The sequence below is a fragment of the Theobroma umbraticum genome, unplaced genomic scaffold (assembly GCF_002168275.2).
Source record: "Theobroma umbraticum cultivar Fairchild unplaced genomic scaffold, ASM216827v3 scaffold_12.0, whole genome shotgun sequence".
NCBI classification, from domain to species: Eukaryota; Viridiplantae; Streptophyta; class Magnoliopsida; order Malvales; family Malvaceae; genus Theobroma; species Theobroma umbraticum.
In genome coordinates this window covers 1,503,378-1,575,466 of record NW_018397272.1, presented here as the reverse complement: position 1 = coordinate 1,575,466, position 72,089 = coordinate 1,503,378, and the positions used below count along the sequence as shown (strand labels likewise).

Below are 72,089 nucleotides of genomic sequence, written 5' to 3'. Positions count from 1 at the left end.
ACTTCATTAAATACAAAGCATTTATATAATGGATAACAGAATTGCATGATGGCTTTCAACAACTAATCATCAATCTGCACCTTAAATAGTCAAGCTATGTGGCCTTATTTCTTATCAAAGTTTCCTTGAGTTGTGACCCTCCACCTTTCCCATATGTTGAGAAAGTCGATGAAGTCATTCTGTTTAATATCAAGGTGAACCCTTTAAGTAATGATGATATATGACCCTTTACCAAGCAGTCTCCCTCGCTTTGTTGGTGCTTGCCTTATGCTGTGTTACTTCATATATCCCATCATAGCATAAGGGTGTCCATAATGACTCTATGAAGGTAATTGGATTCTTACCTTGTCAGTGGTTGTCAAGTGACGAATACCTTTCATATATGCAAAATTATGATGAAAATGTGTACGCAAGCAAAAATAACAACAAATTCAAGTCATATAGTAAATGAGACCAAAGAATATTGACTTGCATTTTAAAAAATGCAATGATTGATATCATGGGTACTTAAAACATTATCAAGCGTTATCTACTCCACATTTTTTGTTATTCTTATTTTTTGGGTGAAAAATTTAAAGTAAATGGAGTAAGATATCCTTCACATGTGCCTAATCAAAAGGTTTACTTTCATTGGTAAAGCTCTACTTAGGAAGAGGTTGTTCACAACATTCTATATGCTGACTATTAGGTACGAACAGAGCTAAAGGTTCCCAAATTGTTTTTCACTATCGTCTACTCAGACTAGTAAGGCACCCTAATCCTCACCCATTACAAGCCTTAAATGCATTAGGTTCAATCTAAGTGGGAGTGTTCAGTAGCCCATGCAGAGATTATCCCCTCACAAGAGTGTAGCCACTAAACTCCCTCTTATCAAAGGATAAAGCTCGAGTAGAAGGCTTATACATGAATGCAAAATGTGTCATGTGTGTGTAGAAATGTACCAAACTTTGATTAAAAGTCTCACATCCTTTTATCCTAAATTCCCCATAACTATTTTAAAGTAATAAAACAACAATGAAAAAATAAATGCACCATACACTAATGCACAAAATAAATGCTCAAGATTAAAAGAAACATTGAATTATTTAAAGCTTAGGATAACCTATGATTAATTAATGGCTTGACTCTCAAAGCAATTCCCAATGGAGTCACCAAGCTATCGTAATGTGCAGATCCGAGAACTCGACCACTAGAAGTGAAAATTTAGAAGTCACCACCAATCTTTTTTTATCTAGGTATGATTGGCCACTATTAACTTTGTTCTATTTGATGAGGTCCTAAATCGATTTTAGTTTCTTCTAAAGAACAACAACCTAGTCTACCTTTTTTTTAAAGTTGGGTTTAAAAGTATGATTACACATGATGAAGGATTATCACCCACATTATGCTCATTCCATGAACGATATCTTTAATTATATGTTATCCCATTTTAACTTTAATTTTCAATTTCATTCTTATGCTTCCTTAATCATTATTCATTATTCCGTTCTTGATTTTACATGTCTTGTTTTCTCTTTAATCTTTCGTTTTAATTTATTATCATTATTTTATTTGTTTCGTTTTTCTTTTTTTTAAAACCAAAGTTTCATTATTCGGTTTTATGGATTTTTTTATTTGGTTTTATGGATGCACATGTTGCAATTATGAAATGATGTCATGATTTACCAATTTTAAATAATGGGAAACAAAAACCATCTATAGAAAAAACTCATTCAAAGACCATCCCAACACTTTGGTGAAATCTAGAAGTTTTTCACACCTAGGGATATCTTCGAAAAAACTCATCTCTACAAGTCCTTCAAAAAAATTTCATCAATAGGGTTCTTGACCCATTAGCAAACTAAACGTGTCAGATAGCATGTCAAGATAAAATCATGAAAGATGCCAAATGAACGCGTTTATAAAGTAATTTCTTCAATTCTAATTTCTATGATAATATATTTAATATCTTAATATAATTAAATACTATTTTTATTCTTACTATATATTGTTTAAAACATTTTATTTAAAGAAATGATTTTTTTGGATTATTACTATTTTTTAAACTACTTTATTCAATAAATAACTTGGTTCCACTAATCTTTTACTTGTAATAATTGTTTGAGTTAATTAATGACTATACTAATTTTAATTTGAAATAAAATATTTTGTGGATTTATTCTTTCAACTATCTAAGATGACTAATTGAATTAATGAGATATTGAAACATAAGATTAAGGTTAATCTCGATGCTTCGGTAAAAACCCTAATCGAATTTTTCACCTAAAAATGTCCTCTCGAAACTAGCAACCTTTTGCCTTCTCGAGTGAAATTCCATCATCGGGGGTTAATCCAAATAATCATCCCATTTTTATACCAATACTTTTTTTACTATTTTTTTCATCTTATCATGATTTCATTCTTTTTCCTTTCTATTTATGCCTATCCCTATTTTACATAAAGCTATCTATTTCAATCAACTTGATACTATCATATTTTATGTCATTATATTTTAATTTCAATTTTTCATAATACATTTCCACTCTTACTTTATATCTATGTAAACTTGCATGACTAAGTATTTTATAATTATGTCTAACATTTCATCTTTTCCCACGTTTTCCATTTATCCTAGACATATCCTATATCTAAATATCCATTCCTTTCTACATATATATTTTCTATCTAAATAAATCTATCTCTACAACTAAATATTTACTTTTCCTAAATTTTACATCTACCTAACATTTTTATGACCAATTGTTCATTTCTTTTCTACACATATTTTTACTTGTTAAATATATTTCATAACCAAAAATCCATTTCCTTTCTATATTATTTAAAAAAAAACCTAAAAAACTAAATACATTTCTTTTCACCTATCCACAACTTTTCTGTTTCTCTATATTTAAGATAAATCTTTTTATATTTTTCACTTAATTTATTTACATAAAAATCTCATTTCATTTCTTTATTTCTTAAACTCTATTGGGCTCAAACATATGCAAACCAAACAAACAAGCTCAACAATCTCAAGCCCACAGATTAACCCAACAGCAAAGGAATCAAACCTTACCTAGTTTGGACTTGAGCTAACGTGTGACAACTGGGCCTTGAAGGCTAGCAATTCTACCTCTGTATGCCATGATGCAGACCTCTTGTTTTTTCAATACACTACCGTTTTGACAGTTTCACAACTCCTCTTTTACGTAACGTTTTTTGGTCTTAGACTACTACTCTCCTCATATTCTCCAAACGGCCTTATTTATGACCGAAACCCTAGCTATTTAATCCATCTTTTCTCCCTGTCCTCACCATTTCCATCTCCATTTTCTCTCTCGACCTTTTCTTTAAAATAAACACCTTATTCAACTCCTGTGTCACCAATAGTAACTCAGATCCCTAAAATCTCCTCCAAGATTTCAAGCGCCTCTTCCTAGTTAAACCCTAAATCTCTCAAAAACCTTGAAAAAGAAAAAAAAAAAATCCTTCTAAGCTGCAGTATCCCTTTTCTGCACTCTTGATTTTCACTCTCTTTTGTTTTTTTTTTCTCTCTGATTGTTGCTGTGTGTGGTTGGTAGAGGGTAGGTTTCTTTGTTCTTATGCTTTTTCTGTTTTTTTTCTCTTGTTTTCTTGTGAAGAAGGTTTTCTAGAGTTTTCAAAAGCTTTTTTCTCATTTTTTTATCTTCAAGCTTTATCTTTAAGAGAAAGGTCGTTTTTTCTTTTCTTTTTTTGAAGGCAGAGGGAGAATGGCAGCTTTATAGTTGCCCTCTTTGGTTGCCAGTAGACAAATGGCGTACCAGACGCAATTCTTGAGCTTGGTCGGTCTCGATGCAACAGGTTTCTGCCTAACGCAAGCATACCGCGCCCGGAAGCTTTTGCTCCACATTCTCTCTCGTCGTTCCACTAACTTTTTTTTTGTCTTTCTCACAGTTGGCTCTCTTCTTTCTTTCCTTTTCTGTTTTTTTTTAATCTTTTTCCTTTTTCTTCCTTATTTTCTGGAATATTCTTGGGGTTAACCCTACTTTAATCTATGTTATGTGTTCTAATCCTTGTTTGATCCGTTTTCCTTTAATTAAACTTGATTGGGCCTGTTTTAATTAGCAAACTCAATGTTGGGCCTAACTTTTAGGTCCTAATGGCCATTTAGTTAAAGTCCTGGCATCATTTACAAGCCAAGACTAGCCCAAGCAAGTATGGGATATTCTGAAGCCCATTTATATGACTTGTTGAATTTGGACCAACCACGGTCATAAGCAAGAATAAAATGAAAATGAAATGAAATTGATATAGTCAATAATGGCGTCAACAGCATGATCCATTAAAGAAGCTATATCAAATGGTTTGTGGTGTCGTTGATGTCTGGTTATGCTTTTGCAAACGCATCAGTAATTTGCATGTTTTTCTAAAGTATTAAGGAGTTATTATCCTTGCTGCTACTTTCTCCCTTATGAAATGCCAATCCATTTCAACGTGCTTTGTACTTTCATGATGTGCGGGATTTCTATAAATGTGAAAAGTTGACTAGTTGTCACAATACAACTTCCCTACTTGTGAATGATCGATTCCAAGGTCTTTTAGTAGATGTAACAACCATAATACTTCACAAAAGGTGGTTGCCATATATTCATAGTTTGCCTCTGTTGAGCTTCGAGCTACTACAGCTTGTTTTTTTTTTCCCGGCTAATTAAAGATTTTCTAGGAAAGATACTAAACCCTATAACAGATCTTCTTGTGTTTAGGTAACTCCCCCCTCAAGCATTGTCTGCATAAGCTGTCAACGTAAACTTTGAATGGGAAGACATTAAAATAGCACATCTTGGAGTGCCTTTCAAATACTTAAAAGTACCTTATGTGTAGCATGAAAATGAGATTTTCCAAGCTTGTCCATATGTTGTGAAAGCACCTTCATAGCATCTGTGATATCTGGTGTAGTAAAGATTAAGCAAATTAATTTACTTGTCAACTGTGTATAACCTTTAGCATTCGTCAATCTATCTTCTTCATCTGCCTTTGATAATTTATAGTTGTAGTTCATAAGTGTGGAGACAGATTAGCACCTAATAGACCATATTCGTCTGATAAGCCCAGTGTGTACTTTCATTGGCATATTGTTATGCCAATATTTGACTTTGCTACTTTTATACGAAGAAAATATTTCAAACATCCTAGATCCTTTAACGTCAACTTGGAACTAAGATATTTTTTGACATCATTTGCAACCTTTATAAAAGAACTTATTGTTACTATATCATCAACATACACAATTAGTCCCACAAAATCATTATTTTCAGTTGTATATGTAAACAAAGAATGGTCTGCTTTTGATTACTTAAATCCATAAAATAGTAATGCCTCGGTGTACTTGCAATTCCACCATCGTGATGCTTGCTTAATGCCACAAAGTGATTTGTGCTACTTACAAACAAATTTCATACTAGTAGGATACTCTTTCTTAACTTACTATCCCTGAGGCACGTGCATGTAGACTATCTCATCAAGATCACTATTCAAGACCATTGTTTATGTCAAGTTGTGACAAATGTTAATGTTTCAATGCTACTACTACCAAGAAAACTCTAATAGTGGATTATTTAGCCATTGGACTAAACATTTCTTGATAGTCGAAACCTTATTGTTGATTGTAGCCTTTAGCCACCAACCTAGCTTTGTATCTTTCTATATTGCCATCAGCATTTATCTTCACTTTATACACCTATTCGCACCCAATAAAATGTGAATCTGAAGGTAATGGTACCACACTCCATGTGCCATTATTTTCCAAGGCATTTAGTTTTGTTTTCATAGCATTCTTCCAATGATCAAATTAAACTGCTTGATGATAATTTTTTGCTCATCAACATAGGACAAAAAACAATAAAGTACAGTGATATTTAGTATAAGATTAGAAGATAAAAAATCTACAATTTGATATTTAGTAACACTGTTTAATGATACAGATTGTAAGGTACAGTGATATGCCTTTAAGCATTTTGGTGGTCTTTTTATTCTATCACTTTTCCTTAGTGGAGAGGTTCTGCAATTATCATTAAAGACAATAAAATGATCATTAGTTGAACAAGACATATCAAAAGTGGGAAGAACAGCAGATGAAGCTATGTCTGTATTGGAAATAGATTCTGAATTTGTTGAATTGGAAAAATTGACATCATGATCAGCATATACTATACGAAAAAAGTGATCAATAGGATGATAATCATCCACAAGAATACTAGAATCTAAAAAATGAGAAGGATTAATGTTGCAATTGAAGGAATGAATGGTCAAAATCTTGACGAAAGGAATATCACAGTCAACGAAGCTCAATCTTGCCAACAACGATGGTGGCAGTGGCGGTTTTGGTGGTGGGAATGATGGCCACAATTGCGGTGGTGGTGGCAATGGATATGGAGGTAGCTATGAAAGAGGTTATAGAGGTGGTTGCCATGAGGGTGGATATGGTAGTGGTGGACACCGTGACGGTTGATATGGTGATGGTGGATCTCGTTACTATGGAGGTGGTGGTGCCTTTGAGGGCAATTGGAGATCTTAGAATTAAGGAATTAGTGGGCTTGGGCTGTATGGGTTGGGGTTGGGTTGGGTTGGGTTTATTTTGTTGTTGAGTTAGCGTAACAAAAGGTGTTTTGCTTTGCTAAATCGTGAGAAAGTATTGATGACTATTAATTGTTGTTGTAGAATATGGACCCTAAAAGTCTACATGAATTAAATCAAATGCAGATTTTTAACTTTGACCATAAATAGCAAAAGGCAAACGTTTTTGCTTTGCTAGTGGAGAAATTTCACAACGCAAATCATTCTCACATTGCACTTTAGAACAAGTTTTGCTTATAAATCTTATGCTACCAAAAAAGACATGCCCTAATCTATAATGCTAGAGGTCAAACTAGTTAGGAGCTCTTTTACAAATGGAAATTGTTTTACAAGAATTCTTAGAAACAAGACAAATTGAAAATTGGTTGACAATTGTTCACAAAACCAACATAGCCATAAGGAGTGGAACTAACAAGTTTATCAATACTAAATTTATCTAAATATTGTGCATCATAGCTATCTTGCAAGAGATATAAGCCTATTGTCAGTTTAATAAGCCCAGTCACTATCCATGAACTGATGTCCTGAATTACACAATGTGTGTTAGTAAACAAGAGACAAAAATTCTTTATATTTGTTAGCTTACAAGCTGAAATAAGATTATAGTTGAATGAGGGTACACACAAGACATTGTGCAAGACAAACGTTGAGTTTATTCTTATCGTCCTATATGTCAAACAGGCACTTTGATTTTGTTTGGTAAATGAACATACATTTGATGAACACATTTTGAAGAAATGAACAATTTTGTAGAATAAGTTATATGATCAATTATACTCATGTCAATAATCCAAGTATCATTCTTACCATGAAAACTAAATGCTCTATGAAATTTACTTGAGCTAAATGAATAAAAGGGATGAGAAAGTGTTACAACCAACATTAAATTCACGAAAAAAGGCTTGATTGTTGATGCTTGTCCACCATCATAACAATCTGCAATAGGTTCATTGATTACTGCTAGAATTTTATTGAACTAACTCCTAGTAAAAGACATAGGCAGCATGGAGTTGATGGCATTTCCTCGGACTCATCATCTTGTGGATCACAAATCACATTGTTAATAGATACCTTCCTTTTATTTGGAACATATTTCTTTTTAGTGAACTTAAAATCTTATGGGAATCATACCAACCTATAACATTTCTCCTTTGTGTGACTTTTTTTTTGTTACAGTGTGCACACACTATCATGCCTCTATTTTTCTTTACATCATGTGCAAAAAGCATGGAAAATGACTCAAATGCAGGTAATGTTTGAAAAGCTAAGTTCCTTTGTAATCTTCTCCTTATTATGAGATGTAAGCCTCATTCAAGGTAGGAAACAACTTCAGCATGACAATCTGAGACCTTAAAGCTAAATAAGTCTCATTCAAACCATTTAAGAACCTGAACATAGTGTTTTTTTGAATCTAATCCTTATAAGTTTGAAAACACCTCGAGTTACAAGTATTGCAAATGTAATAAGGTAATGTCTTATAGTTGCGCAATTCAATCAAGATGAAGATTTTAGAGGAAATATGAGGAAACGATCGAAGATTGGGAAAATGAAACAGAAGGAATTAACTGAAAGACTGAACTTAAGTAAGGAATTCAATGAGAAACTGCAATTCGCTTTGATACCATGCCAAAATTGAAGGAAAACACTAGGAATATTTGGGAAGATTTCATTTGTTGTTCATTCTATAAATTTGTACAGTAAAGAAAAGTTTATAGACAAGAATAAAATGAACGAATGGAGCTAACCGATTAATTCGACCTATTACACTACTCAAAAAAGTAAGAAAAATGAACTACCAAATCAAAAAGTGAGAAAAATGAACTGCCAAAAATGTATAACTATTCACACATATGTCACCATTCTGTTATTCTAACCAACCAGCACGTGATATTCTTGTGCCTTTCCAGAATCTTCCATATAACAGCTCCTTGTCAACATCATTCACATTTACCTTTCCAATAATATGTGTATCTATGCATGTAATGCTCTATGCTTAGCTAAACACTTGTTAGGTACTTTACAAGTGTAAATCATGCATGTTCAATATAAATGCTTGTAATCTTTCCTTAATAAATATATAAAGCTCGACATTTTCCAAGAAAATTCTTCTTTCTTCATTTGCTCTTCTGTTTTCGTTACAGCTAATACACATTACTAACACATATCTGTTGGTATTCTCTTTGAATTTTCATTTTCATTTCATGTTATACATTCACTGCTTTGACTTTAATGTGCATTGAGAATTTAACACATTGCATGGTCTTTCTTGCATGATAAACATTAATAACTATAATGATGGAGTCCAAAAAGTGTGAGACATGTTGATGGTATTACAACCAGACAACTCCAGGTGCAGCCAGAACTGCATCCATAGTGTAGGAACTAGATCATCCAAGCTAAGTAAATAGGTACAAGTTGGTTGGAATTTCGAGTCTAGGATAAATATAGTTGTTTGCGACTATAGGTGAATTATTTTGGGTTGTGGCTAACATTGATTGGTTGTGCATGGATGTTTTCTTTTTATCTAATAGAAAGACAAATTATGTATTCCCATTACCCTTTTTGTTTATACTCGGTAGGAGATTGAGTTTTTGTAGCAACAAGGACAAATGCTAAAAGATGGTTGGTGCAAAAACCAGATCATTCAATGAAATGATAGCCTTTGCATTTTAAAAAAAAATTATAGAGAAGTAAATGTTGGGTCGAACTCAGTTGCTTCCATTTCTTTTTCACAAATTGCCAATCATCTAAATTTCTTTGTTAAAGAACTCAACAAATAAATAATAGTCAATTTTTGTTCATGTTTTGTCTTGGTGCTTGTTCACAATAATGTATTCTATTTTATATGCCATTGATGATTTACTTATCCATTTCTTGCTTTTGGACCATGATAGGATTGAACTTGGCTTGATAGAGGTGTTGTAAGCTTCGAGAGTTAATTATAATGGTAAAACATGTGAAGGGTAAAATGGGTATAAAATTCTACCACGTGATGAAGTTAACAAAAACTCAAACAATGGAGTAACAATAAGATTTATATATCTTGTGAAATATATTATTTTTAAGTGAAATGTCCATTTTGAATACTAATGAGCCTAAGATGAATTCGGGGTGAAAACTTAAGAGCTTGATGGTAATCTACCTTTTCTTTTTTTTTTTTTTCTGATTGAGACTCTGGAAAGATTATCCACTAATTGAGGTTTAGTCAATGGTTGTTTGAAATCTTGTAAATTGACTAAGAAAAAGGAAACCTTATGAGTTGCACCTATCTTGGAAGTTTGACTCTTTGTTGTTGATTGTGTTGTTTGGTGTTCTTTGTTGTGTTTTGATTTCTTTAGATAAAATTTTTTTTATTGCTTCTCCCATAGCTATTAGGCTATCCTTGATCAGCATTAGGTAGATATATCTCATCGTCTAGCTCTCCAATGTAATCGGGGTATATATCTCATCGTCTAGCTCTCCAATGCCATCAAGGTCTTTATCACCATCCAACTTTCTCATGATCCCAAAGTGCAGAGATGACACCAACGTATTTGTTATGGGTTCTTTGGCTTATTTAGGGTTATTCATAGAATGCAAAAGTTGATGGGTAAATTATATGAGTTTGGAAACTTAAATCTGACTGGGAATAGTGAAATCAATCAGTTTATAGGCAATGCATGAATATTTGTTAAGCATTGCGTCACTAGATATTAGGGTGTGTGATTAGATATTAGGAATCATAACCAGTTTATTTGGCATTACGTGACTGAATATTATGTGATTGAATATTATGTGACTGAATATTTGTTGAGCATTGCGTGACTTGTTTGTAAGCATTATTTGAGTTGTTTGTAGGCATTGCATGACTTTATCTACCTAATGCTGATGGTGATTATCTATTGATCCAGCCCCTTTAATAACAAATTCTAAAAACTTAAAGGAGAATTAGGCAAAAGCTATTTAGTAAACTGTTTAACAAAATAAATTATATAGACTCTAATTTCGGTTAAAATTAACATAAAGGATATTTATGTCATCTTCAATCACCTAATAAGCTATAATGTAATGCTTCAAGTTTATATATAATTTCATATGCTAAAATTAAAGAAATCGATAAAGAAACGAAATAATTTTCATACTTGTATAGCAGCAATAGTATTAGATTTTTGTTGATCTAGCAAGCAATCAGACCATGATACTTAAATTCTGAAAGAAGTAAAGGAAAGAGGAAACAATGTATGTGACATTAAAATCCTTTTTGGTACAAAAAAGAGAAAACCTTTAAATAGTATCTGTATGCAGTTTCAAATTTTAGATTTTTTTTTCTCTTAATCTTTATAAGAACAAAAAAATTCTAGATTTTGATATTCTGTTGTTGGGTCTTTTTTTTATTTTAGTAGTTTTTGTATAAAGAAGTAAAAGAGAGGAAAATCGTGATTTACGTTGAAAAATGGTAATTTGCAGAGGGAATGAGAGGAGAGAGAGATTGATTGAGAGAGGGGTATTTTTTGAAAAATTAATATGTTTTTAAAGAAAGAAAAGAAAAAGAAAGCTCTTCCCTCGAGCTTTTCTTTAAGATTTTTTTACAAAAATTTTGTTCTTAAAAAAAGCTACTTTTTATTAAGAATTTCTCAAAAAATGATGTTTGGCTTGACTTTTGCTTTTAAAAGATAGATAAGCTAAAAAAAAGCCAAGCCGAATAGGTACTTAATATACTTAATAACCAATTCAGTTCCCCTTAATTGCATTTATATCGATGTAGAAAATGAAGAGTTAGCATTCATGCCTATGATTAAAGGGAACCATTAACCATTTTAATCAAATTCAATTACTTAAGCAACCAGATAATTGTAATGGCATCAAAACGTCTAAGAGTCAACATGGAAAAGGGGCTGCCTCTAAGGAGGACATGCTAGAGATTCTTGCCTTAGGGGAGCAAGTCGAGAAAATCCAGCAAGAGATGCATGCCTTGATGGACAAGCTGGTGGCCAGGACATTTGACCTGGAGGGAGATATCTTGGCCAACAACAAGATTTTGGCTGAAATATATGAAATAGTAGATGAACTTAGGAAGAAATGAACTATCGCTCATTTTTTTTTTGCATCATCTCCTTTTATTTCGATCATGAATAAAATAAAAATTTTCATTGATATCTTATTTTCTTGGTTTATTTTATATTATGCTAAATAACTTTATTTTCTATTTATATAAGAGAAGCAAACGTGAGTCGATGTTAGGCATTACGTGACCTATTATTAGGTATTATGAGACTGAGTTATAGACTTTATGTGAATTGTGCAATGCATATCTTCTATTGAGACATTGCGTGAATGGTTTGTATGTATATGGTGACTTGTGGTTATGTATTGCGTGACATTAGGTCAGTACATGACTGGTTATGTTGGCATAATGTGAGTGGATATTAGGCATTGAGTGACTTATTAATAGGTATTGTGAGACTGGAGGTGTGTGACTTGTGCAATTCATCTTTTGTTTTGAGGCTTTTGTTCACTAGTTTGCAGGCATTGTGTGACTGGTTTCTATTTATTGCATGACCTGTTGTTATGTATTACATGAGATTAGGCCGTTACGTGACTGGTTATGTTGGCATAATGTGAGTGGATATTAGGCATCGAGTGACTTATTAATAGGTATTGCGAGACTGGAGGTGTGTGACTTGTGCAATTCATCTTTTGTTTTAAGGCTTTTGTTCACTAGTTTGCAGGCATTGCGTGACTGGTTTTTATGTATTGCATGACCTGTTATTATGTATTGCGTGAGATTAGGCCGTTACGTGACTGGTTATGTTAGCATAATGTGAGTGGATATTATGCATTGAGTGACTTATTATTAGATATTGCGAGACTGGAGGTGCGTAACTTGTACAATTCATCTCTTGTTTTGAGGTTTTTGTTCAGTAGTTTGTAGGCACTGCATGACCGATTTTTATGTATTGCGTGACTTGTTGTTATGTATTGTATGACATTGGGCTGTTACATGACTGGGTATGTTGGCATAATGTGAGTGGATATTACGCATTAAGTGACTTATTATTAGGTATTGCGAGACTGACGGTACGTGACTTGTGCAATTCATCTCTTGTTTTAAGGCTTTTGTTCACTAGTTTTTAGGCATTGCATGAATGTGTATAAGAAATTGTGACACTTATTTTCTATTAAATTTCAGCGGCCTACGAAATGTGACTTAGGCATTGTGTAAGTGATTTTTATGCAGTGAGGGGCAATTTTTGATAAATTGACTGATTGTGACACTTATTTTCTATTAAATTTCAGTGGCCTGTCAAATGTGAAGCTTATGATTACATACGGTGGTCATTGGGTCGATGACACTTACAAAGGTGGTAAGACACGAGTGAGGGGTGCTGGGAGTGAGTTGTCATTTTCGGGCCTAGTGAAACTGGTTGAAGAGGTTGTTGGGGTCAACTCACATAAAAATAAAATCGAGCTACATGCATTGCTCAGTCACACCGTAGAGGTTTCACGCACAATTATGAGGGATGATGAAGATGTAGCAAGTATTCTAGGAGATGAGAGTGCAATTATTGTGTTTGTGACAATTAAGGCACGAAATGCAAACGATATTCCATGTGAACATGTTATCCAACATAATAATCACCTACAATAGAATGTTAATTATTCTACATACTACACCATGTATTTCTTAACAAACAGCCATGGTAATCACATTTGATGTATTCTCATGAGTTTGAGCAGCTTGGCACATGCATGAGGTGCCTGCAAATGATGTCTGCACAATTCCGATCGAAATGTGCATCGAACGAAATACTTGGTACTTTGCAACAAATGCAACTGTCATTCAAAAATGCAGGGGGTCCATTGTCAATCACAAATGACACTGTGATGGTTGTGAGTGATGAGGATGCATCTGATCATATTGAAGATGATCTTGAAGTGGACGACATGGTGGATTGGAAATATGAGTTGCATGATGATTGTGAAAATGATTACGTTGGTGGAGATGATAACTGTTCAGAGGACGACATGGGTGAGCACATTGAAATTCGGGATTGCAATCATGCAGATAATAGTACAGGACATGCCACAACTATTTTGTTAGAAGAGGTTTAGTTCAACAACCATGTCACAACTATTGAATTAGAAGATGTTAAGGGTGCCGATCTTATTTACGACAATGACATCACACTTGAGAGTAACATTGGTTCTCCTAATGACAATGATCAAGAAAGGGTAAATACAAGGGTATCTTGTCAATGGATTATTCTTGGGGTAGATATGATATCCTTCCAAGCAGTTACGAGTGAGGAATCTAGATCAATGGACGGCTACTTATATCACAGAAAAGTGTTTCCATCGAAAGTAGAATTGAAACGAGCTTTGAGCATGTTGGCACTAAAAGAGCATTTTGAGGTTAGAGTTAAAAAGTCATGTTCACACTCGTTTTGAGGTTAGTTGTAAGGAGAAGGCATGCAAGTTTGATTTATGTGCAATGAAGTTGCCTGAAGGAGAATATTGGCAACTTTGGATGGTGCAAAAGGTACACACATGTACTGTTGATGGTTTGTAATGAGGATACTTAACTATGAGCGCAAGGTTAGTTGGTGAGCTTATCTCCACTAGGCTGCAAGGAAATTATGTAACCATATTAAAACTTAAAGGAATAATGGAAGAGATGAATTGCAAGTGGGGATTGCGATGCTTATATGGTAAGGCGGGGCAAGTAAAGAAGTATGTAGAGAGTCTTATGTTCGGTCCCCTGGATGAGTCATTCCAACTCTTAACCTCATATTTCCATATGTTGGAATGTGAAAATCCCGGTACTGTCACGAGTCTCGATGTAAATGGGGAAGAATGATTCAAATATTGTTTCTAGGTGTTCGAGTCATGTATTCGAGGGTTCAGTGCTGTAATATGGCTTGTAGTTGCTATCAATGCCACACATCTGAAAGGCAGATTCTAGAGTATTTTGTTTGCTGTGGTATGCAAAGATACGAATGAGCAAATATATCTAGTTTCATTTGGCATTAGCAATGTGGAGACAAAGAGTCTTGGTCATGGTTTCTTAACCATTTGCGTCGTGCAATTGGTTGTCCTGAAAATGCAATGTTCATTTCTGATCAGCATCTTGGCATTAAGAATGCAGTTGAGAAAGTGTACAAGGATGCACATTACAGTCTATGCAATTACCACTAAGGGAAAAATGTTAAAAACATGTTCAAGTGTGAAGATGTTTCTGTGATATTCACCTTGGCTACCAACTACTATAGGCTCACTGATTTTAACAGACATATGAATCAGCTTTGCAAACCTGTTTATGACCGCCTTATGAGATTAAGCCTTGAGAGATGGGCACATGCACAATCACTAGTAAGACGATACAAGCTAATGACATCCAACATTACGGAGTGTATTAACTCCTACTTGAGGCATGCAAGGAAAATGCCAATAACCGTCTTGATTGAGTGCATCAAAGGCATGTTCCAACGTTGGCTCCATGGCCGACATAATGAGTCATTGAATTTGTCCACGCCCTTTAGCCTTGGGGTTACCAATCTATTGAACACACGATTCAATGAAGCATGTCACATTTCCATAAAACCAATCGATCAGGTAGAGTTTCAATTTATAGGTGAGACTAAGGATCACTACAATAAATTCATGTTTTTCCGACGAAAATTTCCAACAGACTTCCAACGGAATTCATAAGGAATTTTTATGTGATTTTTTGTGACGAATTTTCAACGGAACAATTCCAACGGAAAATTTTCGTTGGAAATCCGTTAGAAATTTTTTTGACATAAAAAAAAATTTATTGCCTCCAAACGTTCCAACGGAATTTTCAACGGATTTTCGTTGGAAATCCCAACGAAAAAAAATTCGTTGGAAATCTGTTGGAAAGTAAGAACGTGAAGAAAAATTTAAAATTCAGTAGATTTTTCAACGAAATTTTTCATTGGAAAATTTCGTCAGTGTTACTATTTTTAAAATTTTTTATTTAAAATATATTAAAAAAATTTTAAAATTTAATTAACCTTTTTTCCCTCATTTTCTGCTTCATTTTCTCTCTCTACCCGGCGACTCCCTCTCGTCTCTCTACTTTTTCTTTTTTTCTTTCTTTCTTTTTCTTCTTTTCTTCCTTCTTCTTTCCCTCGCCGGTCTCTCTTTCTTTTTCTTTTTCTCTCTTTATCTTTTCTTCCCTTCTTGTTTCTTCTTTCGCCGCAGTCTTTCCTTTTTTCTCCTTTTCTCTCTTTTTCTTTTCTTCCCTTCTCTTTTCTTCTTTCGCCGTCGGCCTTTCTTCCTTTTCGTAGGCCCCTTTTTGTTTCGCCTTTTTTCTCCTTTTTTTTCTTTTCTCCCTATTTCTCCCTCTTTGGCGCCGATCAGTGGCATACCCAGCCAAAAGAGCTCCCCCTCTCTCTACGTCCGAACCTTCCTCCCAATCTCCCTCACCGATGCCACTCAAAACCCAACTCTCCTTCTCTTTTCTCCCTCACCGCCGACGGCACTTTGTTTCTTTTTTTTGTTATTTGTTTTTTTTTGTGTGTGGTTCTTGGCAATTAGAAAATTAGGACTTTTTTATTTCTGTTGTACTATGTGGGTTTTTTTGTTTTGTGATTATTCTTTTTTTGTAGGAATTTTTTCCTCTTGTCATTTTTTTCCTAATAAATAAAAATTAATGACATATATAGCATCACTAATAAAACAAGTATTACTAACATAATTTTCGGGTTGGAAAGATCCAACGAAAATTAGAGCAACCGAAACTTCCGTCGGAAATGAATTTCCAACGGAATTCTGTTTCAAAATAATTTCTAACGGAATTTTCGTTGTAAATTTTCAATAGAATTATTGCATGACAGTCAACTGTTTATGTATTTTTCCAACTGAATTTTCCAACGAAATTTTCAGTTGGAAATTTTCGACGAATTTCCAACGAAAGTATTACTGACGAGGCTTTTACCGACCGATTTTCTCACAAAAATTTCCGTTGGAAATACGTCGGGAATACGTATTTTCAACGGAATTCTAACTTTTTCCAACAGAAAATTTCGTCAGAATAAGCTTATTTTTTTGTAGTGGATGCAATCGTCAACTTGTCCACCAAGACGTGTTCATGCGATGAGTTCAAACTGATCTACTCCCCTGCACGCATGCCATGGTGGAATTAAGGTATGAATAATAATGTTTTCTTATTTTGTGCTTGATGAATTGAATTTTTACATTGTTCACCAACTGTGATTTCACTGCTTTGGCAGTAAGTGCAAATATGTAACCATTGAATTCTGCTCAGACTATTACAAGACTCAGTCTTGTGTAGAGGGATATGTAGTTTCCATTCACCTGACTGGGCATCCAAGTGAGTGGGACATCCCCCATGACGTTCAACAAATTGTCATTTTGCCACCAACTTGGCGAGGTCAAATGAGAAGACCTAGGAGGAAAAGGATTTCATTAATTAGGGAAGGCAATCGACGACATAGATGTTCACAATGCAAGAACTATGGTAATAATAGGCAAAATTGCCGAACTCTATTTGAGTTCCATCAACAAACGAGGAAACATCATCTACTCAGCTGACGGCTCGACGATGACGATGACCCAAGGCATGTTCAATTTGCAAACAACCTAAGCACACACGAAACCACTATCCAATACGGACTACAAACTCTGAGAACGTTATAGGTGTCGTACTTGAAGATGGTGGCCCTTCAGACATCAGTTGTTAGAGATCGATTCGAACTGGCCATTGACATTTGTATTGAATAATACTATTAGAACTTGAGTTTGATAGAGTCTAGAGATGATACTCTCACTTATGACAATAGCCAACAATAAGATATATGCCTCTTAAGATGATATTTCTGTTTCATCAAATGCTTTGTACTCCTTCATAATTTGTTTATCTTTGTAAGCAATTAAATTAAAGCACAAAATATGTAATAATATTTTTTTGATTGATTTTCACCTCTTACTTCATATTTTTGCCTAGAAAAATATGTATAATAACGACATTGTTTAGATAGCTAGAGTAGAAGGGTTTAGGGTTTTTAGTCAAGAATGGGAAGAAAAGGTGTGGGGAAAATGGATAATTGTGTCTTCTCTGTTCGATTTAAAATAATAGTTTATGGTGGATAATTGTTTTCTGCCTTATATAAGATGGTTAATACCTATCTTAACCATATTAACATCAATTTAAGCATAAAATTAACTATGATTAGATTGATTCACCTAAACTAACTAATGAAAAAAATTAAATAAAATTTACTAATTTTTATGCATTATTTACAAAAACTAAGCCAAATTATTATCAAAATTAAGTCGAAATAACTCTATATTAGAGAGTTATCAATACCCTATCAACAAGTCATGCAATGACTATGCCTCATTCATGCAATCCCTTAATAATGACTCAAAACTAGTCACAAATTGAATTTAGCCACACAATGCCCATTGACTAGGTACACAATGCCTTATAAAAATGTCACACAATACCTTATCAACTAGTCACACATTCCATAAGTCATGCTATTGGCATATGCATACTCATGAACTTTGGAATATAAATTGTGTAATCTTTCTACAAAAGATATGAATAAAAAATAACAAAGTTACTCTATATTTCGACAATTGTAAAGCTAATAGCTTTATTAGTATTTTGGTTAAAGCAAATAGCTTCATTACATTGCATTTCGACAATTCTTGCACTATTTTAATGTTTATCTTGACAACCCGCTATGTATATTTCCGTTGTTACTATTTTGGTTAGTGGCTAGGTACATAAGGTATCTTGAAGCCTTCAACACTATACATATATGTTACATTGGTTTCCAATGGCTTTTGAACAATTTGTTTAAAGTAACTTTGTTTATTATTGCCAATATTATAAAGCTATTGGCAATAATAAATAAAGTTACTTTAAACAAATTATTCAAAATCCATGGGCAACCCAATGTAACATATATCTATGGTGTTGAAGGATTCAAGATACCTTACATACCTAACCATTAACCAAAATAGTAATGTAGGAAATATATGTAGCAGATGATTGAGATAAACATTAAAGAGATCTACAAAATCCAACAATAAAAAAAATCTGAATTTACACCTAAGAACATAAAAGAAAATATCCAAAATACAAAATGAACGAACAACCGAATTTACATGTCTACAATAAGCTTAAAACATCCAAAATGGCATGATACAAAATTTGATGCACAGGTAACCATCGAATCAAATAGTCCAAAAACTTAGTAGAGTAAACATATGCAGTGAGAACTCATGATGGTGGTGGAACTTGAGAGTGAAATTGGTCCTCCAAGTCTTTTTGTCACTACAACATCTCATGATTCTGCACCTCTAACAATTCCATACGGGCAGTCAACCTAGAGTCCATTGTTTCCATAAATGAAAGGAGTCTAGTGAAAGCTTGCTCAACATCAAATGTGGTACGAATAGGTGCTATAGATTGAGCAATAAACAGGCCCATAGGATACGCACTCGACTTACCCTTATTCCCATCCTTATCAAATTTTGAGTTATCAACTGCCCCCTTCCTAACCTAATTATTGTTTCTAAACTCAAAACCTAGCCTTTTAATATTATGCTCATCGATAGGATTGAACAAAGCATTGTTTTTGGGTGGATCACAACAAGTGTCAACTTTGAAGTAGTCTATGATGTCACTGATCAACATGCCTTAAAGTAGGCTTTTGATGCCACTTTGAATGGTTTGGAGCATGTCATCCATGATGAATTTAGCAAGGTTGATACGACGGTTTAATTTGATGTTAAATAAGAACCAAAGGTCCTCTATGGTGATAGTCGAGTAGTTCGAGCCGTGAGGATGGATAGTGTGAGTGGTAATAAGGTGCAAGACTTGATCAAAGAAACATATCCTTATGCAACTAGCACTGCCTCTCTCATTTGGTGAAGGGTTCATAAATGTCGATTAAAGGTTCCCATTATCAAAGACATAACGGAGATCTTATTGGAAGGAAGGTGAAGGACTCGTTCTATCAGCTCATGAGTAACAAGGATCTGTTATCCCATGACGTGGGTGACAAACATATCATCATGGTTCACTAGCTAACCTATTTTAAACTTAGCATATTTTTATGTTGCATTGAAGTAAAAAATCCAAACCAAATTCTCATTGTATTTCCTATTGAATTGTAAATAATGTATCCCGCCTAAATTTTTCAAGTTCGCAAGGTATGAGAAATCAATGGACTTTAAATAATCAAAGTCAATTATACATCCGGGCATAACCTTCCATTTGTCGAAATTGGCATTGAATTTCTTAGCATGAAATGGATGAGTGATATTTTGCAAAAACGAACTCACTACCGAGACTGAGGATGTTTTCGCACTAGCAAAGTCGCCTAAACCACTGTTGTCAGTCACCTTTGTGTGTTTAGGTCTATGACTCCTTTTTCAAAATGAGGAAATTTATAAGCTTCAGGTGTTTTGGGGCAAAATGATTCGATAGAAGGGTCAAATAGGATGACGTAAATCATTTAATCGACAAAATCGAAACAAGAGTTCGGTTAATTTGTGACTTCGTGGGCGAAAGTTGAGTAGGAAACCCTTTAAATAGTTTAGAGTCTGACAAATTTACAATGAACTTCAGAGGTTTTTAAGGTGAGAGGGTCTAAAGGCATCGGTGCTGAGAACGAGGTAGTGGCAAAGCTAGTCTATGAGTGAAATATCTATCAATAGATTTTGTTCTGGATTGTAAGCAACTTATACGTTTTTAATATATAAGGGTAATTTTGTCAATTGACAAATGATTTCCACTAAAATGCTTACAGTGACTGCTTTTGATATTGGGAAGCTCCTGAAAATGGAGTACAGAGAGGGACAATACAGACTTCCCTTATTTTATGAGCCATCCACCATGTGGGCCAACATGACAAGCAACAAAGAACCATACGTGAAAAATTCATGTTTTGCTTGTCATTTGAATTCTGCACTAGCTAGGCTGATATATAATTTTTTGACATCCATATTATAAGGAAGGATCAATCGTTTAAGACATGTTAGCATTGAGGATCTATGGATGATGGAATCAATTGGAACCTAGTTTGGCCTCAATATTGCAGAATATATGATCATCAGAATGACGGGAGTTGCCACACGTGGATGAGACGACCCTACCATACGGAAACATCATATCAGCTCTAGTGAAGAAGAAAGGGATATGAAGCAACAGATATCTAGCTGATTTGACCAGTCGTAGGCCTCGTAATCTCTCTATTGGATGGCTCCTGAAAAGGGGATATGACTTGAGTGTTTATGAGCCATTGAACTCTGTTGAAGGCAACCCAATTCATCCTACCCATGATACTCCATCTAGTGGTCCATCTAGAGTTATTCCATATCCTATTTTCAATGATGTTATGAAATATGCTTGTAAGGACTAACGAGAAACTCAGTAACCAAACTGCTAAAATGTAGACATTGGAATTAAGGATACAGAATATTGAGAATTTTCTAATGCAAAGAACAAATACAATTGCTCGGGCAGCAGAAGTGCGACCGATAGAAATAGTCTTGAGATGAGTTTCTCTGACATGAACCTCAGAGAAAAAAAAAGCCAATTGTCATTGGTTTTGGCTGAGTCAAGCAGAGCAGATGAAGATTCATATTTTAAGAGTTGTGGCTTAACTGGATGAGGGATACTGTAATTTGTTTACTAAACAAATTGTGGTATATTGTTTTTTTTTTAAAATTCTTTCAACATGTGGTTTAACTTTCATGTGTTTACTCATATTTTTGGTCAAGGGTTTAGGGTACTTAATTGGATATTTTGTTATGATGGTGCTTGGGGTTGGGTTGTGGTTTAATGTTGTCCATCATAATTGGCTTACCTTTTTTTAAAAAACATGACACATAATTAGTAAATGACACAATCCCACATCAGAAAGTCACGTAATTCCATATAAAGTAGTCACACAATTCCATAATAAGTGATAACGCCACTCCATATATACTACTCACGTGACTCAATATCAACTAATCACTTGATTCCATAATAACCAGTCATGCGACTCTATATTTACTACTCACGCGATTTTATAATAAATACTCATGCAATTTCACAATAACTAGTAATGCCACTCCATATACTACTCTAGTAACTCCATATTTACTACTCATGCAATTCCATATTTACTAGTCACGTGATTCCAATTCGATTAGTCACGTGATTCAAAATTTAGTCGTCGCATGATTCCATATCAAATACTTGCACGAATCCATATCAACTGGAGACGCATTCCATATCAACCATTCACGCAATTCAATATCAATTGGTTACAACCCTATGTCACATAACGCAATTCAAAATGTCATATAGGCTATAAACTAAGGGGGTTAGCATATGCAAGCTCATGAACACTGACATATAAATTGTGTAAAATACTAACAGAATTGAATATATGAATAAGAAAAAAACAATGTTGTTGTTATTGGACCCATATGCTTATCACATCAATGAATACAGAACTTTTTTTTTTACCTTTTTTTCTTTTTTGTTAAATGATACAAAAAAGAAAAATATGTAAATGATACAACAAAGAATAATATGGACATGATACAAAACAGTGTTATTTACATATTAAAAAGAAAAAGAATAAACAAATTAAAAAATTTAAAAAGGGATACCATTTGTAAAAATCTCAAGGGAAAACTTTTTTCGAATCCCATCTGTGGCGTTTGCCTTTAGTGTATGATCCTCTGAACTGATCAACCACTGCAACGAGGCGATAGCCCAATCCCTACAATTGTATAAATCTTGCTGTATTGGGGTTTTTGCATTTAACTTATACCTCATCTGTGTCAATGGTCACTTTTGATGATGCGAGCTATCAAAGTACTCGGCCTGGTGGCATATAATGGGAAACAATGTTGTTAGTGGACTCATTTGCTTATCACGCAAGCTGGACTTCAGTGCATCTGTCTGACTGTATGATGAGTCGACTAACTTCATACTTCAATTCAACAAGTTGATGTGCACTACCATCCAATAGCCATCGAAATAGCATAATACGAGAATTGAGTCAACCTCATGCCATGGCAAACCCCATGGAAGACTCCCACCCCCTGTATTACTTAAGCACATGGTCTGACATTACCACCTTACTCGGCTTGAATGTCTTATCGGTCAGGGGAGGCTTCATTTCTTGGCTTAGAGCTAGCAAAATACGCTGTCCATTATGTTATGCACAATAGTTAGATACCATTAACTAATACACATGCCATACATTTAAGTAATTACAACTTATTAAAATATAATATACTTACATAGAAGTAGCTGTCAATGATGCATATTCTCTGCTTGTAAAGTTGTGGATGGTGCTAGCACGCCCACTTACACAAGTAGTTTATGCATGCGTCAATGTGTTGGTTATTGTAACGACCTCTAACCCGATCGTTATTGGCATCTGAGACTTGCGAGTAAACTCATCAAATCCCAAACAAGCCTAAGTTAAGATTCTTGTTAATTAAATCAAATATGCTTCTATGTATATGATTGAACTGTGACAATGATGCTATCGTTTATGCAATCCAAATAAATGCTTGCAATTAATACATCTTTACTAGATAACATTATCTATGTTCATACACTTCCAACAATTTAACATTACATTGATTGTTCATTTCTCAACCACAAAGTCTTTAGATACATACTTATCCGTTAGATTAACAATTTTACAAGTGTAGCTATTTACACAGTATGACTTCTCGACAGCAGAGCAACTTAAAGTAAAAGTCCCAGAGATGCCATTACCTATGTCGCAATGAGCCAAGATACATTAGACAACACGTTTACTCTGATCACTTATCTGCAAAAGGAAATAAGGGGGTGAGTCTCACAAACTCAGTGATCATCAACTTCGTGAGTAGGGCGTAGATAAGAAACAAGCGAAAGGCAAAGAATTTGAATGTTAAAAACATAAAAATATATAAATAATTTAACTTAAAGAGGAGATGTGTGCCTTATATGTAAACCCAATAATTCTTTTTAATATCAGATAATTGTTTCAAACCATACATACATATATATCAAATTCATTGTCAATAAAAGTTTCTGCCGTTAAAAACTTTTTTATAATTTTAACTAAGTTAAATTCGTATATACATGCATGCTTTTGTAAAATCAATCATTATCAAAACTCTTATGCAAGTTCTTAAATCACGTCGTATGCAAGGGATTAAATCCACGTCATTTATAAATAGGGAAGTTGTCGAAAATCTTATAGTTCTCACCATACGTAGGTATACGAGTTGAAAACCCCAAAGCGATTTTACTCTCGAGTAGATGATAAAATAATGAACTCATGGACTTGTTTCCATGCAATAACATCCAGGAGCCCTGCTCCCTCGAATCTCATAGCCATGGAAGTCTCAACGATGTTGGTTGACATCGGAGAAATCAAGTAGTCGCAATCACGTATATCACTAGTGGCCTAGCCACGCATATATATATATCATAGGCTGTGACTCCCGCCAGGCCTATCTGCCAGTTGATGACCCAAAGGTTCTTGAGCTAGAGCTCACTTGTGCATAAGGGTCACACTATTTTGATGTGACATTTGACCTACTCTCAAATCTCTCGATTTAGTAAAACCATTTAAAATCAAATTAAGTTCTTAAAAGCTTCTTTCAAAACCATTTTCGACACGTTCAACATCATAACATGATGAAATCCCTTATGAAACTCTATAACATAACACTTTTGCATGAGTTTGAAACATCAACTCACATGGTGAATATATGTTTTATTCATGAATGCACATCACACAAACTATAAGGCACATTTTGATGGAAGCCATATCAAAAAGCTTGTTTCTCTATTTATAAACCCTTTTTACATATATAGCATATATATGCATATAATCAAAACACTTTCAAATATTTAAGCACCCACAAAATACCTATGATTTCTACCTGCTATGCTTTCCACAACTTTGCATTTAAAGTAATTCAATATGTATATATATGTATATATATGCATAGTTATGGGAATTTTAAAATAAGCACCACCTACTCACCTCACAATAGTGAGACACTATGTCGTTATTAATTTGAGTGTATAAATAACTAATACTACTTGTTGGTCATCGGTTACCTTGTCCGGCATGCCACAAGACTTGTATCAAGGTAATTTTCTTATAGCGCTGTTACTTCACTTGACGATCTAATATTAATACTGGTTGCTCTTTGAAAGTTAGTCTTTCATCCAATTGAACCCAATCATAATGTATAACATGTGTTGGGTCCTTAACATGCTTCCTTAATATAGACACATGAAAGGTAGGATTCACTTGAGCTAGCTCCATCAGTAAAGCTAGTTGATATGCTGTTGACATAATTCGTTCCAAAATCTCGAAAGGTTCAATATATCTCGGACTCAACTTCCTTTTTGTTCTGAATCTTTTACTTTGTTTTTATGGAGATACCTTCAAAAACACAAAATCTCCCACCTAGAACTCCAAAAGGCGATGCTTATTATCTCCATAAGACTTTAGTCTACTCGGGGCTACCTTTAGATGTTCTCTTACCAAACTCACCACTTCAGTTGCTTGTCACACCAAATCGAGTCCTAACAATTTCCTTTCTCCCACTTCAAACCACCCAATGGGTGACCTACACTTCAGTCCATATAGTGCTTCAAAAGTAGCCATTCCAATACTAGCTTGTAGCTATGGTTATATGAAAATTCTGTCAAAGATAATTGTTGATTCCATGTGGTTCCCAAGTCTAATACTATTGATCTTAACAGGTCTTCAAGCGTTTGTATCACACACTCTAACTGGCCATCCATTTGAGGATGATATATGGTACTGAAGTCTAAACAAGTGCCTAAAGCTCCATGTAAACTTCTCCAAAACTTATTAGTAAACTATGACCCTCGATCATACACTATGGTCACGAGAACTCCATGCAATCATACAATACAATCAATATAAACCTTTGCATACTTAGCTGACCCATAGCTAGCTTTGACCGAAACAAAGTGAGCAAATTTGGTCAATTGATCCACTATTACCCAAATCCAATCATATCCTCCGCTAACATGGAGCAATCCAGTCACAAAATCCATAGCCACGTGTTCCCATTTTCATCTGGGAATCGGCAAAGGTTGCAGCAAACCTAGGGGTTTCCCATGTTCAACCTTAACTTGTTGACAAGTTAGGCATTTGGCTACATATTTAGCTACATCTTTCTTCATGCCTGGCCACCAATAAACCATTTTTAAATCGTGATACATCTTGGTGGCTTATGGATGTACGATATAGGCAGTAATGTAAACTTCTTCTAAAATCTCTTCCTTCAAGTTTTCTCAATTCAACACATATATTCAGAATTCATACTTCAATAGTCCATCGTCTCTATACACATATTTCTGATCTTGCTCCTCCGATCCTAAGATTTTCATCAAAAATTCATATTGACCCTAAGTACTACGAATTCGATCTAAGATCATTGGTCATACTCGAAAATGAGCAATAAGAGTACTAAGGCCACCAATATCCATCTTGATCCCCGTACTGCCTAAACTTTGCCATTCACACACTATACCTCTCTATTCAATAGACAAATGTGCCAAACTCCCCATAGACTTTCAACCCAAGGCATCAGCTACAACATTCGCTTTACCAAGGTGGTATTGAGTGGTACAATCATAATCCTTGAACAAATTCCATCCATCGGCATTGCCTTAAATTGAGATCACGCTATTGAAATATGTACTTCAAACTTTTGTGATCAGTATATATTTCAAAGCTTTCCCCTTATAGATAATGAAGCCAAATCTTTAAGTCAAATACTATCGTTGCCATCTATAAATCATAGGTAGAATAATTTTGCTCATGCTTCTTAGGCTGCCTTGAGGCATATGCTATAACTCTTCCATTTTGCATCAACACACATCGCAATCTAACTTTTGATGCATCACAATACACAACATAGGCTCCTGGACCATTCAGTAAACTTAAAACTAGTGTTGACATCAAACGTTCCTTTAGTTTTAAGAAACTATCTTCACATTCATTAGTCCATTCAAACTTAGCTCCCTTTTACATCAACTTCATCAATGGTGTTACGATTTTCGAGAAATCCTACACAAATAGATGATAAAACTCGACTAATCCAAGAAACCTTCGAACCTCAATAACCATACTCGGTCTTAACCAAGTTTGGATCAATGCAACTTTTTGTGAATCCATATGAATCCCTTCTTTCAAGATTACATGTCCGAGAAAGCTAACACACTTTAACCAATAAGCACACTTAGAGAACTTTGCATACAATTCATGTTCTCAAAGTGTCTGTAACACCATTCTCAAGTGTTGTGCATGCTTTTCGAGACTTTGAGAATACACCAGGATAACATTAATAAATACCACCACAAATTTACCCAAACAAGACTGGAATACTCTATTAATTTAATCTATGAAAGTAGCGGGAACATTAGTTAAAACAAAAGACATCACTAAAAACTCAAAATGTTCGTACCTTGTATGGAATACGGTCTTTGGTATATCCTCTTCCCAAACTCTTAATTGATGATACCTCGACCGCAGATCAATTTTTGAGAAACATCACGCTCTTTGCAATTGATTGAATAAATCATCAATCTTGGGAAGTGGGTATTTATTCTTAATAGTCATATTATTCAACTTCCGATAATCCACACATAATCTCAAACTTCCATCTTTTCTCTTTGCAAATAATACTAGAGCTCCCCAAGGCCAAGTACTTAGACGAATAAATCCCTTTTTCCCCAATTCTTTCAATTGCTCTCGCAATACTCGTATTTCTATCGGTGTCATTCGGTAAGGAACTTCAGATATTGGTTCCATGTCAAGAATCAAATTAATGCAAAACTTAACTTTTCTTTCTAGGGGCAACCCTTACAATTCATCTAGGAACACATCTTTGAATTCATTAATTATTAGCACCATTTTAATATCTAAAAACTTTTCCCCCATCAACACATCTAGTTTCCATCCTAGTGATTCTTGTCAATATTCTTTTATTACATGGACTCCCATGTCCATAAATAATAAAAAGGATAGGAAACTTTCCAATGTCATTAATAGCACCAAATCCACCAATGTCTCTCGATGATTAACTTGAACTACGCAAAACTTATAAACGAACTCTGCCATTATATTTCTTTCAAAGGAGTGGTAACTACCAATGATTCTTCCATTATTTCACAAAGTCTATTCAATTTTGACACGAAATTAGAGGAAACAAAAGAATGGGTAGCTTTAAGATCAAATAAGACCAATGCTTCAAAATTAAAAATTAAAAAAGTACGTGTCACCATATCAGTAGAGGCAATCATATCTTGCGAACCCAGGGCAAATACTCTCGCTTATCCTCCTCCAAAAGCACTATGTGGCACTACCTCAGTAGGTCGAGATCGGGAGGTAGAAGCTATCCCTTTACCTTTATTGGGTTGACTTCTTTTAGTTGGAGGTGAAACTGTAGATGCTACCAGTGAAGCTGGTTGTACATAACCACGACCAGTTCTTCGAGATCTCCCTTCATAGGGGCAATCTCTTCGCATATGTCTTGGTTGACCACAATTAAAGCACACATCATATGATTGAGCACATAGCCCCATATGCATAGTACCACAACGTGCACAATAAAGACTCCTCTGGCCTATCTGTTGACTATTAGGGCTAAGTATTTCATTACCAGTTCCTCGACGATTACTTGCTCTAGAAAAATTCTCACGATGAGGTGGACTACTAAATTGGGGATTTCTCCTCGACCCTTGAGACCCGGTTGATACTTACCCTTTATTCTGAACAATATCCCTTTGACCAGGTCGACTTGACCTTCCAAAAGTTGTTTCTTGACTAGTGTTCCTTTGACTAGTCTGTCCTTCAGTCTTAATCCTTCTAGTACTTTCACGAAGTGACCTAGCCTCTATACAACGACCATCTATTAGCCTAGTACAATCCACTGCATTGGAGTACGAATCAAACCTTTGTGGTGCAACAGCTCTAAACAAATACTCAAACAACCCAGCCTTAAACTGATTCACTTTCATTTCTTCTAAAGACACAAGGTATGGGATGTATCTAGACAATTACGTACACGGCACATCATATTCAGATATTGTCATCTCGGGTGTCTGTCTCAAAGCCTCAAACTCCCTGACCTTAGTCGCTTGCACACTACGATGCATAAATCTGTCCATAAAGGCTTTATCAAACTCTTTCCACCCAAGCGAACTGACATCACTAGATCTACCTTACATATATGACGTAATCCATTGTTGTGCTACATCTTTAGATGAAAACTAGCCAATGTTATTGACCTCATGCTCAAAGCTCTTAAAGCATGGCAGATCCTTTCCATGGTGTCTAAAACTCTACATGGGTCCTCTCCCATTATGGAACTAGTGAAGGATGGAGGTTTTAGCTTCATAAATGTAGATAATGAAACTGAGTCATCTATTTCCTCATCATTCAAATCATTCTTATTCTCTTCCTCTAACCCTTCTTCCACTATCATATCTGTATTTGGGTCATAATCTGAATCTCGTGAACTCGACTCCATGTATTCTTCAACCGGACTAGTACATCTTTGAGTAAATTAGGTAAACTGTTGGGTCAAATTTCACAATCTAGCAGCTAATTCATCCAAGGTAATGCTCTCTAAAGTAGGTCCACCTGCCCCAATGTTGTCTGTACTAGCACTCCTTCGATCACTCGAACTATACTCACTTGAACGTCAGGAACTCCTTCTCCCCCTGGTTCTAGAACGACCTTGTCATCATGGAGTAGTAATCCGTAGTCATTAATCAGTTTCTTTGGGTGCGTCTGATTCACCCACAGCCCTCAAAGACGCTCGAGTCCATAGTGGCATCTCAAACCTAGACATCGACAATCAATTCTCGTTATTTAATTATCTGTTATAATTTCACAAGGTAGTTTTCTAAGATAAAAAAGTCTACGCAGTCTCTTGCCTATAATCGATGCTGTAGTCATTAACTATAAGCAACCCTCTACATTGACTCCACTATTCCGCTGCTTGACACGAGAATTCTTAAGACTCAACTAAACCTATGGCTCTAATACTAATACTGTAACGACCTCTAACCCGATCGTTACTGGCATTCTAGACTTGCGAGTAAACTCAACAAATCTCAAACAAGCCTAAGTTGGGATTCTTGTTAATTAAATCAAATATACTTCTACGTGTGCGATTGAATTGTGACAATGATGCTATCGTATATGCAATTCAGATAAATACTTGCAATTAGTACTTCTCTACTAGATAATACTATTTTATGTCTATAAACTTCCAACAATTTAACATTACACTGATTGTTCATTACTCAACCACAAAGTCTTTAGATACATACTTATCCATTAGATTAACAATTTTACAAGTCTAGCTATTTACACAGCACGACTTCTAGGCAGTGGAGTGACTCAAAGTAGAAGTCTAAGAGATTACCTATGTTGCAACGAACCAAGATACGCTAGACAACATGCTTACTCTGATCACTTATCTGCAAAAGGAAATAAGGATGTAAGTCTCACAGACTCAGTGATCATCAACTCCGTGAGTCAGGCGTAGATGGGAAACAAGCGAAAGGTAAAGAATTTGAATGTTAAAAACATAAGAATATCTAAACAATTTAACTTAAAGAGGAGATATGTGTCTTATATGTAAACCCAAGAATTCTTTTAATATCAGATAATTATTTTAGACCATACATACATATATATCAGATTCATTGTGAATAAAAGTTTCTATTGTTGAAACCTTTTTTATAATTTTACTTAAGTCAACTTCATATATACATGCATGCTCCCATAAAATTAATCATTTTCAAAACTCTTATGCAAGTTCTTAAATCACCTCGTATGCGAGGGATTAAATCCACATCATTTATAAATAGGGAAGCTGTCGAAAATCTTATAGTTCTCACCATACGTAGGAATACGAGTTGAAAACCCCAAAGAAATTTTACTCTCAAGTAAGTGATAAAATAATAAGAACTTGTGGACCTGTTTCCATGCAATAACATTTGAGAGCCCTACTCCACCATATCTTATAGCCATGGTAGTCTCAACGATGTTGGCCAATATCAGAGAAATCAAGCGGTCGTAACTGTGTATGTCACTGATGGCTTAGACACGCATATATGTATATATATATATATATATATATCATAGGCCGTGGCCCTCGCCACGCCTATTCGCTTGTCGGTGACCCAAAGGTTCTCTAGCTAGAGCTCACTTATGCACAAGGGTCATACTATTCTGATGTGACATTCAACCTAATCTCGAATCTCCCGATTTAGTAAAACCATTTAAAATCAAATTAAGTTCTTAAAAGCTTATTTCAAAACCATTTCCGAAACGTTCAACATCGTAACATGATGAAATCCCTTATAAAACTCTATAACATAACACCTTTGTATGAGTTTGAAACATCAACCCGCATGGAGAATATATGTTTTATTCATGAATGCACATCACACAAACTATAACGCACATTTTCATAGAAACCATGACAAAAAGCTTGTTTCCTGATTTATAAACCTTTTTTACATATATAGCTTATATATGTATATAATCAAAATACTTTCAAATATTTAAGCACCCACAAAATACCTATGATTTCTACCTGCTTATGCTTTCCACAACTTTGCATTCAAAGTAATTCAAGATGTATATATATGTATATATATGCATAGTTATGGAAATTTTAAAATGGGCACCCCGTACTTACCTCACAACAGTGAGACATTGCATCACTATTAATTTGAGTGTATAAATAACTAATACTACTTGTCGGTCATCGGTTAACTTGTCCGGCATGCCACCCCAACACACTTCCTTTACTTATACGCTTCCTAGCAACCATCCAAACCCAATTAACCTAATTGTACGTATGCATGGCAACAATTCAATTAACAATTTCTTACCCAAATTTCAAAGTTAATCCCATGCATGCAACAATTCTTTCTAACCCACAATCATTAAGCATAAACAATCAAGGATTAAGCCCCAATTGTCTTACCTTTCCTCAATAATTCACTTAATCTAAAACCAAGAAATCTCAAACCCCTTGGTAGCAAAATCTCACATTTCTTGTGATTCACCGACAAACCTGATTTTTTTCTTTTGCAGCCACAAACATCTCCACACAATTACTAACTAATTTCCTCAAGAAATCACAACTAAAGTTAAAATTCTACTTACCTTCCTTAGCTTTTTATTCTTTCTCTTTTCTTTCTATCTTTTTCTTTTCATTTCCAAGCTGATCTTATCTCTTTTCTTCTCTCATGGCAGCTTGTCCAAGCTTGGTTATTTTGGCAATTTCTCATTCTTTACATATGGTTAAAATTGCAAGTCAAAAAGCTTTTGGACTTTCCACCGCCACCATCATTGACTATTGTTTCTTCCATTATGTTCTTTTCTTTTCTCTTGATTTTTTTTCTTACTTAGGCAGATTCCCAAGGCTTAGTGGCTCTTGCCATCTTTTTCTTGTACTTTATATGATAAATTACAAAACAAAAAGGCTTCCACCCGTCACCTTGCATTGCCATTCTTTTTCCAAGACTTTTTTATTTCATGCACTACATTTACTTCATATTTTATTTAGTCATTCTTTGGCCCATTCAATCACATGTAATCCACCTTCTTCTTCCCTCATTTAACCACTAATGCACCAATCACAATGTATGCAAATAAATTTTAGTCTTGTTCTTTCTTTTACTTCACATGGTGGGGGTCCCTCGTTAACTTTTCATTTTTGCACACCATAGTTTGCATGTAATGATAAATTTCACATGTATATTTCATATTCCATATAATCTAATCATCCTTGGTTAGTAAATTCTCATTTAACTCCAAATATTAAAATTTGCACATAAGTCCTCAAGCTTTTCTTTATTTATCGTATGACCATCCAAACTTCCATCCTTTATTATTTGGTCCTTCCATAGTTTTTTAACTCCAATTCCCTTCTATTTTCTTGTGTTTACACGTGTACAAACAAAATATAAAACTTTCACTTCATCACGGTATCACCATAATATTTAAATATATACTTACCCGTGCTAACTTTATTTAATAAAGACAAACGGGACCTTATTAACGTTGTTTTTCTTTAAAATTCTTCATTACTTTTTCTCCTCCACTTAGATTAGTCATATAACCACTTTTTTTTACTAATTGCAATAATAAATATTAATATTTTAATATTATTTTATTTATAAAATATTATTTTATTTTAAAATATTTTTTTCATCCGTCACCACTCTTTGGTACTTAAATTTATATCAAATGACTCTTCGTCTCATTGATAGGGTCTTATTGACTTCTAAACAAGGTTACGGGTTGTTATAATTGTCCAACAATTCAGCTGGCATCTCCAATCGTTGGAAAAATTCAAAGCCATCTTGTCCTTCAATGCCCAAAATGTTAACCCTGTATATTTATAATACCCACGTTAAAAGGTCTATGGAAAAAAAACCTTAGAACCGTTAACCCTAATATCATGTACTATTATCATTTTGCCTAGCTTGCTCGTTTTTCATGAAAGACTCATATCTATCCTTCAAATCACTTTCATTTTGTGCTGGACTAATAGCGGGTTAATGTATGGGCTTTAAAGGTATTTGTTGGCTAAGCTCACACGTGCATCTTCGACCTAAGATTAAGGTGGAGCTTCAAGAGAAGGTGTGATCTCACCATGCAGGGGGGCCTCTTTTAGAGATGGGATAGGAGTAGGATGCAGGGAAGTTGTAGTTCCACTACTCACAAGATAAGTTGCCTCTTCGACCTGAGATAGAGGTGGAGCCTCAAGAGAAGGTGTACGCTGACAATGCTAGAGGCTTTTAGCGGAAATGGGATAGGAGCAGGGTGTGGGGAAGTTGTAGTTAGACTACTCGTAGGATGATGCTTGATCGAAGTAGTGAGAGATAAGCTTCATGCTGATGCAATTAACTGATTTATGCCACTTGCATTGTCAAGATCAACCTTAGTACCATTACCATCTTTGTCGCGTGCACCATCCTCTTCACCTATCGATCAACCCTAAACGGTTGAAAAAATCAAACACATTAGAACAGTGTATACATTGTACATGTTCTAACTCACACAATGAAATAAATAAAAGCACACACCTCATAATGGTTGATCAGTTGACCGACAATCCAATTTTTCAGCCTTTGTAGTGATTGCTGGATATGCAAATTGAGTGACTACATCTGCATCTGCATTGCTTATTGGATCTCCAACTGCATTGCATGCATATGCATTTACATGTCTCGATCAACCTCTATCCGCAACCATTGCATCTGCATTTGCATGTCCATCTGCATATCCGTCTGCAATGATTGTAGGTCTTTCTTCCTCTGTGTCTTCATCTATTGCAGTTCTCGCTTAATGCTCGTAGTCATTTGAAGACACAGCAGCTGGTTGCGCGCCTGCGTATGAGGGGCAGTAGCATAAGCAAAGGAAGAGCAAAGTAAGGGGTCACAACAATTGCAGCAAGAGTAACAGCATGAGGAGTTGCAGGAAAAGTAACATGAAGACCTGCAAGAGGAGAATCAAGCGCCTCAGCAGTAGCGAACTAGGAATGGACCTCCTCGTTTGTGGTATGTCTTCGCTTAACGCCTCGTCTTACTATTCTTTTCCCTTTGCGATCCATTATCTTCTTTCTTTGCTAGGGACCAAATTTGATCGACCCTCCAACTTCCATAATGGAACGTATTGCTGCCCCTCGAAGATATTGACTTCAATGTCAGCCTAATATGCGGTCAACATCTCTTCCCAAGTTGGGTATAACGTCCCGACTACATAAAACTGCACTAAACTATACATTGCCATTAGGTTTAACCTCGTTACCCTATGACAATAAAAATAAAAGTTCTTTTATTAAATGGGCTCCATCCATAGAGCGTTTCTATGAATAGGCTTCCCCATAATTTTAATTGTTTTTAGCCAAAAAAAATAAAATTTGGATAAAATTATTCTTAATGAAATTGACCCATTAGTTTAGCTTCGCGCCTCTACCCGAAACCTATTAATAGGTCAACTATGCTTATATGGTCCATAACTCCTCAGTTCTCATCGACAGACTGTACATCTCCTCAAAAGTAATTCTGTAGAAAGCATTTTGTCCCAGTTCAACTTTTGAGCATATTCGTAAAGCTAGGAGCATTTTGGAGTGGTTATTATTCACATAAAGGTAGTTCACATATTAAATAGTGAGAGGAAGTTTAATAAAATAAAAAAATATGCTTTCTTTACTCACCTTGCCTTCTCTCTGCAAACTTGCAATATTAGCATGGAAGCCTACAAACCTATAGTCACATGCCTCTTTCAACATTCTTGGGCAAACTTGTCTAGACTGGTATTGCCTTCCAAACAAGCTTCGGATTATAGGAATTATTTCCAATGCCCAAAACTGCACATCAATTGTGAAACATTTTTTATTCACCTCATAAAATCTTATGTGAATAGAATTCACCTCATAAAATCTTATACAAAAAGAATAATGATAAACATTAGGGTATGGCACACTACTTGAAATGACCATATAAATCTGTAGAGGTGGTAACGTTTCTTCTCTGCTACTCCCACTAGTGGAGGTTCGAAACCTCTCATCAAGTAATCAACGGTTAGACTCCAAATGTATCTGCCCCATGGGAACACATTCCAATCATCGATGTTCTCAACCAGTGGCAACAACCATGGAATCACTGATCACCTGTAGGCTTGACCGAATAAAAGATTGCTTGTGATTAAGATGAGGGCCATCTTGGTCGCATCTCCCTCCTACTAGAACTACCTTCCCTTAAACGTCTCAAAAACTTGTTATATTTTTACTTCATTCCCCTATCCCTAATATCACAAGTGAATTCTTTCAGGGACGACCTCACAGGGATTGACAATAAAGGCTGGTAGGGCATCAAACTTCAATCCTATCACCAAGCAGAACTCATTCTTCGAAAACTGGGCCTTTGTTCTGCTTATGGCAAACCATAACTCACCCTTGATGGCGTCGGGTTAATTGATTCTGCGCAGCATTAGGTTGTACATGAGACTGGCACAGAATAACCATTTCTCCACATGGTTCAAAATGTGAACTACCTTTATGCGAATAATAACCACTCCAAAATGCTCCTACCACTGCGAAAATGCTCAAAAGTTGAACTAGAGAGGAATGCACTCGACAGAATTGCTTCTAAAGAGATGTACGGTCTGTCGATGAGAACTGAGGAGTTATGGACCATATAAGTATACTTGACATGTTAATAGGTTTCAGGTTGAGGCACAAAGCCAACGAATGGCTTGGTTTCATTAAGGACAATTTTGTCCAAATTTTGTTTCTCTTGATTAGAAACAGTTAAAATTATGGGTAGACCTATTCTCAAAAACGCCTTATACATAGAGCCCATTTAAAAAAAGAACTCGAAAGGAAAAGAGTGGAAAAGGAAAAAAAAATTTAGACATTTCGCATTTAAGCATTAATATCGTTTAGATGTTTGGGACGGATTATTTATTTTGAATACTAATAGACCCACATGTAAATATTGTCAAAAGTTGAATGTGTCGATGTATTTTATCTTTAAATTTATCTATGCTAAATAACCAAAATATGAATTTATTTTAGAAAAAATTTTAACTTTTGCTACGCATTGTAATAAGATCACATGTCTTTTTCCCCACATCTAATTTTATAAAATGAATCTAATAAGTCGTAATGTGAACTCACATAAAAATCACATTTACAAGAAATCTTTTCGGTACATAATTAGTTACATTTATAAAATCTGTTGCATTCAATTCAGTAATATTATATCCACTATAATTAAAAGGAAAAGAATAAAGAGATACAAGTTACTCCAATACCATCTATTTTTGTATGGTTATTACACGTAAAATAATGTTCTATCGTTTACAATTAACTATGATTGAAAAATCAATGAAAATTTAAGGAAATTCATTTTCTTAGTTACTTGTTATCTTTTTAGGATGTACTGACGAATTAATGCTACCTAATAAGTGATTAGAAAATTAGATCTTAAAACATATATTTCATTAATTAATGAATTTTTTGTCTTGATAAATAATTAAATTTTGATTATGTAGTTAATCAAAGAAGTATTATATATATATATGTATATATATTAAGAAGTTGCATATGCAAGCAAACATCAGAATTACAATCAAATAATCTTGAACATGTATGACATAACTATTACATTTGATATAAAAAATTAAATAAAGTAAACCAAAAGTAATTTTTTTGAAAGGTGTAAACTAAAAAAATTAATAAACCAAAAAAAATAGCATGTATATAACAAGACAAGATCGAACATACATTTTATCAAAATTGCACATAGTGAGGCCCTTCAAGTTAAAATTAAACATAGTGAGACTTGCACTTGAAATCTAAAGGTTTTAGGGCATTCTTCCTTCATTTAGAGAATGCCTCATTGGTAGTGAGCAACAATTGATTGATGGAACGATTTATATAAGAATTCATGCTTTTCATTATATTGTTTACTTACATTTATTTTAATTGATTTTTAAGTTATTTATGAATCTCATCATTTGTTTATTAAATTTTAATGGGTCATTTATCAATATTTACATAAATAACACATTTTTAATCTAAAATTTATTAAATTTGTAAACATAATTATTAAATATAGGTTTAAATAACTTTTCAAAAAAATTAATTTAAATAAGGATTGATCATCATAATCCATAAATTTTGATTATCACACTTATTAATATAAGTTAAGCAAAATAAATTAATTTGAATTATTTGTTCAATTATAAAATTGTTTTGATAAAAATGATCTTCTTCATAATTGTTGTTATTATTAGGTACATATCACTGTATGTAACCCAAGGTAAAAGAAAAATATACAATAAATGCATATGCCTAGAAGAAAGAAAGAATAAACTTTCAAATATGAATTTAATGCTTCTCTTTTTAGAATATATTGTAGGGTTAATATTTAATGCACTAATAAGATTTATTTATTTGAATCTTAGTTTCTCAATCTCTAAAAAATAAAAAAAGAATTTAAAAATTGTTCTTGAAGTTATAAAATTTTGAAAAAGTTAATTTTAATGGATGAAAAAAAGAAAAAGAAGATGATGGAGTTAGAGAGAAATAGAAAAGAAAAGAACAGGAAAAAGAACTATTGAAAGAGATTGAAAAGTGAAATATTTTATTTTTTATTTAATTAATCATTATAAATTTTTAATATTTAATTTTAAGTTTTTTAAAATTTTTTATTTTACCTCATTAATGAGGTGGCACATTTTGACGAGCTGATACACTGTTAGTGCATCAAATATAAATCCTATATTGTATATAACATGAAATTGAATAAACTTTAATTTTTCACAATTATTAATTAATATAAGTAATTATCTAAAAACTAGTATAAAGTAAATGGACAACTCCTAAAATGTGGTAATTTAAGGGAGGATCCAAATCCGATGCTTCCGTTCCCTATCTCACTTTTAAGTCCCAACTTTCATAAAATATCATATGTTTATTTTTTATTATTAATTCATATATTTTTTTTATAATTGGGGAGGAGATTCGAACCCTACTCTTTAAACACGAGGATAATGTACCAATCAATATATCAAATGCTCAAGTGCTAATTATTACATATTTAATTTTAATTTTTTTCTCCTTTTTTCTCTCTCACAAAAGCATTACTTGTTTAAATTTTTTCCTTTTTTCTGTCTCATCTTTTAGTTTGGGTTTGTTTGAAGATCAGTATCCTTCTCACCTCTAGTGGATTTTCTCTTCTTACCTTGTAAAAACAAATCATTACTGTAATTCCATTAGAACCACATGGTGAGTGGTTTTAGAAACAAACTAACATCAGTGTTTGAACGTGTACCTTTTGGTGCGTTACCATTGACAGTGAATTCTACAATAACACCATGGCACTGACATGGCTGGACTCCATTATCAGTAAAAATCTTTGAGAGATCAGAATTCACGTCTGTGTTTTATAAACATCTAGCTAAACACCCTCGTTGTTGCATCTTATCACAACTGAATGACAAAAAGAAGCAACCATTGTTTGCAAAGTTTAGGTGAAATGCCATACCCATTAAACCAAGTTCAGTATCAAAGAAACCCAAACAGAAAGAGGAAGAGGAAATATGAGAGAGAAAAAGAAAAGATGAGAGAGAAAGAAAGGAAAAGAAAATTAAACTAGTAATCCTTTTGTGAGAGCGAAAGAGGAAATATAGAAATATGAAAAAAAAATTAAAACCAAATATGTATTGATTAGTAATAAGAAAATAGACACATGACACTTTATGAGAATTAAGGCACAAAGTGGGGTAAGAAATAGAGCTTAGAATTTGGATTCGTGGTTTAAGTGATTATATTTATTAAGAGGATTGAAGTTTTAGATGGGAATGTTGACTTGTTCAAATTTATTATGCTATCTTATTAATTTAACTTAAAAGAAACATGGGTAAATCTATGATAAAATAGAGAGTTTGCAAGCATGGAAGGATAATGATATCGTGAATTTTATTCTTTTTAAAAACCATAATATCTCAACAGAGATAGATCTTGATGCTCTTCTCATGCTTCTTTTTTGAGGCTAAAACACCTAACAACTGGGATTGATCTTGACTATGTAGTTGACACAACGTTTATAATTCTCTTCTTTTTAGCCGATAACCACAAAGAAACACCCACTTTTATTGGATTGCAAACAAAGTTTGAAACATTCCCATTAGAAGGGAGGGAAAAGAAGGGGTTGAAACAGTCTGCTTTGGGCCTCCTTTGATTCTTTTTGGGCTTTGAAAGGCAATCCTCTGTTATTATTATATACAATTTAAGAATACAAACAAACAAATAATTTATACTCATTTATTTCTGTTTTAAATGTTTGCAAGTAGAAGACAAAGGCTGTAGTAGCCTGTAGGCTTGGAACACGATAAGCCAAAACCAGCCAAACTGTTGTTTTCTTTTAAAACTCCTCTCTTAAAAAACACAAACACAAACACTCCCAACTCTCACTCCTTTTCACGCGAAAATACCGCACGTTTTCTCTTTTCCCTCACTTTCTCTTTCCTCTCCTTCTCTTTCATTCAGCTTTCAAAGGTTTTCGTTTCTCAAATGCCGCATTACTTTACCTTCTTTGAATCATATTTAAACTCTGTAGTCTCTCCCTCTTGTTTTTGTGTCTTAATGTCTTTGTTTGTAACTCTGTGAAGTAAATTTGAGTTGAACGTTGGTGTTTAGAGTAAGTTCAAGGTTAAACTGAAGATTCTGGGGACTTTTTTAGTTTTTGGGCCCTTTACTGTTCACATTCTGGGATTTGGTCTCTGGGGTCTTCTCCTTGCTTTGAATTTTCACATTCTTCTTCATCTTAGCTATGGATTACTCGTTTCAGCGGATTTCTTGCGTTGCATGTCCTTTTCTTTGAGTGGCATTGGTTTTTGTACCCGTTTTCCAGTCCCCTTTTATGTCATTTAATGTTCAAGGCTTTTAAGTTGTAATAGAAGGTATCTGTTTTCATGGGAATTCTAGGATTTTTCTCTTTGTTTGGTAGGTTTTGATTATCAATGTTGTTTGAAAAGGAACAAAAAAAATTGATGTTTTTGTGTGTTTTATGGTGAAATGAAGCGTTTCTGGAGACATGGGAATTTAGTGTGAAGGGTACTTGCATAATGGGATTAGGTCCAGGTGATATCCAGGTGGGGCCTTGGAGTGCTGGAAAATCCAAAGGGAAAAAGAAGAAAAGTAGTGAAGATGAGGAGCCTGGATGTTGGATTAAATTTAGGTTTATGGGAAGCTGCTTGTCTCCAAGGGCCAAAGTGGAGGGTTCCATAAGTGGCACTAGCACTCAATCTGGTATATAAATTTAATATATTTCTTACTTGGTTTTATTTTACTGCCCTTTTAGTTTCTTTTGTTCATGTCATTTGATTAGATTTCTAGTTAGATATTGATTGATTATTTTTCTGTGTAATGAACCTATTGGTGTAAACATGTTCTGCTTTGCTATCAGGATGCTGAAATGAAATCTATAATGTGATTAACTTCATTCTCTGCTTTGGCAAGGATGTCATATTTTGCTTATCGGCTATTGGCATTTTAACCTACTTAAGTTTCTTTGCCCATTTTATCTGATCAGTTAATTCTCTTCATCGTTTGGCTTTCTAATTCTTTGTCTGTACGTTACCTGTGTGCAATTTCTGCTACATGGATGTAATCATGAAGCGGATACTGCTGATTGATTCAGTTTTATGCTTTAGCAAACATATTATACCCTGATTGGATATTGATATCTATCCAATTCTCTCGCTGTACTACCATGCGATGATTGTTATCCATTTGTGCATATTTGGTGGATGGTAATTAAGTCCCTTATACTTTATATTCACTGAGATCATCACTTTGCAGTTTATCATTTGTCGTCTAATGCATAACCTCGGGAATTCAGCCACGTGGTCATCCTATTGTCAAATTGTTCGTCCCCTCCTTTTGGAGGTGTAATAATGGGATAAGACACAAGGGTTCTCTGTTTCTTTCCTATTTTGATCAGTCTTATCGTTTTATGGTGGCATTGGCAAAAAATGCAAAAAGTTTAATATGGTTTTACATACAATAAGATATATTATAAAAATTGGGAATAATCATGTTGTTTGTGCATGAAAATTTGTGTGGTGTCTGCGAACTCATATCCTTTATGACCTCCAGCAGTTCTTCTATTGTTACTATTTCAGAGACTATTTCGAAGTGGGGAATATTTGTCCAGATTTGTTTTGTACCTCAGAATAATGTTGAGGCGAGCAAAACTAATGAATAAAAAATAACCTTGAACATATCAGTCAACTTACAAAGCTTTAATACTAGGTTTGGTTAACATGCTAGCAACCTTGTAACGTAGTTTATGTTTTAAATATGTTTGACTTCAATCCTTTCTGTCAGCATCTGTTTTTTACTACTGAAACTCATGTGACTAAAAAATCTGTGATTTTTTATGACTAAAAGGAAGAATAATGAAACCAAGTCACAAATTATGATTTATATCCTTAGTTTTTTCTTCTTGTTTCCTTCTCTTAAGAGCCAAGTCATAACTTTTTATATTCTTATAGCCTCCTTAGAATTATGCAGGGTTATTGGTGCTCAAAGGGCTGGGTGTTCGCTTTCTATCAATGTTTACATAAATAGAGTGATACCTTCTTATTTATATTGTACATAGAATTTGTTTTCTATCTTTCAGAGGGATGCATCTTCTTAAATGCTGTTCCAAATCTAGAAACTGCAGACACTTTCTTACATACCTTCATTGATCCCAATTAGTTTGATGCATTATAACAGTACTAACTGTTTTTTGTGTGTTAACCAGCTGAAAGTAAATCAACAAAGTCAAATGACACCACAAATGAGTCAAATGACACCAGCACAGGTCAAGCTGTTGTTCCAGTTGTGTCATCTTCAACTACTACCAATGCTGAAAGTATGTCATCCACTCCGAACGTAAGTGAGGAGCTTAAAGTTGCTTCTCAGCTTCGAAAATTCTCCTTTAATGAGCTTAAGTTAGCAACAAGGAGCTTTAGACCTGAGAGTCTTCTTGGTGAAGGTGGTTTTGGTTGTGTATTCAAAGGTTGGGTCAATGAGAATGGTACTGCTCCAGTAAAACCAGGCACAGGTTTGTCTGTTGCGGTCAAAACCCTTAACCACGACGGACTTCAGGGTCATAGAGAATGGCTTGTAAGAGATTCCTTACTGTATTTTAGTATTTATTAATTCACAAAATCACATATAGTCATTTATATTGTGTCTATTTCTGCTAGAATATCAATCAAGTGGTTAAATTATGCTGTGGTCTCTTTTGTATGTGCCAGGCTGAAGTTAATTATCTTGGTGATCTCCTCCATTCTAATTTGGTCAAGTTGATTGGTTATTGCATTGAGGATGATCAAAGGCTACTTGTTTATGAGTTTATGCCTCGAGGAAGCTTGGAGAATCACCTCTTTCGAAGTTTGTATTTATACTCATTGTTAATAGACTTATTTACACTTAACATTAAAAAAAAGAGACTTCTTTACTTGCCTTGCCCGTCCGTCTGTAGTTGGTAAAGTTTTGCCTAAAGTGAGCTGATAGCCAACCTTATAGTCCAATCCTCAGCTTCCTTAGGAAAGACCTGAGCACCCAAAAGAGGCAAGCTTAATTGTAACAGGCAGTGGGTTCAAAATGTATCCTTGAAGATATTTCTATATTTTTCTACTGGAATTTGCCATTACCATTGGATGTGGATTCAGCTTCATAGCTTTGCTAAAGGATAAAATATTCAGTTGATGGTTATCATACTTTCTTAAACTGGGTTGATGTCAAGCTACCTATAAAGTTGGGATAAGGATTGGTACTGATATTTTTTCATATCTTTAGATTTTTGCCCACAAATTGACTGAGCACAGTACTGTTTCCTTAGCTGATCCCATTTCTTCTGCTATGAATTTGGTTTTGCTTGCAATGAAATCGGGTATAGTAAGTGTGTTGAAGAAGTTTTGATCTCATTTACAAACACTAGGAAGGAAAAACAGTTTCAGCCAACAATTACATGGGACTATATAAAAGCATTTATTTTAACCTTCCATAATGTTTTGGTTTGAAACGCAAGCTGTCTGGTGACTTAATGATGGTTCGTTAGGAGATTATTCAACTGCATGCTCAAGGTAACCGTTGTCTTTTTATTTATTCATTTATTCATTCATTTTATCAGGGTCCCTGCCTCTTCCTTGGTCCACCAGAATGAAAATTGCACTTGGTGCGGCGAAGGGTCTTGCTTTTCTTCATGAGGAGGCTGAACGACCTGTAATATATCGGGACTTTAAAACATCTAATATACTGTTGGATGCGGTGCGTGACTAGTACAGTAAAAATAATTTGCTGTTATTTAAAATGTATCATTCATTTTCTGAAATATTCCAACATCTTCTTCAGGATTACAATGCCAAACTTTCTGACTTTGGACTTGCCAAAGATGGTCCAGTGGGAGACAAGACTCATGTATCTACTCGTGTGATGGGAACCTATGGTTATGCAGCCCCTGAGTATGTTATGACAGGTAAATACAATGGAACTGCTTTTTCCCCAAAAATGGATTTGCCAATTCCTTTTGGCACCTATTACTTCTTTTTAATCCACCTAATCACATGTTCCTCTTTAGTATATATCTTAAATTGGAGGGATTGGTGCACATGGTAGCAAATCTTGCATGCTCTGCCTTCGACCTTCTTGATGCTGCTGCTATGACAACTATTACCTCCATGCTTCTGCCATTATCTCCTTAGCCATTAAGAAACCACTGCCACTATATCATTGTTGTCAACTATGATGCCATTGATGTGCTGGTCTCATTACCTTCTGAATATAATCGCCTCTTTGCTGGTATCATCAGCTTCAATTATTTGCCATGTTCTTAGCTTTCCCATTGATAGTGTGACTGTCATCTTCCAAATATTCCACTTTTGTTGCTACTGTCTTATTTGTCAAATTCTGCCAAATTTTAAAGGTTTGATGTCACCAATTTACAGAATAAAAGAGGTAAAATTATCAAAGTTTGAAAAAAGAAACTACCTAAAAGAAATTCATTGTAGACTCATTCTAATTTAAAATGATATACAACTAAGGGAAAGCTAGCTGTTAAGGTATCATTAACAATATTGCATTTATGTATGCATAAATTATGTTTCCATGCAATTTCTTTCCTTGATCCATGTAGAAGTTGGTGATACATGCTTTTGTTAAAATAATCTCTTTAAAAGCGGAAATACTTTTGGAGGTTTATTCATCAAGCAAGTGGTTATTAGCTATATTGCTCTGACTCTTCATTTTCATTGAAGTATCATTGTTGGACACCTATCCGATGGACATGGGCATGAAGGTTTGACCCTCCAAACATATGGAAAAACCTAGAAAAATTTGAACGTACCTGTGTCAGGTACATACCCGTATCCAACAGTGATTCCTGAGTCCAAGTAACATAGGTGAAGAGTAATTCAACTCTACTGAACCTAGTTAATCTTTCTCTTTCTGTTCAAATTGATTTTGTATGCTTATTTGCATATGTTTCTAGGCTATGTTAAAATGTTAAATCGTTTATTTTTCTCTTTGAATGCTAGAAATAGAGTCCATCTCTAAATAATTTCCTACCTGTTTGCAGATCTTAAATGTATATAGACATTTTTCTGTGGATTTATTGTACTCTTAAATGCGAAACATGTTATAAAGTCATGGTTCTTTATAAATAGAATATGTAAATGACGCCCTTTCTCCTCTTCAAAAATCGCAGAAAGAAAGAAAAGGGCATAGAAATAAGAAAATTTACACCTAATGAGAATTCATATTTTTCCAGGGCATCTTACATCAAAGAGTGATGTATATAGCTTTGGGGTGGTTCTACTTGAAATGTTGACAGGCCGAAGATCTATGGACAAAACCCGACCAAATGGGGAGCATAACCTGGTGGAATGGGCTCGACCCTATCTTGGCGAGAGACGAAGATTTTACCGACTTATAGATCCCCTCCTTGAAGGACGCTTCTCAATAAAAGGTGCTCAGAAAGCAATCCAATTGGCTGCCCATTGCCTTAGCCGGGATCCAAAAGCCAGACCTCTGATGAGTGAAGTTGTTGGAGCCCTAAAACCTCTGCCTAATCTCAAGGATATGGCTTGTACTTCTTCTCACTTCCAGGCCATACAAATAGAGCGCGTGGGGTCCAGTTCAAAGTCTAGAAGTGGCGGTAGAGTGCAGGCAGGATTGTCGATAAGGAACGGGCAACCTACCAGGAGCCTTTCCACTCCGAATGGTCCGCATGTCTCTCCATATCATAATAACCATCTTCACCGATCACCCAAACCTAATGTTGGCCAACCTTGACATTGAGTATATGCCCTCTGCTTTATTTCATTTCATTACATGTTTTGGTTGTGGTGATTGAAGTAACCATTGGGAAAATGAACATCAGCCATGAGTTTGGAAGTTCATGCTGACCTGTTCTTTCTAATAGCGAGTATTTGCGGGCACTGTTGTCCAATAGGAAGGGAATCAATTAAAGGAAACTCCAGAAGGAAACAATGAAGAGCTCCTTGGAATTAATGACCAATGGTTTTGCTGTTCACTTTGGCTGTTTATTTGCCTTTGTTCTTTTTTCAGATCAATATTCCTGCTGCTTGTTCATCAGCCAACATTCCTTCGAGCAATTGCAATTAGAAACACAACTTGTTGGTCCTCATTTTAATGCTCGTGTCCAACCATGGCAACAAGAAATTAATATTACTTAGGAGGATGCCCGTTACCTGCGATGGTGATAATTTGCTATTTATTGCAGCAAGTGGTAGTTGATGAATTACTAAGTTGAGCCTACTGCAAATACCAGAAATTTAGAATATTCATTGATTTCCGTAGTCGCTTCAATGTAAGGTCAACCTCATCAAAGTTTTCCCCTAGATGACTGTAATAATGAAGCTAAAGTCGTAAAATGGTTTTTGATATAATTAGCGGAAGAAAAATTTGATTTTTTTTTTAAATTATACATCATTTAATGAGTGAAGTTTTCAGATAAGATTTTTGTTTGGAGTTTAAGAGAGCAAAATTTTATCTAATTCAAAGCCATTTCTTGCACTTATTAAGTGAAAGGAGTGCAACTAATATGTGAAGTTACATTCCAGGCCCAAGTGAGATAAATTTCACTGCTATTCCTCTGCAAAATGGTCCTTAAAAGGTTGTTATGAGTTATGACATGACTAAAGTTAAAAATTATTATTATTATTTTGGATAGGTGCTAAAGCTCAAATTCTCCATCAACTAGGAAGTTCAGGAACCGGGGCTCTTAATTTTCCAACAAAGGGAAATTAGCATGTCCCATGGAAGGCAGAACACGCTCCACATCACCCTGCGCCTTCTTTTCGTTTGTTTTATTGTTGCAAACAAAATGAGGTTTCTCACTATCCTCTTCAACGTGGGGAACAGGGGTTTTAGGTTTCAAAGCTTCCATGGCGGGTAGAGTGCCACGTCGTCTTCTGTTGCTGGAATCTTGATCGTGTACCTCACTTTACAAAATGTGTGTTCACAACTAAGAAATATTTCCCTGTAATATACTTCATATGGTTGTGTGCAAGTATGAACAAATAATATACATCATATATATATATATATATATATATATATATCAATGATCAATGAAACAAACATGTTGCTTTTTCTCTTCTTCGTTTTCTTGGTTCTCTAAGCTAAGCCTTTCTTCAAACACATACCCTGCATAACAAGTTACAACATTATATCAGAGCTTGGATGATCTTAGAGGCCTATTAACAAGCTTTAAATCTTTCATAGCACACTAACAACCTTTCTTTCATAAAAAAATATGGCATCAAGTGGCAATACATCAAGTCTTTATGCACCAATCTTCAATGGTGAAGGTTATGCGGTATGGACTATCAACATGAAGGCCTTCCTCAAAGCATTTAACCTCTGGGAAGTTGTTGAACATGGAGGAGAATCCCTTGAGGCTTAAAACAAATCCCACCATAGCACAAATGAGGTAGCACAGTGAGGAAGTAGCCAAAAAGTACAAGGCATTGTCCCATATTCACTTTGTTGTAATAGAAACCATATTTGCAAGGATTGTGACTTATGAAACTACTAAGGAGTTTCAAGGTTATGGCAAAACCAAGAAAATGCAGGTTCTAAAGCTAATGAGACAATTTGAAGTGCTCAAGATGAAGAAGAATGAGATTGTAAAAGGTTATGCAGATAAGATGATGAAAATAGTCAATCAAGTTAAGCTTTTGGGAGCCGAGCTTTCAAATGCTAGAATTGTCAAAAAGCTGCTGATGAGTACTCTTGAGAGATTTGAGTTCAAGATTGCAGCTTTTGAGGAATCAAAAGACCTTACCTTGATAATTATGCAAGAGCTGGTTAATGCTTTTTAAGCTTCTGAAGCAATGAGACAAATCAGGCTTGAGGAGCATACTTAGGCTTTGCAAGTAAGATTCAAAGGCAAAAATGTCCTTCACAACAATAATAGAAGGTCACCAAGTGAAAAAAAAAGAGAAAATAAAAAGTGCAACTTTAAATTAGAAACAATAAGGCAAGAAAATAAAAAATGCAATTTTTTCTTATTGTAAAAAGACAAACCCTGCTGAAAGGTATTGCTAGTTTAGTCCAAATGTAAAGTGTAGAAAGTTCAATCAGCTTGCACATGTAGAAAAAGTGTTCAAAAACATAGCATCTTAACAAGATTAGCAAGTTAAAGTAGCTGAGGAGATTGACACGACTGTGGAATTGTTATTCATGGCATCTAAGGGAAATTTGGGAAAGTCAAGTCAAACTTGTTTAATTGATAGTGCTTGCTCCGACCACATAAATATTAATGCATCTTTATTCACCTTTGTTGACAAGAATAGGTGTGCACATTTTGAAATTGGGAATGGAAAGTACTATAGGCAAAGGCACTGTTGCTATTCCAACTTCAAATGGGGTATGTCCTAAATGTCTTTTTAGTGCCTAAAGCATGTTAGAACCAACTCAGTGTTGGTTAAATGATTGGCAATGACTACCTTTTTCTATTTAAAGATAAATCATGCACCATAATTGAGCTTAATGGCAATGTATTGATGATAACTAAGATGAAGAATAAATGTTTTCCTTTAGATTAGCATCATGTTCGCTTGAATACAATTGAGAAAGTAAATTATAATGTTTCTAAGCTAAGGCGTAGGAGATTAAGGCATTGCAATTACTCTATAATGAAGTTCTTGAATTTTGAAAATTTAGTGACAAAAATACTCCTACTGCATACTCAATCTGATATTTATGAAGTGTGTCAACTAGGAAAGTAGACAAGGCTTCCATTTCCTTTGATAAGCATTGAAAGAACAATTAAAAGGCTTGAACTTGTGCATTATCATGTTTATGGCCCAATGAGTGTTGGATCACTCAATGGCGGTAAGTATTTTGTGTTGTTCGTTGATGACTATACAAGGTTGACTTCAATTTATTTTATCAAGCTTAAATTTGATGTGTTTTTAGTGTTTAAGAAGTTCAAAGCTTATGGTGAACTTGAATCAAGGTGCAAAATTAAGATTCTTAGAACAGACAATGGTGGTAAGTACTCATTTGTTGAGTTTGATGATTTTTAGCTAGTATAGGCAGTCAACATCAATTCACCATTTCTTACACTTCTCAGCAAAATGGTATATGTGAAAGAAAGAATAAGATCATGTTAAAAGTGGCTAGATGTTTATTAAGAAATCAAGGCCTAAACATTTCTAGGTAGAAGTTGCCAATATTAAAGTTTATTTGCAAAACATACTTCCAACTAGGGCATTAAACAAAATAATAGCTTATGAAGCTTGGCACCATGTCAAACTAGCAGTCAAAATCTTAAAATCTTTGATAGCATTTGCTACATTCATGTATTTAAGGCAAATAGGTTAAAGATAGAACCAAGAGTAGGAATGGGTCTGTATTTAGGGCACAGTCTATAAGCCAAGGCATATAAGGTGTTCAATATGAGATCCAAAAAAGGTTTAAGTTGCAGAAGACATCAAATTTGATGAAAATGCAAGGTGGAATTGGGATTTAGAATCTGTGGACACATTAGATGACAAGTTGCTTAGCACAATGTCACTGTCAGAGGTTGCTCATGAGCCTAATGAAGATCGTAATGATGAAAAATTTGCTATTAGAGGCATTAAAACTCTAGAAAGCATTTATGAGAGATGAAAAATGGCCATTATAGATCCTACAAGCTATTTCGAGGCCAAAGAATTAGCTCAGTGGCAGGTTGTAGTGAAAGAGGAGCTAAGTGTGATCAACAAGAGCAAAACTTGGTCTTTGGTTAATGGATTTGATTCTATGAATGTCATGGGCACCAAATGTATTTTAAAACCAAGTTTAACATTGATGGTTGTTGTTCATTTCTCATGCAAGTGCACATATTGTTAACAAGTAATATAGTAATGAATAAAGTATCATTCCCATGGAGAATTGTTTTAATTCTTACTATTAACCACTAAAATTAACACATCCTAATTTTATTCAAAGAACTAAATTTTAAAATTATTAAAAAGAAAAATTAAAACTACTAAACTGAAATTCAATCAACTATAAGACCTAAGATTATGATGTCCCTTAATACTTCATCTAAATATTGTTTCTCTCTTTTAACTCAGTTTTATGGAATAAATTGCTAACCAAGAGTCTTAAATTATTTGCAAGTCTTTATCAAGTTTCTCATAAAAATGCCTCTTCCAATTAATTTACTATATGTCTATACAAATTAAATTAAAGAAAGATTCATTAAGTTTGTGCTCTAATCCTGGCTACGTATTGCTTATAAGTATCTGTCTACCCTATATGCAAATCAAATCACGTAATCAAATAAGTGCATTCAATCATACGCTATTCTATTCAAGGTCAACCTAAATCTCCTTCGTCAAGGTTTAACCTAGGCTTTCAATTCAGTCTAATTGGTGATCCAGCAATTAGAGGCATTAAGAACAGAATGAAATAAACAACTTAAATCTATCAAACATAAGTAAAAGAGAGGTAAATAATGTAGATGACATATTGGGTTCAATCATGATCTTAGATTAGCAATTTAGTTCCTCATCAAGTCACACATCATCATTGAATAAAGTTTAAACAATAAAAGCAAACTAAGAAAATAAAAGAATAATCAAAAAGATAAAACTTAAGAATTATAATCTTGATCATCCAAGTCTTCTTCAATCCTTCAAAATCTTCTCAGCGTCAATGACTTTGAGACTTGACTCTTAGCTTTCAATCTTCCTTCTCCCCTTAAGTCCTCCGAAAGGTTATTTTTATAGGCTTTAAAGTTGGCTAAGTAGGGTGGAGAAAAAAGTCAATTTCAGCTAGAATTTTCTCACTAGATTATGTGAGTCGCAGCTTTGCCCAATTAATAAATAGAAATTGTAATTGCTCTAGGATTGTTGCAGTACGTCAACTTCGACAAGAGTTTTAACCATCTTCTGGGCTGAACTAGGTGAAGTATACATGAAAATTGTAGATTTTTCTTTTATCTTTCCAATAGTCTAAGAATCGTATCATTTAGAGCTCTGTAGACAGTGTTATGGCTAAAATATCAAAATATGTGCAGTGCAAGTTCGCACCTTGAAATTGCTCTCATTCTTTCACTAAAATTCTTCTTTTATCAAATACCTACAAAAGTACAAATAAATTAATAATAACCTATCTTAACCACATTAACACTAAATTAATCATAAAATTAACTAAGATTAGATTGACTTACCTAATTTAAAATAATTAAATAAAACCTACTAATTTCTATGCATTATTATAAGAACTAAGCCAAATTATTATCAAAATTAAGCCCAAATAACTCTATATTGGAGAGTTATCAATGGTTCAATCAACAAGCATAAGGCTAGGTTGTGAAAGGTTATCCTCAACAACCATAAATTGATTTTTTTGATACATTTGCACTAATGGTCAGATTTGAGACTAGTTGACTTTTACTTGCAATAATTGGTTGTCTTGGCTGGGAGGTTCATCTTCTTGAATGGAATCCTACAAGAAGTTATTTACGTTAAAATACTTGAAAGGCTGAAAGTCAATGACAGAGTCAACAAGGCCTACAAGCTGCTTAAGTCCTTGTATGGTCTTAAACAAGACCCTAGGTTCTGGTACAGTGGGATGGACAACTATTTGGAGTCAAAAGGTTTTGTAGGAGTGTAAATGAACCTACATTTTATGTCTTAAAGTTCTAGGATCAAGTAAATTTGATGATTCCCTTATATGTAAATGACATATTTGTTACAAGTTTTGAAAGAAAACTCATAACTCAATTTATGGCTGCCATGAAGACTGAGTTTAAGATGACTAATTTGGGAAGAATGAGGTGCTACTTGGGATTTCAAATTGATTAGTATGACCAGGACATCTTCTTTTATCATAAAAATTATATTATTGAAATTTTGAAAAGGTTCAATAGTTGTAACTTCAATGGTTATAAATGATCAATTCAATGACACTAACTCATTCAAACTCATTGATCCTTCTCTACAGAAGTGTAATTGGCAGTCTACTTTATGCATGCGAATCAAGGCCTGAAATCATGTTTTTAGTGAGTTATTTCTCAAGATTTATTCAAAGTCCTACTATTCTACACCTTTTAGCTGCTAAGAGGATTTTGAGATAGCTACAAGGCATTCTTGACTTTGGTTTGCACTTTAAACACTTGAATGAACTTAAATTACATGGTTATAGTGATAGTGATTATGTTAGAGATGTCAAAAATTTCAAGAGTACCTCTAGTTATGTGTTTTTCTTAAGAAGACCTGTATTTACTTAAAATACTAGGAAGCAAGAAATGGTACCTTAATCTACTATTGAAGTAGAATATATTGTTGCTGTAGCTATAGTAAACCAAGTTGTTGGGCTCAGAAAATTGCGTCTAGATTTGAAGTTTAATCAACAAGAAGCAACTGAATTATTTTTGGATAATAAGTCAACAATTTCTATTGCTAAAAATCCAGTGAATCATGGCCGAACTAAGCACATAAATGTTAAGTTTTGTGCCATTCAAGAGGTAAAAAAAAGAAATTATTAAAGTTCAGCTACTGCTACTCCAATGAGAAAATTTTAGATATTCTTACAAAGGCACTACCTAAACTATGGTTTGAAAAATGCAGAACAATGCTAAGGGTCTACAAAGCCAACCTTAAGGAGGAGTGTTAGTTTAAGGCTTGCTTTGAAGACCAAGCAAAAGTCAGACACTTATTGGAGGACCACACTTTTCATGTTAAAACTGATAGTTTACTTGTGTTACTGTAATGTTCGTATAGTAAGGCTATGTTGCAAATTTGTTAGCTTATAGATGGTTGTGTGCAAGTATGAACAAGTAATGTACATCATATATATGTATCAATGATCAATGAATGAAAAATAGATTCAATGTGTAACCCAAACATACCTGTTGCTTCTTCTTATCAATGTTTTCTTGGTTCTTTAAGCTAAACCTTTCTTCAAACACATACCCTGCATAACAAATTACAACAAAATCTAGAATTCACTTTCTAGTCCAAACAAGACCAATTTATTTCACATGCCATTGTGGCATCAGTTTTTGAAGCAATATTACCACTCATTGACATAGCAAAAACTTCTAAAGAAGCATGGGGGAAGTTATCAAAGATGATTACCAACAAAACCATATAAAGGTTATGTTTTTGATGACAAAGCTAACATTATCAACACAAGAAGGTAGAATTATTAAGAATATTTGCAACTCATGAAAAACACAACTTATAAGCATGCAATGGCTCAAGCTTTAGTAACTAAGGAAGACATGTTAATCTTTATACTAAATGGCCTAGCATCTAAATTCACAGAATTATTTACAATAATCAAAGCAAGAGAGTATGTCATATCATTTGAAGAATGTTGTTGATTTAATACACGCAAGTGCACATGGTCGTATAAGTAAATAAAGGTAAGTTGAGTATCGTTTCTTACAGAGATTTGCACCTATTCTTACTAAGCACTAAATTTATAACAAAGTTGATCTTATCCAAGCACTCGATTTGAAATGATTAATTAAGCTAAACGTGATTGTTAAATCTAAGTAAAATAGAATAGAATTTCACTAAGACAAATATTAGTTCAAAAACCAGGATTATGGTATCTTTCAAAATTTAATCTGAATTTATTCATTCTCTTTATCTTATATTAATGGGATACAGGGCTAACCTAGAATCCATTTTATGTATAAGTCTCTATCATGATCATGCACACACACCTTTTCACAACTAGTTCCATATCTCTATGTAAATTAATTAGAGAAGGTTCACTACGTTATGTGTTCAAATTTGGTTGCCTATGGTATTTAGGTATATGTCTATCCTAAATACTAAACTATTGCCTAACTCTAAAGTGAATCGAACATAGGCTATTCAAAACAATGGTTTATTCTAAACTCCCTCTGTCAAGTTGTATTTAGAGATCCAAGACATTTTAGCTAGTGATCAAGTAGTGAAAAGCACTAAGTACAGAATTGAATAAACCTTACATCATCCATTAATACTAAGCAAAGAGAAATTAGTTATTCAAACTACATGATGAAATAACCCATAATCCTAGAAAACAAATTTAGTTCATCATTTTTTCTATAGTAAACATAATCATTTCAAAAGAAAAGATCATTTCTACAGCAAAAGAACAGGAAAGAAATGAAGAGAAATGGAATATCAAAGCCGTTTTCGATTCTTGATCTTTGGTTGCCTTCAATTCTTCTTGTTTGTTTTGTTAAAGAGCCTTTTTCGTCTCGCTCAAAACTTGTCGTTCATTCATTCTCTTAGTCTCTCTCTTACTTGCTAGAAATATCCTATTTATAGTCTCTAAAAACCCTAAAAAACTCAAATCCTAATTGACTGAATTTTCATAATCCACGTCAGAGCACTACGACCTAGCTCTATGGGCGTCGTGGCGTTACTGCCTTATTTTTTTTCACTGCTGTTGAATCTACACTGCTGTACTCCTTTTTGGGTACTATAACACTAGCATCTTAGGTGTTTGTATGGGAGTATTGCTGCTTTCTTGGGCATTGTGGCCTTGAGTTTTGCAAGGCTGCAGAGCTACTTTTTGTGATGCCTTGGTGCAGAACTACTATAGTGCCTCATATTGAAATGACATTTTCTACTTTCTTGAAGCTGATCTGGATGAAATGATAAACATAAAAGATGTTGATCTGAATTTCAGCTTTCCTATGGTCCATGAATCACATTGATTGGATCTCTATAGCTCATATTATGTTCGAATTACTGTAACATATTTAGTGAAACTCTGCACTTAATCTCCATTGCGTAGTTCATCCTCATTTAACTTTATGCATTTGAAAACATACAAACACAAGGACAAAATCAGAATTGGCTAAAAATAGGACCTTTAACATGAAAATAAACTAGAATTTCTAGAATTAAATGAAGTTAACATGCTTTAAACTAATAAACTATAGACGTAAAAACTGTCTAAAAACTACTTAAAACACAAGGACTTAGCTACATTAACATCTCAAAATGTGGCTAAATAACTTTATATAATAAAGTTATTTAAGAACTTCATGACGAACTCATAGACTTTAAGACAACACTAAAACAAGATGAATCTTACCCCAACATAACAAATTATTTCACCGAAAAAAAGAGAGGTAACTATACATTTAAAAGAGGTAATTCTAGGAATCACTCCATGCTGATTGTAATAACTTTCATCATTCATGAAAGAAATTTATTGGAAATTCTAAAAATCTATCTATGCCAATTTTTAGCTTTATGAGAAACCAGGTCACAATGCTAAGACCTATAGGCTCAATTGATCAAGTATAAAGGAACCATTTGCTAAAATTACAACTTCTCAAGTTTATGATGGTAAAACTTGGATTGTAGACTTAGGGCATCTCATCATGTGAAGACAGATTTGAACAATTTATCACTCTACACTAAATATAGTGGACCAAAAGAGATAGCTATTGGTGATGGTACATATATGTTAATTAATCACATTGGCTCATTTGCTATTTTTGCCAGTAATAAACCTTTTAAATTGACAACTGTATTACATGTACCTAACATGAAAAGAAACTTTATATTAGCATCCAAATTTAGTAAAACTAACTATATATCTGTCAAAGTTGTTTATTTTCATTTTTTGATGCAAGATTCAAGCATTAAGTCCCATTAGCAAGAGGTCTGAACAGGAATGCTCTATATGGGCTTCCAAGGTGCTTGTCGCATTATTTAATGCTATAATAGTAGAGTTGGTCATCCTTCATCCAAAATCATAATTTTAATGCTTAAATTAATTGGTTTATCATTTATTGCTTCTAACAAATCAATTAGTTGTAATTTTTGTGCCTACAATAAAAGCCATAAATTTCCATTCAGTCAATCAATTTTGTCAAGCATCAAACCTTTGCAATTACTCTATATTAATGAATAGGGCCTTGCCAAAATTTCCTTTATTGAAGATTTCAAATACTATATTATATATAATTATCACTTTACTAAGTATATATAGCTTTTTCCTATGAAACATAAATATGATGTTTACCTTTTATTTCCCACATTCCTCATTCATTGATGTCTAATCATATTATTTAACTGTATAGGAGCTTAAATTCATTAATATATTTAGTATTTGAAAGCAAGTCAAGATGCGTATTTAGTTACAAAATGGGTTAATTGGTAAACAAGCAAAAAAGAAAGAGTCTTAATCAAGATAGATCAGTTTTCACTGATTAGCCAAAATCCTTAATTAGTTAAAACAATTTTGGGTGCTACACTAAAGATAGGTAGAAAGATCTCAACTGGTTAACACAAGGTTTAATTGTTAAGTGGGTATTGGACTCAAAATAGGAGCTTATTAATTAGTTAACCAAAGTGGTTAATTGATTAAAGGTGAAACTTATGATCATAATCATAATCATAATCATAATCGGTTAACACAAAATCTATCTGACACTATAGCAACAAGGACTTCGTGCAATAATACTATCTCATCAACGTACAACCTAGTATACTATGTCGCTTCATAAGTGGTCTTTACCAATAAAAGGTGAGTGCACTTAGTCAGTTTATCCACAATCAACCAAATAGAATCATACCCTTTACTCGTGTGGGGTAGTCCAATCATAATGTACATAGAAATATGCTTTCACTTCCATTCGAGAACAAGTAAAGGTTGTAACAGTCTACCAGGTCTCTGATGCTCTATTTTAACCTATTAGCACATTAAGTACTTGACCACAAACTCGGCTACATCTCTCTTAAGGCCTTCCTATTAATACATCTCTCTTAAATCATGGCACATCTTGGTGGTGCTTGGGTGAACTACATATGTAGCCTCATGGGCTTCTTCTAGAATCTCTTACCTCAAATCATCAATATCTGACATATATACTCTAGATCCATTTCTAAGTAATCCATTAGTGCCTAACAACTCTATTATAGAGAGTTATTTTGACACATTTTAAGGGTTTAAGTAGCTAGATGTTTGAGATTTTAGGTTAGGATTTTAGCATTTTAGGTGTTTTTCTAGTTTAAGTTAGATTACATGTTGAGTAGTTAATTGAAGTTGTTTTAACTCAATTTTACTTTATTTTTCTTTAATTTTCTTCAAGAAGAGTTACTGTTGATTTCTTTCATGGTTTTGTGTTGGATATTTGATGAGAAAGGTGCAATTGAGTCAAAATAGCACTCGTACATACTGTAGTAATTCAATGATAACTTGAGCTACAAAAGTCCCATTGATGTGATTCTAGATCTATGGGAAAGATACGAGAGTGAGCTACAATTTCATATTACATTTTCCCTAGTTTGGGTCAGATCGAGATGAAAATCACATCAAAAAATGATGGATGGATGTAGTTCTGCATAAGGTAGTGTGGTGACTGATGGTCGCGGTGCTTTGGGAGAAAGAGTCATGGTGCTGAATGAGCTAAAGCCACAACATTGGGAAGCTTATCGTCACAGTGCTAGATGATTGAGGCATATCATATCTTGGTCTAAGGCCATAGCGCTGCATGCCACCAATGATTGCCATGATGCTGCGGTGCGAGTCATGGCCCCAATGCCATCCCGATTTCCAAAAATAAAATTTATGATGGAAACTTGGAAGTTAAGGTGCCTTGCATATATTTCAGCAACGTTTTCAGATCATTCAAAGGGAAAGGTTTAACTAGGAAACTTGGAAGTTAAGGCACCTTGCATATATTTATGATGGTAACAGCTTTTTGGTGAATTGGAGCTAAGAATCAAGCAAGAATTCAAGAGCAATGAAGAGAGATTTAAGATTAACCAGGGTTCAACATTAGTTTATTTCTCTCTTTTTGTGTTATACTTATTTTCTTGTTTTGAATTCATGGCTAACTTTATTTGGATATTGTTCTATTTAGATATCATGAACTAATTTGCTTTTCTAGGATTATGGTGGATTTTAGCATGTAATCTGAATATTTGTTTCTTTTTTATTTATCATGAATGAGTATCATTTTACTTAATTAGATATGTTCTTAATGCCTTTAATTGCTTGATGAACAATTAATTGATTTGTGAATCTAATTGAAACTTGACAAGGAGATTTTAGGTTAGACTAAGATTTGAATAGTATATGTTCACTTCACTTAGGTGATTTGATTCGTAATTCGGTAAACATACGTTAATTGCCATACATAGCCAAATTGGGACACTTGTTTAATAAATTTAATTTAATTGATTCCTATAGACATATAATGAACTAATTAAGTTAGGTATTTGTGCAAGCATTTCGACGGAGACTTGTTCATAGCCATGGATTCTAAGTTAGTAAAACCACCTAGGAAAGATAAATAACAAGAGAAGCTGGTATTAGATAAAGTGTTGAATGAGCCTATAATTTTAAGTCTTTAATCTACTGCTTTTCTCAACATATTTAATTTTTGTAGATTAATTTAGTGTTTATTTTAATTTTGATTTGATTAGTTTTTCAATTTTCAGATTGCTTAAATAAGATTAATTTATTATAAAATTTTCGTACTTAGTGAAAATTTTAAAAAAAATCTCTATAGAAATGGTACTCTACTTCTACTATATTACTTGTTTGCAATAACATGCACTTTCGTGAAAGTTTGACAACTATGCCTTTAGTATACATCTATCTTTTCTTTCCTTGAGGATCCTCTAATGCCTTTGCCATAAAAACACCATTGTTTTGGGCTTGTTTGATGCAATCCATCAACATTGGTCTCACTCTAAAATGGGCTAATAATGCATCAGAATCATGAACCTCAAATTGAATGCCGATATTGCCCAACTCATGCAGACATTATACCAACGATCTCTTCTCAACTAAGATGTGGGTTGAACTCCCCATAGATTTATGGCTTAAAGCATATACTACCACATTGGCCTTGTCAAGATGGTATAGTATTGTATAGTCATAATCCATAAGAAACTCCAACCATCGACACTGCCTAAGGTTGAGATCTTTTTGCTCAAAGATATACCTAAGGCTCTTGTGATTCGTATAAATCTCACATGTGTCACCATATAGATAATGTCGCCCATTATTTAAGGAAAACACCACAACTACCATCTCTAAATCATGGGTGGGGCAATTTTGCTCATGCCTTTCGAACAATCTCGATGTATACGTAATCACTTTACCACACACCTAAGTTCTACTCGTGAGGCAATGCAATAAACTGTGTTACCCCTAGAACCACAAGCTGAACTCAATATTGGATCTATGATAAGACATGCCTTTAGCTTTCCAAAGCTCTCTTCACATGTCTCTATCCATAAAAACTTGATACCCTTTTCTGTCAACTTAGCCATCGGAGTTACACTCTTGGAGAAATTTGTAACAAATCTTCTATTGTCACGACCTAAACCCGGGGGCCATGATCTGTGCATGAGCTTAGCAGGCAAGCCCACTAGACTTGAGCAAGCCTTAAAGTTCATATTCGAACATCCATAGGCTAAAGGATTAAATCATCAAATATTTATCATAAATTCGAGTAAAATACAATATCTCTAGCTTAATTTCCATACAAATATTAATAGGGCCATATGTTGGCAAACAGGTTCATACATATTAACCCTCAATACATAGTATAATATGGTTCTTGGTACTTACACACATTATCCACAACGGAATGCTTTAATTGACTCAGCAGCGTGACCAAAACGAAGAACCTATCGGATGCCAAATTCGGTCTATAGCTGGACGACCTTTGCCACACAGCTCTATAGCCTATTTATCTACACATGGTATACAAATGGGTGAGTAATACAATACTTAGTGAGTGATGTAGATAAACAAAATCATACATATTTATATAAAATATGTATATAAAATACATGCACCTTCCGTGCAATTAGATGTTCTTGCAAAAATCTCCAAATATAGGGCCTATCATTATCCCTAAATCTCTAATATGAGGGCATATAATCTTCCTTACTATCTCTGAAGATTATCACTCATATCATTAGGCTTACCCTCAAAGTCGATCAAAATTATTCAAATTGTTCTCCATGGCATAGTTTAGTCACTAAACTATCATATCAGAATCATATAACATTTATCTAAGCCTCTCCATGGCTGACTCACATCATATGCAAATCAAATCATGAGTGGTCTTTCCCTGGACATAGTCAAATCATGCACGATGACCAACCAACAAAAAATCAAATCACACGCAAGGCAAAACCACTAACGAAGAAATAGATTAGACGTGTGCTGAAACAAAGATGGAGAACAAATCATTGACCTGACTAAACTCTTGATGTCGGCATCAATTAGAGCAATCTTAACGGATGGCATCAAAGCATTATAGGCAGGAATCACAGACGGGATTAGTGCCACCATTCCTGCTTACAACCATCCTTGCAAGCACACAAATAGTCCAAAGGGGATAGAAATCCACTCAACCACAAATCAAATTAATGTTCAAAATTCATTCCTTAGCCTTAGACGGAAACATAAAGCCACAAATAAGGCCATTATGCCTTTATCATTCACAATTTTCTTATCAAACCTTAATTTACATTTATCGAGCTTTAATCGCCTTAAGCTCAATTAGGTTCTAAGAGCCTCTAAGTCTCCCAAGCATCATTCAATCAAATCATCTCACGTATCATTTACCTAGTGTAATCTACTCCTAGGGGTTCATTATAGCCTTTAGACATCCTAGTTTAGGCACACACACAACATATAGTACCCATGTGGCTCACATCACAACACATAATCGCACACAATTTACATATATACATATACACATATATTGTTCTCTATCCTTGGTTCATTCATCTAGGCATACATATTTCATTTTACACCAGTGTAGTGCATCTTTTATCCATCATTCGTTACATGCATATTAACCTAAACCCATTCACAGTGACAATAGGAGGCATTCCCTGCTAAGCTTCAATTCTTAACCTCAAAGCTTGCCAATGAGTTAATTTGACTCCATTTCCCTTTTCAAACACATCAAAACATCAAAAGATAAATAATTCATGACTTTCAAAAAATGCCAACTTTTCACACAATTAAATAAATCTTAGTAATCCAACTATTTAGGCTCAAATTCTTCATTAATGAGCTAAACCCATACCTTAGAAGTCAGGTTATACAAGTTTTAGCTCTTGCATTCCTCAATCCAAGCCAAAGAGGGAAAAATACCAAATTTGGAGAAAAGTCAAATTCAAAGTTATTAACCAATTAAATTCGAAAATAATCGATAAAACTTTAAATCTTACCTCCAGAATAGTTTTCCAAGCTCCAAATAGGTTCAAATCACTTTAAATATCTATTTGGGGCTTTATGGTTTCGAGTTTCTAGAGAGAGAAAAGGTTAAGAGAAAGAAATGAGCGGAATGGCCCGACCTCTCTTTTTTATTTTTGCCTTTCTTCTCTGATGTATCGATACATTTGCCTTAATTTCAAATGAATGTATCGATACATTTGGACAATGTATCGATACATGTTAATCATTGGCCAAATCTATCAATACGTTCTCAATCTATCGATAGAATATTCTTTCTCGGGCCCTTGTTGTTCATCCCACCATGAATGTATCGATGCATTGGGGTATGTATCGATACTTTCACCCCAGTACATAGTTCTAAACTTCTAAAGCCTCAAAAAATCCAAGTTTAACATTCTAATATTATTCTCGGTTGATATTACATCTCAAATCATTCATTTAAATTAATCCTATGCACATAAATTCACAAACATAATATCAAACTTAGATCCAAACCTCGAATTATGAGATTTATCAAATATTTCCTCAAAGTTTTGCCTAAGTGTCAATATGTACACTATTAAACACTAGGCATACATATCATCAAAGTTTTCAAGACTCCACATATTTCGTAAATCATTCTTAGTTTACATAAAAATTGGGGGTGTTACATCTATAATATCTAGCTAGCCATATAAAGCTTTGTATCTTAGTCACTGAAGTAGGCCTTGGCCATTTCTCCATCGCCTCAATCTTTTTTGGGTCCACCATCACTCCAATCCTTAGATATTACGTGGCCCAAAAAGCAAACATTATCAAGCCAAAACTAGTATTTTGAGAAGTTGGCATACAACTCGTGCTTTCTCAAAATCTAAAGCGCCATCCTCAAATATTGGTCATGCTCTTCCATACTCCTTAAGTATACCAATGTATCATCAATAAATACCACCACAAACATATCCTAGTGTGGATTAAACACTCGATTCATCATGTCCATAAAAGCAATCGGGCATTTGTAAACCTAGTTGACCTCACCAAGAACTCATAATGCCCATACTTGTATGAAGGTAGTCTTAGGCACATCCCTTTGCCTAATTCTCAATTAATGAGAACCTGACCTCAAGTCAATCTTAGAAAAATGTTAGGCTCCAAGAGCTGATCAAACAAGCCATCAATGCATGGCAAAGGACATTTATTCTTCACTGTCACCTTTTTCAACTGCCAATAATCTATACATAGTCTCATTGATCTATCTTTCTTCTTTAAGAATAGCACTGGTGCACCCCATGGTGACACACTAGGACGAATGAAGCCCTATTCCAATAGGTCTTCCAATTGATCCTTGTGCTTTTTATGCTTAGCTGGTGCCATTTGGTATGGTGGTATAGATATCGGACTTGTTCCTTACAAGTCGATGCAAAACTCCATGTCTCTGTTTGGTGGTAATCTTGGTAACTACTTGGGAAACATGTTAATGAACTCCCTCGTAATTGGCATGTCAACCACCTCACCCACCACTATTTGGCTGTCTTGACTAATGCTAAGAATCCCCAACCTCCATGACCAATCAATCTTGTAGCCTCCGAGGCTGAAATAATACTACTTGTCACTACACTACGATCCCCTTAGATACTAAATGGTTTCTCTCTCGGATAGTTAAAGTGTACCACTTTGTAGTGACAATCAACACTAGCATAATTGGGTGACAACCAATCCATACCTAATATCACATCAAACTCCAACATGTCCAATAAAATGAAATTTACTAAAGTGTCCTTATTCCCAATTCGGACTAGACAATCTCTATACACATGCCTTCAAACAACTCTTTCAAGGGCATGGTAACTACCAAGTCTTGCTCCCTCTTAGAGTGTTCTATACCTAATCTAGATGCAAAGTATGGGGATACAAATGATGTGTAGCACTAAGGTCATACAATACACGTGCATCAACAGAACAAATGGGTAGTATACTAGTAAACAACTGCATTGGATGCCTATGCATATTGTTAAGTTAGAGTATAAATTTAGGCTTGTCCTCGACCAATTGTCCCTTAGGCTCCAAATCCTCGACCTTGGGATGAACTACTAACACCTCGACCCCTAGCTTCTTTAACCTCTTTACCAATTTAAGCGATTACAGATGGGACAAGTAGCTGGTTGTGTTTGTCCTCGTGTTAGCCTTTAAGTCCTCCGACCATTGGGACAATCTCTAGCAAAATGACTAGTTAACACATGAATAACAAAAGGTGGATCCTTAGAGACATTGCCCTCTATGCCTTCATCACATGAAGAACATAATGCTTTATCTCCCTAAGACTATCTTTAGCTTGTTGCCTTGGTGGTTTGGCAGCATTTTTACTCTTTTTAGAATTGCCAGTAAAACCACTCCCTTGTTGGGATGTCTATGAACCTCTTTGCTGGCCCTCAATCCTAGCCTTCTTAGGCTTATCTCGCCAGCTTTTAGTCTCTTTATCTTTCATCATTAGCCTTCGAGCATAGTTCACTACTTTAGAGTAATCAGTGAACTCTTGGGGCACTATAGCTTTATATGGAGGTTGTACCAATTCATTAACGAATCTCATAACCTTCATCTCTTGGGTAGCCACTAAGTAGGGTACATGCTGGGACAACTCAGTAAACTTAATATTGTACTCTAGCATTGTCATACTTGGAGTTTGTTCCAACATCTTAAACTCATAAGTTCTAGCCTCCCTCACAATGACAAGTAGAAAACGCTCCAAAAAAATTGTATTAAACTCCTACCAAGTAATCGATGTAGCACTCGATGCTCTAGCTCTGCATAACTGATCATACCATAGTTGTATTGCTCTACTTAGTCAAAATACAGCTAGCGCCACCATCCGAGTGCTAGCAACTCAAAGCATTTGCATATGACTTCAATGTTATCTAAGAAATCTTAAGCATCCTCTGATACATCTGTTCTAGAAATTATAAGAGGTTTTAGCTTCATGAACTCCAATAGTTGAACCTATGTCTTAACTTTAACCATGCTAGCCTATGACTGGTAACCCTAACTTTGTGACCTAAGGGATACCTGAACAGTAAAGTGACATCACCCAATTATCTGTGATCTAATATCTTTTGAGCCAAAAGCTCTATAATCTGACTAACTCGCTGTAAGCTTGTGGCTAGATCTTCTAAGTCATTACCTTTGCTAGGGGTGCTCCTACCTTAGAAGCCTGTCCATCAACCATTACTTCGAAACCCTTGTCTTTTTATCTTTTTACTAGTGGGGGCATCTATCTTCCTTGAGCTGGCAACCTTGCTGTGTTTACCATGCCCCTAGCAATGGGTGTACGTGGTCTATTAGTAGTCTCTGCGGGAGCCTTGCACTCTTTTGCACCTCTAGTACTAGCCGTATCCTAAACGATATATTTCACCTAGACAAGAGCAACATATACTGTAAGACTTAACACTATAGACTCACAGCCATACTAGACATATTTCTTAAGTGCATAGTGGGTGGACAAACAAGAAATTAAATGTAGGTCTTTTGTTCTAGATTTATGCCCAGGTACATAAAACAAAAACAAGATTCATATATATGACTCCAACATTCCACTGACAACCATAGAATACCTAAGACTCTATGAGCCTAGAGCTTCTGATACCAACTTTGTCATATCCCATTTTGTGATGGAATATGACCAGTGCATGAACCTAGACAGCTGTAAACCGTTAAGCTCAAGCAAGCCTCTTTAACATACACCATTAACTTTCATCAATGCGAAAACATACATAAACATCCTTAGGCATACAATATCAACTCATGCATACTATCATATGCAACATTACACATATATGGAACTTCTCAACATATTAGTGTAAGTACAAATGTTTCATATATCATCAGAGTGCCACATTCTTAGTGCACCATAATATTTACATATCTCAACACCCTTGAGTGTTCATATGGGCTCTTAAGCCACTTTATATATTTAACATAACATTCATAATGTGATACACCCAAATATTTGGCTACATCATCATAACATAATCATAATCCATTAAAACATAGTCATAGTCTGTGAACATAAACATAACATAGACGGACTTGTTAGTGGAACATGACCTGACTTACTAGGTATCAAAAAGTTGCTAGCCACCTACCAATAAGAAATGAAAAGATCACATTTTTATAACACTGACGGCCAACAAGAGAGTGCTATCACTGATCGACAAGAAAAATAGTGAGGAAAAATAACGTGTGAGTCACAAAGACTCTATGAGTGGATATGAGGAAGAGGACAAGCCAAAGGAAGAGTTTTTCGTAACCACGCAAATGCATATGATTCACAAATTCTTTTCACATTACCATGATGTTAATGAAACAGAACATTTAATCATCCTTTGAATAACATTGAATGAAAAACTTCTATGCATAAATCCTTAAAACCATTTAATCTTGAAAACGTCTTTAAAATCACTTGAAAAGTAAATTCTGTAACAATTCTATTGATACATTTTGGAATGTATCGATACATGTAAGGAATCTATCAATACCTTTGGTAATTTACCGGTACATTTTACACAGAATGCCTTCTAAAGCATTCTGTTGGCAATGTATCGATACTTTCACCATAAAATTCAACTTTTTGGGCATTTTCTTGAATCTAACTCATTCAAATATCTTTTCAAGCATTGAGGGATCATTCCCTAGGCTAGGATTTTATCTAACCAAGTCAATATCACCACATTACTGTGTGAATAACATCATCAATTCTCATATAATCATAAACTAGGTATTTAAGCATAAATCATGAAGCAATACTCATTCAATCATTTCTCTAACTCATTAATCTTATTTATCATAACATTCTAACTATGAATGGGTCCGTCCCATTCTAGGGAATAGTGGCTTAATCCCTCACTATTTTAAGTTCCTAGCGTGTTCTTATGAATGGCACATTAGCCACATCCTTAATCTATCAAGTGGTCCTACCCCACTTAAGCGGGCAGTGGACAAGGTCATCGCTACCGTCTAGTTCACCTTACGTGAACAATCATCATAGTTGTGTGAGTGGCACATCATCTTCATCCACAATCATCATAAGATCTCTCTTAATCTTAGGATTGTTTTCATCTTTGACTTACATCATGAACATATAACATTCCCATAACATAATCATACCTAGCTCATAGTGTATATGGTTACATTCACACATACATCTCATGGCATTCATGCATTTAAACATTTCATGCATAGCCCACAGTGTACATGAATTTCCTTAACACATATAACTCATGGCATACATTTTATGTCATCGATTACATCATAAGTGGAATCTCAAAAGTCCACAATAGATCACATTCTAATCATGCATATCCTCATAAACAGCCACTCATGTATCCAACATCCTTATCATGCCACGTTGTATCTAACATGTGCATAATAACATTCATACCTTAACCATAGAAATATCTCGTACCCACATTAGCTTGAAGGCCAGAGTAATTGAGTGGACTAGAAACATGAAAGGGCTTGTCCCCCTTGTTGAAAACTAATACATACTAGCATATTTACATACATAGTATATTCATAAATAATTTGAAAATCATTGTACCACACATATCACAGTCATTATCAAATCAAGTTATTTGAACATTTCCTTCAAAACTTCATAAAACCTTGTAGTTGAAATCCTTTAATAAGCCATTTGTGGAAATAATTTTTCAACATGCTTAAATAACCATTTCTATAAAAATCATAACAACTTTACATATTAAAATACTTCAAAAGGTGTTCCCATTAACGTAATTGGAGAATTGATTCCTAGCTCCAATCACAACTCCGTTTTAGCGAAATCCGTGGAGTTTTCAAGTGTTTTTATCATACAACAATAATCATAATAATTTGACAGAATAAAATTCTAGTAATAATCATTCTACATACTTTCAAAGCTACTTGCTTTTAGATAAACTAATTTTCTAGTTAAAACCCATGCTGAAAAACCCTTAAACTTTCATCCTTACCTTAGATGAGGTTAGATGCTTAAGAAAATCACAACATCTTTAAGGTTTAATTACCAACAAAAAATCTTGTAAACAAAATTATATTTTTAGAAACTAGAAATCAAGATTTAAAGTTTCAAAATCTTAAAAATGTCACCTTTTTCATAACAACTTAAAACCCCATCATTTAACTATCAAAAATGAAAATTTGAGATAAAAATTGGTTAAGAGGGTTTGATTTGAGAGAAATACCTTAGAAAAATGACTGAGGTTTGAAAACCCTAAAAAAAGTGAAGTGTTTATAGTCTTGAGGGAAAAAATATAGTTATGTTTATTTTATTTTTCTAAAAACGATGAAAAGTATCTATATATTTGGGCCATGTATCGATACATTAGGTTCTAGAAAAATTGTATCAATAGATTATGAACATATATCGATACATGACCATATGTATATATACATCAAAAGCATGTATCGATACATTTGAAACAGAAAGTAGTTTCTGAGATAAATTACCTACAAAACATACCCAACTTATTTACATTAAATACCATTTAAGTAAATGTTCTCATTTTTACTTCTTTCCTTTCACTCTTCATTTACTTAAGATATTTAGTGTGAATAAGAAAACAACTCCCCATTTGAATTCAATAAAAATATCAAAAAAATCAAAATCTAAAAGAATCAAAATCTAAATTTGGTTTCAAGAACAAAATCAAAAAAGTTTGACTAAAATTAAATTTGTGGCTCTCATTTACCATAGCAAATGTACTCCAAAAATTATGTAAAAATAATTTTTGAAACAAGCCTAAAGCTCCAAATGGGTCCCGAGCTCAGTTTGGCTTCAAAGTCACCACTGGCCTAGTACAGCTCCAAGTGCCAGGCTCCAAAATACACCGTTTGGTATGGTAAAGAAATGGCCTCCTTTGCAGCTAGATACAACATCGTTTTAGAGATCCCAAACCTTAGGCATATAACCTATTTTTCTTCCCTTCCCCTTCACTTTATTCTCTTCTTTTCTCTCTCTACCGCTAGATACTTTCCTCTCTCTCTAAACCTTCAAATCACTTCCTCCTCTCTCTCTCAAACAATAGACCGCTAACGTCCAAGCCTCTCTTTACTTCCTTCACTAGAAATAACAAGAAAGAAAGGTTGTAAAACCTGTAAAACCCACCCAAAAATCCCTAAGTTTATCAAAAAAAAAAACTCCTATCTATCCTACTGCCATCCCGTTCTTATGCACTTTTTCTTCTTCTTTTTTTTTTTAATTTTTGATGTTTCTCTTTGATTGTTGTTAGGGTATTCAGCTACTAGACTAAAAGTTAGGATTTTTTTGGATTTTTGGCTTTACGGCTTTAGGAACTTTTAGGGTTTCAACAGGTTTTTCTTGGCTAGTTACTAGGGATTTTTCTTAATGTTTTTTTTTCATTTTTGTATCCCTCCTTTGATTTGGGAAAGGGTAGTTATATAGTTGCCTTTCGATGTTAGGGATGCAACCACCTATGCCATCCTCAACATCATAAGGCCTCTGTTAGATGTGGATTTCTCGCATTTGGCAAGGCACGATTGTGCCTGGCATGGTTCAAAACGCACCTTGCCATATGCCCCAGTTGGCCTCCTATTTCGTTTTTATTTTTATTTTTTGTCTTATTCATTTTTTGTTTTTTGGTTTCCAAAATTTTTTTAGTTATTTAGTTTTAATCCCTAATTATCAGTTTTAATCTTGTTGTTTAGTTTGATCAATTTTGCTTCAATTTAATCATATTGGGTCTGTTTTTTAATAGCTGGCTCAATCGTTAGGCAAAACTGTTAAGCCCAATGGTTACTTGGATTAAACCCAATGCCAAGTCCAACATTACTATGGCTCAAATAGATTTATAAGACCAAGACCAAGCTAGAAATTTTAAAACACACTAGACTTTAAATTGACTTTGATTGTAAAATAAAATAATAAAATAAAGATAAATAACAAAGACAAAACAACACATAAAAATTGTGTCTACAATCATATGGACTTTCAGTGAAATTTACGAAGTTTTAATATAGTGCTGGTAGAATTCCACTACAAGTGTAAGGTAAAATTCATGATTCTCCCCTTAGAAGTGTTTGAAAAGTGTTTGCGCAATTGCCGAAAACAATATTATGTTGAAGATAGGAAAAGGTAAGTTATTCTTCTTACATGACTATTGCATGGGAGAACAACTGCTGGAATGTTCTTTTCCTATTCATATAAATTCCATGATGAAAGTTGGCCAATTTTATATGAATGACAAATGGGATATAAATAAATTAAAAGAATTCTTGCCTAAATTCTTGGTAGAAGATATAGTAGATATCTCCATTGATAATTTTAGTGATAATGTTTTTTATTGGGTACCTACCTCAAATGGTAATTTGACTGCAACAATTGCATGGGAGATAGTCCATCCCATTAAATCCAAAAACATTGTTTTTAAGTTAGTTTGGCATAAAAGAAATCTCACTCACTACCTCATTTTCCTTTAAGCTAGCATTATTGTAACGATTGCTCCCCGATCGCTACCGGCATTCGAGATTCCCGAAAGAACCTGTCAAGTCCTGAACAAGCCTTAATAAGAACTCTTATTAACTCTAGACTTATTCCACCATACTGTGCAATTACTTTGAAATCGAATAGTCCTTTGTATTATGATTTGAAACAATGATAATAATAATAAATTGACTTAACTTTTAGTCTTTACATTTTTAATAATCCATCAAGGTCTATAATATCCAATTTCACATTTACATTGACACTATTTACATTTACATCATGCTATGAAGGACACCACCTGTAGCAGTAGAGCGACCCGAAATAAGGTGCTATGAGACGCCTTTACCTATCCATGGTGGACTGCAAATGTTGATAAATGCACGCTAGGCTAATCACTATCTGCGAAAGGAAAATAAAAGGGTGAGTCTTACAGACTTAGTGATCATCGGCTCCGTGAGCAGGGCATAGATGGGAAATAAGCATAAGGCAAATAAGTTGAATAATAAAATTAGAATTTCAAATCATAATCTTAAGAAACCAAATCATAAGTAAGATATTTATGCCTTGTAAAAAGAAATAATGCCATAAAATCATGATGCAACATTTCACTTGGCAAAACGATGCCGAAAACGAATGTAGCGAACTTGAGTTCAAACATCAAAAACTTTGCTTGCCATAAAATATATGAATAACAATATAAAGTATGCACACTCCCAAAATGTGTGGCATGTAAAGAAATCAAAATGTACAACCACGTAAAACATCTTATGTGCATCAAGTAAGCATTGAAAGCTTTTATTCAAACTAAGGGAGCTGTAAAGAAATCTCCACTCTCCACCATGCAAAAGAGTATACATCGAAAACTCATAAAGCTCTCGAGTAGGTAAGAATCGTAATCACCCATGGACCCATTTTCACATAATAAAATATGGGAGCTCTGCTCCACCGGATCCCCACAGCCATGACAGTCTCAACGATATTGGCCAACATCAGAGAATCAAGTAGTCGCAACCGCGAATATCACTTGTGGCCTAGCCACATATAACAACCCGTGGCTTTGCCACGTATATCATAGACTATGGCCCTAGCCACCTCTAGCAGCCCGTCGGCGGCCCAAAGGTTCTTTTGCTAGACCTCACCTATGCACAAGGGTCACACTTAATCGAAGTGACAGCTGATCTACTCTCGACATTCTAAGTTTATCAAAACCATTTTCAAACCAAATCAAGTCTTTCCAAGGCTTTTCCTTCTGTTCATTTAGAATCAAGGTTCGATAACCCTTTGAAATTACTTTTCAAGTTTAATGGCATGGTGTAATCACTTGTACAAAGATCAGAATAAAACTGAAACTCAAATCTTTGCATTTTAAATCATTTAACAAATGCTTTTAGCTATGCATATCATACAAAAATACAAGGCACCAATTTTGATGTAAACATCGTGAAAGGCTTGTTTCCCAATTTCTAAACCTCTTTACATATATGGTTTATCTATAATTATATCCAAAACTCTTTTCAAAACAATTTGCATCCACAAACTTCCTATAATTTCTACCAACTTATGCTTTCCACAATAGAAATATATAATTATTGTAAATCCATTTTAAAAATCGCCTAACAAGGCTAACAGCTCATGCTATCCACAATTACACTTAAAAAAACCATCAATGCTTACTAAGTAAATCAATATATATATATAGCATGAAGATTTTAAAATCGACACCCGCTACTCACATCACAATGGCGGGATATCACTTCGCCACTTATTCAGTTACACTTCCTCTTTTGGTTATTCACTGTGGCAATCCTTTTCCGTTTGCACACTCCTTAGCAATAACCAAGCTTAATGTACTTACTATTGATCATTCTCATTTTCCTTTCTTAGTCATACATTCATCATCATTTTTATAGCTTACATTATACTAGAACACCTTTTTATCCCACTTAATCCTTACACATTCATATACATTAGACATACTTTTACTAATGGAACTCATATCTCTTACTTGCGTAATTCTTTACGTAACATGTACCGGCAACTTGATTATACCATTAAGTGCCCATTTCAACCATCTTAAGCAATTTTCATCCCAAATTCATCTTATATTTTCATAACATTAACCATATATATTTATATATATATGGCAGTAACAATCGTTCCTAATTTACTCTATTAGAAGTTCATAATCATCATTATCTATTTACTTTCAATGTTTTATTTCTCAATCCGCCATCCACAATATTTTTCCTATTCTTCTGAACAATCTACCAAGCAAACTCAACATTTCTAAATACCTCATGCATGTTAGATTTCTTTCAACAACCACATTCACTTTCAACATACCATCGCTAGGCATGAAATCAAGTTCCATTCATCATATATCGACATTCTCAACATTTTTAAACTTTCACAACACACATATCCACCATTTTCATTCATTTCATTTTTAACTCTCAACTAGCATAATTGTTTCCTAATCATGCTCAAAACATCTTACCACCATTTCACATTGCATGCCTTACCTTTCTGATGATTTACACCTTGCATGCAACCTCAATGTTCTTCCAAAGTTCCACCCACCAGGCTGCCCACATTTACACAATCATTTTCTCACAATATTTAACTAACCATAGGTCTCAAAGCAAAGTGCAAAGCTTACCACTTTCCTTTCACTTGACATCCACCGTGCACC

At 34.3% G+C, this 72,089-nt stretch overlaps 1 protein-coding gene across 1 annotated transcript; it reads left to right on the top strand.

Moving 5' to 3' along the window:
- Positions 1 to 39,607: 39,607 nt before the first annotated feature.
- Positions 39,608 to 46,154, top strand: LOC110426702 (serine/threonine-protein kinase PBL34-like). Its single transcript, XM_021441990.2, has 6 exons — positions 39,608 to 40,485; positions 41,987 to 42,351; positions 42,486 to 42,621; positions 43,364 to 43,500; positions 43,585 to 43,708; positions 44,999 to 46,154. The coding sequence occupies exons 1-6, from the start codon at positions 40,302 to 40,304 to the stop codon at positions 45,520 to 45,522; spliced, it is 1,470 nt and encodes a 489-aa protein (XP_021297665.1). The 5' UTR covers positions 39,608 to 40,301; the 3' UTR covers positions 45,523 to 46,154.
- The last annotated feature ends 25,935 nt before the right edge of the window (positions 46,155 to 72,089 follow it).

Excerpts from the sequence above, each read along its gene's own strand:
- LOC110426702 (XM_021441990.2), top strand. The coding sequence starts at position 40,302 with ATGGGATTAGGTCCAGGTGATATCCAGGTGGGGCCTTGGAGTGCTGGA. Across the intron at positions 40,486-41,986 it reads TGGCACTAGCACTCAATCTG|CTGAAAGTAAATCAACAAAG; the intron begins GTATATAAATTT and ends TGTGTTAACCAG. Across the intron at positions 42,622-43,363 it reads GGAGAATCACCTCTTTCGAA|GGTCCCTGCCTCTTCCTTGG; the intron begins GTTTGTATTTAT and ends TCATTTTATCAG.